This window comes from Ambystoma mexicanum, chromosome 9 (assembly GCF_040938575.1).
Source record: "Ambystoma mexicanum isolate Mex_15411 chromosome 9, UKY_AmexF1_1, whole genome shotgun sequence".
Classification (NCBI taxonomy): domain Eukaryota; kingdom Metazoa; phylum Chordata; class Amphibia; order Caudata; family Ambystomatidae; genus Ambystoma; species Ambystoma mexicanum.
In genome coordinates this window covers 200,817,173-200,889,261 of record NC_090931.1, presented here as the reverse complement: position 1 = coordinate 200,889,261, position 72,089 = coordinate 200,817,173, and the positions used below count along the sequence as shown (strand labels likewise).

Below are 72,089 nucleotides of genomic sequence, written 5' to 3'. Positions count from 1 at the left end.
GCATGGGGCTGCCAGGCACCTAGAAAATGAACAAATGAATGGACCCCCAGTTTGAAGATCAGAACAAGAGGAGGGTTAGCTGAAGAGCACAGCATGGGGCTGCCAGGCACCTAGAAAATGAACAAATGAATGGGAGGGGTGAAAATATTAGCATCTCCCATCACCCCTGCCCACTTGGACTCAGGACCCATTGCCCCATGCTGCCCCTGCATAGGCCAATCCCAGCCGCAGCTCCCTTCAGATGGAGTAATGAATACCTTCCCAGATGCTCCCTGGTGTACTGTGGCAAGGAGCTCTGTGCCGCTGGGGCGCTTACCCTCTGCCCTCCCAGAGTATTGCTTCTGGAGTGATGCATTGGACTTGGAATGTTCGCCATCTTCAACAGGATCTCCGTTGATAGTTTTGCATAATTTATACTGGTAACCAATGACAGAGGAGGCTCCCGAGAGGAGTAAATGTTGGTTCAGCCTATAGGCGCCAGCTGTGTAATCTGATCGCCATCTTGGACTTGCTGTCATGGGTTCTCAAAGGCATCTCCATGAGTCGCAAGCCAGATGTTAAATGCAGCATCTGCACTGCAGACCCTGCAATAGGCTGGGGGCGTCATTACTAATTTGGCTGTGGTGGTAAACCGGTATTTTATAATACTGATTGTTTTACCACTCCAACAAAGTCTGGGTTTCAGAAATAAAACCAATCTTTTCCATGTGGAGTAAATTTCCTTCCCACAAAAGCGCGAGCACATGTGCCATTACTTTGTGTGGTGATACTGCATGTGAATGTGTAGTATTTCCCCTATGGTGAATAACTGAAGGGTCAGTGTTACTCAGAATCATGCAGACCCGTCCTGTTACGGCATGCTTTAATGGTAAACGAGTTTGCTGACCATTTCACCAGATTCCCAATGAGGCCTTTAGAATGTTCTCCTCAAATGCAGAACCCGGTTGTCCCGTTGCACCCCCCACAGCACCAGTTTTATTGGGGAATTCCACTGTGCACTCATTTTCCCCAATTAGGGCATCCTGCCCGCTGGATCCCATTGGTCCATTTCACTCCATTGCTGCTACAACCCAATCAAAACTAGGTAACTGAATGCTATGTGTAAGAAACACTCTATGTGATGTATACACACACTTTTATGTTACTGAAATGGGCACCTACAAGCAAGGCGGCTTGATAAAAAAAATATTGTGTATCAATCTTCATTTTGTACATTTATTTTGTTTTTATTCTCAACCGTAACACCAGGGTCGCGAGCAGACGCGAGCACTGACCAGGCCTCAGAAGCCTTCTGGGACTATTTGCATGAGCTGAGCAGCAACGCCAAGGGGACGGTGGAAGAGATTCAGCAATCTGAAATCAGCAACCAGTTAAAGTAAGCACGGTCCAATCGTACAACTCCAACTATCCAGCGTAAAAGCCCCCTGTTAGAAATCCCTCTGTGAGCTCAGCTGTAAGGTTTCCCCTGTGCCAGGTCATTTCCCTAAGCATCCTTTCACCAAGCTCTTGATGGCCTTCCACTAAGCATCATTGTCGGGTATCCTTCCAAAAAGCCACTGTCTTGGAAATTCTTCCACTAATTCTGAATGTTAGACTTCCATCCACCAACCACTACTCCTTGAACTCCCCCTGCCAATCCCAATGGTTAGAAATGTTGCCACAAACTTATTACTAGAAATCCTTCGGAAAGCCCTCATAGTTGACATCCACCAAGTTCATCTGCTTTTAGGCCCCGTTGTTATTAACCCGTTGCTGTAGGGGATAGGAATGCACCCCAATTTACATAGGAAGTCACTGAAGTCCCGAGACCCCAAAGGGTTAAGCCTTCCACCAAGCCCCATTGCTGGAAATCTCTTTCCAGAGACTCATGGTTAGATATGCCCCGGTCAAGCCCTGCTGGGAAACTTCCCCTTTTATTGTATGTCTTTTGCATCTCTGACCCACGTCATATTGCTGGATATCCCACTGCCTCATTGTTCGATATTCCTTTGTCAGACCTCATTTTTAAATATCTCTATCTGAAGTCTCACTGTCAGATCTCCCTATCAGGGCTAAGCAAACCTTTTACAAATTGACTTGTAGGTCCCCATACGTTTCAACTGAAATTCCGGTTGGTTCACTGATTCCAAAGTTTTTCTTACCACCCTATTCTCCGGAAGTTCATTTCAGAACCATGGGTCTCCATGAGAAGTTCTGAAGTTTTGGCAAAGGTTTTGAGTGGTTTTAGTTGACTAACAATCTAAGAAATTGAATGGACACCTTTGAAAAAATGTAAGGCTGTAGGAAGGAAGAGAAAGGGATGGGGTAAGGAAGGGTTTAAGGCGAGGCTGGGGGAGTGAGTGCCAGAGGAAATAGACCGATGTGCATCGACAAAATCTTATCCAAATACTACAGCACATTAACCCCTCTGCAGCAAAATATCTCAGTAGGTTAATGCACCTGCTGCAGCAAACTCTGTGTAATCTGTAGGTCCCAAATTCAAATCAGGGTATGAATCACTCAGCCATTCATCCTTCTTAAGAAGATAACACAAGTAGAGTTGCAGTTAGTGATTGCGAGATCATCGCTGACCTGCACCTTCTCATGTCTGGGTCATAGTCGGCCACATGTTGGCTGTGCCTGCTGCCTAGGTCTGCATGTGATCTTCTCTGAAGGTCAGTAACATGAGCACTGCTCTGGTGTGTAACATTAGGATGTGGTGAGACATAATTTTCACAGGCCCAATCCTAGTCCAGGTCATCCTGTTAAATATTCCTATGCAATGCCTCGTTAGTTATCTTGGTGCCAAGCCACTTGATAAATACCCCAGTGACGCGCCCCCCTCATGGTTAGTTATCTCGGCTAGAAATCTTTGCAACACATGTGACTGCTAGACATTCCTAATTGTGAAATATCTCATTGCTAAACCTTGTTGCCTTATATCCCTGTGACAAGTGTTGATTTGAGATACCTCTTTAACAAATCTCATTATTATATCTCTCTCTGCTAAGACACTTCGTTAGATATCTCTCTGTCAGATATTAATGTTTGAGGAATTGGTGCCCAGCCTTGTACTTAGATATACATGTGCCAGCCTGATTATCAGGTAGTGCTGTGCCAAGCCTCATTATATGTAGCCCTTTGGCAAAGCCTTAGTAGTCATCACTGCCCAAAGCACCCTTGTGACGTGTCACACCGTAAGGCCCAACATTGACACATCGGCCTCGCAATCATAAGGTAAGATATCACCTGTACAATCTTTAAATATTAAAACTTGTCATGTTCTGACTGGTAGTTACAGGGCCATCTAAAATGCCTCTCATTGCTTTTTACTGGTGTCCAACCTTTGACCCAGGCCTGTCGTCTTTAACATACTCCCTCTGGGTACCTGCACATGCTCGGATGAGTGGGGGTAGGCGTAAGACTAATTTCTCTTACTGTGTAATGCAGTTGTGCATTGGGTGTTCGATCTGCCCAGTACCACATTCCAGACTTGGATTTCAGGCCACATTGATCTCTCATTTTTGGGTCCAATTCAGAGGGCCAGAATGTTCTGTGTGCTCTCATTGGTCAGAATGGCCAGTATTCCCGCCAATCATGTGGCGGAGCACTTCAGGGACCATGTCAGGGCTACTGTGCATTCATCTTTGCGCAGACCCTCTGCTGGCAGAAGTCAGAGCAACATTCTAAAATGTCTGCTTTGCGGTAGAGTGGAATCATGTGGGGTCCGCCAATTCTGCTCTGTGAGTGAAAATGTTGACCCCACCTACCAATGACCTCTCTTTTGGGATATTGAGCTTCTGTGGGACTCTCCGCTCTACTAAATTGCTATTTACTACCTTCCCAATCTTTTAGGGGGGCTTGGTTTCAGCCTCTATGGCAGTTCCCCCTTTTTTTTTTTATCAATTGTTTAAGTGCCTACACAAGGTCTAATAAGGCCATGGATAGGATAGGAAAGAAGGGATTGGGTCAGAGTTCGCAGTGTAAAGAATATAATGCAGAATATTTCAGCAGAACTGTGAAAACTGAGCCTGTGTCTCTATTTTTCCATAGCACCATCATTCAAGACAACATCCAAAATGTCAATGTTTATGCCAGAAATTTAAAGAGCCAGATCCTTCCATTCGCCACACACATTCATGCTCAACTCACTCAAGACTCAGAGAAGCTTAAAGCGCAGATCCACCAGGAGCTGGAGGAGCTCCACATAAAGCTGTCGCCATACGCCGACGAGGTCCACCAGCAGCTCAACAAGAACATTGAGGAGCTGAAGCTGAAGCTAACACCATATGCTGAGGAACTTCGTACCCGCGTCCAGGAGAATGCAGAGGAGCTTCGTCAGCAGCTCTTCCCATATGCCCAGAAAATTCAAGCCAAACTACAGGAAAATGTGGGCAGTCTCCAAGAGGTCCTCGCCCCATATTCAGAGGAGCTTCAGGAGAAATTCAATGAAAAGGTGGACCAGGTGAAGGAGAACCTGAGCCCGTATGCTGATGAACTCATGGTGAAAATTGACCAGAACGTTGCTGAGCTACGTAAGAGCCTATCTCCTTACACCCAAGGTGTTCAAGATAAACTCAACCATCATCTTGAGCTCATGACTTTCCAGATGAAGAAAAATACGGAGGAGCTGAGGTCCAAGATCTCTGCAAACGTGGAAGACCTGAGGGAGAAACTAACTCCGTACATGGAAGAACTCAGCATGAAACTCAATGACAATGCAGAGGACATCCGTCAAAGTTTAGTACCTTACTTGGAAGACCTCAACAAGCTGGTAAACCAGAGGATCGAGGAGTTCAGCCAGGCTGTCTCCCCTTATGGAGAGGACCTCAACCAAATAATCTTTGAGAAAGCAGAGGAGATGAAGCAAAAGCTGGGGCCATACACAGTGGGTATCCAGGATCAACTGGACCTACTGGAGAAGGGCATTCAGGAAACAGTTGACTCATCTATGCCCAACTGAATGTAGACCAGTAGGTCGGTGAACAAGAACAGTGTTACCCTGAACCTGCTTAAACATAATGGACAATATAGCGATAGCACCCTTTGGCTGATTCGAGAGCTATGTATATTAACTGGGGCCCAACACCACCCAACTCAGTTATGGATATTTGTGAATTAAAGATCAACGAGTTTTCGTAGTAAAGATGTGACAGTCAAATGAATAAAACAACAGATGAAAGCACAGGCCTGCACTGGTTACTGTCTTTTTCGTTCAACCGTTCAAAATAGTTAATCGGGGCCAAATGGGCAATGAAACCTAGTCAGTACCCAGGTTATATGTGATATGTTATCTTATGTTACGTAATGTCACTTCATCTTATGTTATACTAGTGGTCCACATCCAGAGTGATTCCTGATTCAAACTGTGGAAACAACATTTGCAAATTAGAATGGCTAGGGGATAAAAGGAGGAGCCCATAAATGTATTATGCAGATGTGTTCATGATGATGCACAACCTCCTCTCGACTAGACTCAGAGACCCTCATAATAAGGCCGGTGGATCTTTCCCCAGAATGACTGCATGCAGCATTTAAAATTACTACATTCGATAGGTGCAGCAAAGCACCTAATCGCGGCATTACCACTGGTACAGAAGCCAACTGGGATCCATGCAATAGAAAATACTCTCGACCAGTACTTGCCCAGTACATAAACAAGGGGCCCAGCACATCATGGAAACACACCATTTCGTGCATGTAACCTCCCTTTACCCCCTCACCAGTGAAACCCCCCACCCAATCACCCTTTCACCTCTCTACTAATTCCCCACTCACTAAAATCTTGCAAGCTTCTACTTCACTCACTCCCTTCAGAAGACCCACGAGGTCAAGTGTGCTCAATACCTGCCTGCTCTACCCATCCTCCTATCAACAAGCGAATCAGTGTCAATCAATGCTTCCCAAGCTGGGGGCTCTCCTTACAGCGGTCCCACGCCTGTTTGACCCACCAGAAAGAATGCAGGATTTTCATATCGGCACACAGGTAACGGGTACTTCCGACCTGCATCCATCAACACCGCAGGGTGTTCCCACCTGGATTCCCCCTTTCTGACTAACTCCTCCAATATGCCTCTTTTAACAGACCAGTGGGCAGCGAGGCCTCCACCATTGGCAGAAGGGCACCATGTAAGACCACTTATCTTATATGGCCTTATGGCAGGAATGGAATGGATCCAGATTTTTAGAAATACTGCATGTGTGGTGGGCAGCTATATAATTATGGGTAGAGCCGCGCCAGGAAGACTGTCTTGACTAGAAGAGCTCAAAATGAGCTGGAAAAAGACACATGCTGGCCTCCTGCCTCTCCAAACCCACAACACAAACCTCATACCGAGAGCAATGCCTCCCCACCACCCACAAAACCCATTTCCTGCACCCTGCCTCCCCAAACCCACAACACAAACCTCATACCTGGAGCCATGCCTCCCCATCACCGACACACAACCCACATCTTGCATCCTACCTCCGCAAACCCACAATACAAACCTCATACCTGCAGCCCTGCCTCCCCACCACCGACAAAACCCATTTCTTGCACCCTTCCTCCCCAAGCCCACAACACAAACCTCATACCTGCAGCCCTGCCTCCCCACCACCCACGAAACCCGTATCTTGCATCCTGCCTCCCCAAACCACCTAACTTATACCTGGTGTCCCAGTCTTTGCAGATGCAGCAGAGTGAGTTAAAGTAGTTTGCCCAGGATCATAGACTCGATCTACAAGGGGTAGCTAGGAATTCAGCCGAGACTGCACCTTATATACGTGACCACATATCTTCTCAACTCTAGATGATAGAAATAGGTTTTAATGTATGGGTTTAAAGAGCTCAAATAATAATCTGTTTAATGGAGATGACCTGAAAAAAATACTTGCCACATTATAATCCAACCTGGCAAATGCATAAATCACTATGTGAATATAAAAAAAGAGTACGACTGTAGCTTTCATTTACCGCATCCTAAATGGAAGACTCCACGTGTAAAAAGTTAAAAGTTAAAATTGTAGCTAAACAGCACTAATTAAATAAATAAATAGATACATGGAAGACTACAAGTACCAGAATGTAAGGCAATGTCAGCCTAGGCAATCTCCTATGTTATCCTGAATGGGATCTATGACGCACACATGTTTGCCCTACTCAGGGCACCAAGGCTCTAGCTGCTGCGTGAGCGGCCATCAGGCGTGTTGCTGTGGCATTGTGTATACAGATAGGTTTTCAGCAATATCCCAAAAAGGCGATCCTCTGCTTCATGAAGAGTGAGCAGTGGGGCCTCCCTGAGAAGCCTGGAAGGGCAGCAACCCCATCTTTGGTGCCTAGCCTTTAGGGTGACACAGAGCGCAGGTGGATGTGTAGAGAATATTGGAGCTTTGTTGCCAAGGACTCAGGACCATTTAGGATAATGTAATGGTTTGTTCCATGGATCGTAGACACCGTTTGAATTGTTATACATTTCTCTACCGGGAACAAAGGTCATTGCTTCGGTGATAGTGTGAAGTTAAAACTCTTAGGGAACAGTCCTATTTGGACTCTGAAGTTAAAAGTGCATTTTGCACATTTCATCCCCTTGAGCCTTTCGTGGCAGCCTTAAAAACCAGTCCAAGATGAAAACACAGAAACCAGCTTTTCAAAATGCAAAAACCTATCAAATACAGGGCGTATAACATGATCTGTGCCTTAAAATCATCGAACACCTTTGAAAGGAAGTTCCCAACAATCGGCAGGACTAACGTCCTTATCCAAAAACCTGAGGATAATCTGAGCGGTGAGTAAAGTTCTGCCTCTGGGTTCGGTTCCCTCACTGTGGAGAAGCAAGTTTCAGCTTATGCGGCTCGTCATTATATCCCTGTGCCGCTCTTGATGGCTCATTTGGCGATAGATGAAATAAGCCACCAGGCTCCCCTTGTTTACTCTTCTTTGGAATAATGTCCAGGCTTTCGTTTTTCCTCCAGGCTGCTATAGATCCATTGGGAAATGTGGGTCTACCACCAATGATTGAAGCTTCTCATGGGCCATGGCCAATAGATCCACTCCTTTTGGATTTATGGGGCCCCCTGTTTTCTGGGTTGCAGTTTGTGTCATTCCGTTTGGCCTGGGAGAGTCCAGGGCTATTTTCACAGCAGAGGATTCATGCTCCAGGGCTTAACTGAGGAACACTGGTTGCAGCAGGTTGCTTCTACCACCACCTCTTACAATGCAGATTCTGCTCAGCAATTCCTGATCCATGGTCATAGCCAAACACTTGCATGAACCATATAGCACCTTTCATCACAGTGCTTTACACAATTTAGACCTGGTTAGTTTCCAGTGATGCTCAATGTGTAGCTCACAAGCAACGTGTTGTGTGTGGCACCCTAAAATGTTGCTCATCAGTTGCTTTGGGGCATGGTGTGGAGTCCAAGTAGAAAGAGGCACTGCCTACATGAGACAGCACTAGCAGTGTAGACCGAGTCAGGAATATGAGGGAAGGCTAGCCAATCAGCCTGCTCTGGCAGACAGACTTGATGTAGAGGCATCAGCAGAGTGGGCTAAGTGTTGGGGAGGAGGTCTGTTTTTGAAGTGCACAAGGTGCCTGGAGGAGCAGCTGAGATGATTCTTAAGGCTGCAGATTAGACAGGCTCTAGGGTGAGGACACTACTGGTGTTGAAATCAGAAATAGCAACAGTCTACTGGTGCCCCCACATTTCTTCGCCCATGTGGGCATGTAATACATATAGTCCTAACAAGGCACCGACTGACAGATATTTGTGACCAAGAAATTAGTGCTGCCTGACCATCCCAGTGTGGAGGAAAAGGCAGATACATGTAAATTAATATAGCTAAATAATGTTCTATTTGTACAAACATTTACCTATAAGTGGAAGAAGTATACTGATTTAAGAAAGACAAGGCAACTATCTTCATTACTAGGCCTAATGTATCGTAGACTCTTCATTTTATATTACATGCTTGCAGTCATAATAGAGAGATACAAATTTGACAACTGTAGTTGTTTTTGCTCATGCATAGTATTCTGCTGTCTTAGCAAACTTATTTAGAAATATTCTTACACTGCCAAAACACAACCAGATCTCATAAACAGAAGTTATTTTAAAAGAATGCTGATAGAGGAGTGTGGTAATAATTGCATTAAGGCTACATATCGTTGTTGGTAATATCGTCAAGACAGGAAAAGTGATCATGATTGTCTAAAAGTGCTTGGTGCCTCATAGAGGAATATTGTACCAATTGGAAAGACTGACAATCTCCCTGGTGAGGTCATAGAATCTCTGTTTATTGCCTTGAAGTCAAAGTAGTGAGAATGTTATAAACTCTGCTGATGCACGTGTACAGGAGGGAGGAGCATCCTCTGACAGGCCCATAGGTCAGAGCTCACCCTCTAGTGCCTTTAAAATAAGATAGCTGCACCTTGTTGAGGTTAGGGTTCAGGATTCACTTACTCCGACACACTTCAATAAGGACGACTTAATAGTTTGGCAAAGAGAAGTCCGTTTAATGACAAGTACAAAAAACGGGGAAACAAATGGTAATCATCAATGATGCGATCGCCTGTCTCACTTCAACTCCCAAATTCTTCATTCAGACCGCAACTTTTATGGGCAAAATTCGTCATCAGTTGACGAGCTAAACTCATAAGTTTGTCATGCAATTCTATTGGTCGGAAAGGTAACTTAAGTATGGGTGTCATATCTGAATATGGTAACAGAGTAAGCGGATTGGATAGTTCTTATCGGGAGGGCGTCTATGCCCATCCCACTACATCACTCGTGATAGACATCAGTACAACTACGATATCTTATTGGTTCTACCCACTATAAGACCCTAGATTATTTGGTCCATTGTGATTGGGTGGGTTACACGCCTAGGCATAAATCTCCACATTAATTAGTAGCATGCTGAATAGACACTCAGATGCGGAGTGCCCTATGATTCACCCTGCCTCCCTTCCATCAATCAGTACCTTTAGGGCTATGTGTCAATTAGTTGGCTAGGGATGGCCTCAAGACTGTAGTTCTTATCAGGAAAAGTTATGGCATCCTCGGGTTCTGGGTGACAGACGTTGGTACTTCTTTACCCTTGGCTGGTCACGTGTCTGTTCACCGTGAATCTGCTTCATTTTCCCTCTTATTCGTGTATTTGATTGTTCCATAGCCTCGCCACCTGCATGGGGCCACCTTATCTCGACCTTCACTGGTTGGCTGCTATGCTCTGAAGTTTCGACTCTTCAGAGTTGCTGCTCTCCTCCCTTCCTGGAGTTGACCTCGAATTCCCAGGCATTGAGCTGCTTCTTACTGAGTTTCGATTCCACTCTTTCTTTCGGCTTTGGCTGGAATATTAATCTTGGCCTTGTTAGTCCCTTGCAGCCTTGGCTTAATTCTGCTTTTACAAAATGGAGTCACACTTGTATAGCGTGCTTCATTGAGGTAGATCTATACTTGGCGCATGCCGCTCTATTCCCCTACTAAGCATTGCAAGCAGTACCGTTTTCTTAGCTTCTTGCGTTCCAAGCCTATTCACATGCATTCAGTTAGTCGCATATTTCCTTCTTCCTTCATGGTTACGTTTCTGTTTGCTAACATCGTTTCTTCTTATATGTCCATTACATCGTTACTCTTTGTTTTTAGTCCTTGTGTGTCAGTTTTTGTTCGTTGTTTATGTTCATTTGTTGTCACCATCTGTCCTCCCTTAAGACTCTCTGGGTCTCTTCAGGGACTGTTTGTAAGTAATCTTCATTTCGTATCAGCTGCTGGTATGGTTGTCTCAGTGGGTACCTTGCAGCCCACGGTTTTCTAGTTATGGTCGCTTCAATAGGTGTACATGTCCCTCTGATGGGCACTGGACAGAGCCCCACCGTGGCTCTCTGTTGGTCCATTTGCTCCCTATATGATCACATATCTTGGCGAGTATTCTTCTGGCATTTTGACATGGGCGGCTGGAGTGCAGGCCATATTTGGGACCTCCTCTAGACACGGATGGGGAAACAGTGGTGGGATTGCTTGGGGATTACGCGCTGTCTCTTCCTGTGCTCACCCTGCACTGCTGCTATTAAAGATACACCAAACTAACCTCACCCAAGATTTGAGTTCTACCTCTGTTTCCATGACACCAATGAAGAACATGCCATTGCTGCTGTAATCAGCATTAAGACCTACCCATCAAAGAATACACACTTATTGGGGCAGACATATTTTACAGTCACTACACCACTTGGAGCAGGCCCACATCGGGAGGTGAGCTGCTGGCTGGAACAGGCACACAGTCTGTTTAGCAACTCTTGCTATCAATCATGCGTTCCCATGTAGGTTGTAATGGGGCTATTGGCAGAAGCCTAGCATGTACATAAGAGGAAAATAAGTCAAATGGATACCCAATTGTCCATGATTAAAAAGTTTAAATTCCCTGTTTTTGTACAGGCATTGTTTTTGTACAAATTATATGTTAGAAATGCCCATAATCGTGGCATTGTCTTTGTCAATAAATTACAATTTTCTGATACTTTGCCCAGTTGACAAGTATACACTGATGGGCAAAATAATGGAACAACATCACCATGTTTGTGTCCTAAATAAAAATGCCTCCTTCTGTACTTTTGCAAAGCTGGGACGTGCACAATCGGTGAATAAGTGGCATGAATGCCCATAATTTGCATTTGACAGTCACATTTTAATTGTATGCCAAAATGCGTCATTATCAGAAATGTTACATAATCACTGCAATATCCTGGTGGAAAAAAATGCCGGATACTTTGCCTTCTGGCACATGGATAATGGAAGAATAAGGCCATTGCATGCCATATCGTCTATCAAAATGTTGCAAGTAATGATTTGTAATTACCAAGAGTAAATGTTTTGCAATATACATCAAAGTAAAAACCCAATCCATTCTGTAAAGTGTTCTTCAAATGCTCCAAGTTGTGACAATAGATTAGGCTAATGTGCTTAAAAATTCACCACTTTCGACTAAATACCTTGAAAGGTAGCCCAGAGAAAGAGCCCCCAAATCCTTCTGTAAAATGTTATTTTTTCCCTAAACACGTTTTGACCAATTCGAGGGAGATAACCCCAAAACCCCCAAAGAAGGGATTCTTTACTGGTCTTTTTTCCTTAAAAATACACTTTTGGATACAAAAGATTTGAAAATTCCTTAAGGCAGAACCATAAGATTCACCTGTAACATATGTTTTAAATGCCCCAACTCACGGCCATATATTGTCCAAATGTGCTTACTTAAAAGACCACATTTGCCATTGCTTATCCTTAAATTCTTAGGGGAGAATTATAAGCCTTCTCTAATAAAGCAATAAGCCCCGTGCCGGGGCGGGGGAGGGGGGTGGTGCATTACCACTTCAGGTAATGTTGCTAGGACCTTGACGCAGGCCCCAGGGCATTTACCAGAAGCTGTAATGCCCCCCCCCCACTGTGAGGGGCTTATTGCGATTAGTACTCCGTGCCATTAGAACAGGGTACTAATATTGTCTTTTCTCAGTTGTTTTTTTTAAGATGGCCGCCATTGAACGTGATACGCAGTCCTTTCTCCCTTTCCAAGGCAGCCATCTAAAAAATAAATAAACAAGATGGCCACAATGGAATGGGAGAGTGGACTACATGTAGTCCCTTCCCCCATTCCATGGCGGCCATTAAAAAGAGAGAAAAAAAGAAAACAAAGAAGATGGTTGCATGGAACGGGAGAAGAGACTACACGACATTCCATGGCTGCCGGATCATCGAGGGACATTGCAGTGACCTTGTCGGGCTGGTAACGACCCGGCGAGGGCCAATCAGATCGCTTGTTGCAAACTGATTGACCCTCGCCGGGTGCTGATGTTTCTTAATTGCTGACAAATTTTTGAACACTTTTCCAATGCCCTGTTTGCCACACAATCTCCTTACCAGTTCTTGTACAATCCATTAGAGTCAAATGCAGTGAAAGGCCTTGACCAGGATTGCACTCGGTCTATAATTCTGTTAATTGCTACAAATTAGCACATCCTCTTAGAAATAGTAAATTTCTTACCGTTGTAATTTCTGTTGCAAAAACGTTTCCAGCAACTGAACACTGCTATGTTACATCGAAGTACGGATGTTGCGTTGTCACCGTTACATTTGCTACACATTTAGTTTGCTTTGCCTACCAAAGGTTGGGCAACCCTTTATAATAACCAGGTTTCAATCATCATTGGCAAGGTAATGAACTTTCACTTCAGGGAATTCACTTTAGAACATCAAACATTTGGGCGCATATTGGCGTGTGTACACCTGTTTTGCTGTACCTCATGTGTTTTACTGTTCAACCTACTTTTTGCTCCGTACACGGGGCTACTTCTTCCCCTCTTTTCAGCTGCAATTGGGAGTAAAGCTGAAATTATCTCAGTCTAAGTGGCAGTAGAGACCACAATCTTATCATTTGGTCAGAGTCCTATAAGGACTGCTTTAGAGTTATCTATCCGACTGCTAATTTGCTTATTTCAGATTCTTCAAACATGCCGAAGATGATGTTCACTGATTATTTATTTATTTATTATATTTGATGATAGCACCCAAGAACGGGGGGGGGTCACACAGCGCTACAGAATGGTACAGTACAGGTAAAGGCGTTACAGTATTAGTTGCAAGAAGTACATTTCCGGTGGAGTCGGTTACAGTAAGGAGGCAATTGTAAGGATCAGACAGTACATTTCTGGTGAGGTCATACAATAGGTTCATGAATATTTATTAAACAATGCAGTTTTTACTTTTTTACGAAAGAGTAGGTAGGAGGGTTCTTCTTGGATACAGGGTGGTAGGGAGTTCCACAGGGTGGGAGCAATAAGATGAAGCTGGAGCCACCTGCTCTCTTTCTGTTGAATCTGGGGATGGTATGTGAGGTGGAGGAGGAGGAGTGCAAGCTGCGTACGTTGCTTTTTTTGTGAAACAATGGGTGAGGTGGGGAGGGGCAGTGTTCTGAAGACAGCGATGAGTGATAGACAGGATTTTGAACTCAATGCGTGCCTTAACGTGTCTTAATAAGAAGTCAATGTGCTTCACGTCTCAGTAGTGAGATGTGATCTGATCTTTTTAGGCCCCAAATTGCCTGAGGGCATTATTGTGGATCAGTTGTAGTTTGGTGAGGTTTTTCAGCGAGGCTCCAGCAAGGATGTCATTGCAATAATCAAGTTTACTTCCAGTGATGGCCCTTGCTAGGGTGAAGGAGTTTCTGGTGATAAGGAATTTTCTGGAGAGGTTGATTAGTTTGGTTGAGTAGGCCACGGACGAGGCGACTGCCTTGACATGTTTCTGCATGTTTAGCTCTGAGTCAAGATAAACTTCCAGTGTTTTGATGTGGTTGGATACGGGGGTGATATTCCCATCGATGAAGAAGGAGGCAAAAGCAGGGTCAAGGTGTTTGAGGTGGTGCGAGGAGCTGATGATAAGGACCACCGTTTTGTTATTATTCAGATAGAGATGGTGTGTAGTCATCAAAGCCTGTGTAGGTATGATTAATATTGGCCAAATCGAGTTTGTGATTGCCAGTGAGTTTGAGGAGTACCTGCGTGTCATCGGCAAGATTTGTGTATGGGATGTTGAGGCTGTCCAGATGGTCAAAGAGAGGCTTTTTATGCTTATGAGTCGGTGAGAGGCAGGATCCTTTAGGGGTACCATAGGGTATGGGGTCACTTGCTTCTGCCCCCAGATGTGATCGAGCTGAATCATAAGGCCGAGGAGGGCTGATTCTTTGTTTGGGTCTGAACCCTGATTGGCGAGTGCCCAGTAGATTGTGGCTTTCAAGGTGGGTTTGAAGTTGTGAGTAGGTAGTACAGTCCAGAATTTTCAAGAGGTAGGGCACCGTCGTGATAGGGCGGTAGTTAATGGGGAGGGTGCAGTCTGGGGAGGGTTTCTTCAGGAGTGGCGTGACTCAGGCTTCTTTGATAGAGATGGGTACTGTGTGGGATTTGAAGGAAGCATTGATGAAGTTGGCAGTAGTGGGAGCAAGTGGGTCAGCACACAACTTGACAAGGAGGCTTAGGCAGATTTCGCCTGAGCATGTAGAGGCTTTGAGGCGTTGGATGGTATTGAGCACCTCCATCGGGAAGACAGGGGTGAAGTGAAAAAGGGGGGTTATGGGATCACAGGGGGTGATGAATGCAAGGGGGTCCGACACCAAGGAATGAAGGAGGGATTTGTTTTAGCATAGTTTTGTCCCTGATGTGGTGGGTTTTGGTAGCTAGGGCTGACTGTATAAGGGAGCACCAGGCCATGCTTTTTGGGAAGCTGTCAATAGGGGAGGGGGGCTGGAGTTTCAAGCTCCTTGAGGATTTTAAAGAGCTCTCTTGTGTTGGAGCTAGCTTCGTTAATTCTGATGTCGTAGATGCTCGCTTTTGTGGTAAGGACAGCTGTTCTGTATGTGTCAGCAGTACAACTGAAGGCCTTCTTATCTGTGAGGGTAGGGTTTTCTCCAGTGATGTTCTTGGGCACATTTTAGTTTCCAGAGGGATATTAAATCCTCAGTGAACCAGTTAAGTTGTAGTTTGGAGGGGGGCATGCTGGTCTAAGGTGCTGAGGAGCACAGCGTTGTAGGCAGTGGCAATGGCTTTTGGGGTTGGTGCTGTCGAGGGAGGCATGGATGGTGGGTTCCAGTAGTTCCTTGGTAAGTTTACGGGTGTGTCTGGCAGTGATAGCAGGGAGGTCACTTGTTTTAGGGGTCAGGTGGCAGCTGTGCACATGGTGAAACAGATCAGTGAGTGATCTATACAGAATACAGGGTCATTGGAGGTGACTTGGACGTGTGTGTTGATAAATAGTATCCAGTCAAGGATCCGGCCTTTAACATGAGTGGGAGAGGAGGCAACTTGGGAGTTCATCTCATCGAGAGCTGTGGTGAGGGCAGTAGACTTCTGATCTGAAGGGTCTTTGAAACCTAGGCTAAAGTCACCTAGGAGTCAAAATGTCGCTGTCTAGGGTGCCACGGTTGTTGGGTTGGCGGTAGAGTAGTAAGATGTTGATGGTGGTCTAGGGCTGGATTCAATCTTAGCCAGCAAAGGTGGGAGGGGGGGAGGCTCTGATGGGCAGGGTGGATATGGAGATGATGGCAACTCCTCCGCCTTGGGTACCCTCACTGTCGGCTCTCAGAATGGAGTTTCAGGTGGGTATGGTGAGAGATAGGGGCGGGCCAGTCCCTCGTGCAGCCAGGTTTCTCTTAAGGCCAGGAGGTCAAGATTATTGTCGAGCATGAGGACATGAATATCAGGGGCATAGGCACAAATAGAGCGTGGGGTAATGAGTGTGCAGGTGAGGTGTTCTGTGCGGGTGGAGGTGAGGACAGAGGTGGTAGGTGTGCTGGGCATGGGCTTGCCCAGGGTTGGTGGTGCGGAGAGATCAGTGGTGGGCTAGCGGGTATGCAGAGTGCATAGAGTCACTGTATGAGGTGGTGATTTGGTGCCATCTGTACAGGGTCGGCAGTGTTTGTGCTTAGAGGGGTTTTTGGGGCCAACCAGTCTGGAGCGGAGTCTGTGTAGGCATGGTATGCCCAGGCAGGGTGCCATGCGCTGGTTGGAGACGTTGGGAGTCAAGGCTGTAGAGGGAGATTACACATTCGTGGCATTTGGGAGGTGAGATGACAGTATTGTGTGTGGGGGGAGGGTTTGGGGATTCTGGCAAAACATGCGGGGCGCAGTAGGTGCTTTGGAGGGTGGCAGAGTGGTCGTGCAGCAGGCATGGTTGTGTATGGGGTTGGGAGCCCAATTCAGGTAAGAGCAGATTGGTAGCGAGGCTCAAGACTTGAGGGCAGTCTTTTGGCCTCTCTGGCGTGTCGGGGAGCCGATCCATTCCAGAGTAGGCAGGAAGGGGGATGGTGGTGGGGTGCTGTGCCTGGGTGGCGTGACTGGGAGTGCTGTGAGGCTGTAGGAGGTTGCACTATCTGGTGGGGCATGAGGCCGAGAGGGAGTGGCAGAGGCGTGATAGCCTATTTCTTGTGATATGTGGAAATTGGCCAGAATAGATCTAAAAGCTTCCCATATTTTCATCCTGGTATCAGCACTCGCTTCATGCTCACCCATACCTCTATGACTCCATGTAGTTCATCTACACAACATTATGTGTAGTAAGTGTGTTAATAGCAAATGGATCATTGCATTTACATGTTTTCTTTTGTTATTGGAGGATCCCCCTGTGCCCTCCTTCCCTCTGTCTGGGCCAAGTCTCCCCCTTTCATCCCAATCACACAAATATACACATATATCTATCTATACATGAAAGTGTGTTTTTTATTAAACTGATCAATTTGGCACAACTAAACTCCCCACTTTTAATTTTGTGCAGATGGAACCCCAGTATGAATGGGTGTCGGGGGTGGAGCCACTACTACAGTGGGAGATCCTAAGAATGCAAGCAGCCCCTAGAGTAGATTTTACCATAGACGATCCTGTGAGTGGGTGTCGGGCGTGGAGCCAGTACTACAGTGGGAGATCCTAAGAATGCATGGAGCCCCTAGAGTAGATTTTACCATAGACGATCCTGTGAATGGGTGTCGGGCATGGAGCCACTACTACAGTGGGAGATCCTATGAATGCAAGCAGCCGCTAGAGTAGATTTTACCATAGAGGATCCTGTGAGTGGGTGTCGGGCATGTAGCCACTACTACAGTGGGAGATCCTATGAATGCAAGCAGCCCCTAGAGTAGATTTTACCATAGAAGATCCTGTGAGTGGGTGTCGGGCGTGTAGCCACTACTACAGTGGGAGATCCTATGAATGCATGCAGCCCCTAGAGTAGATTTTACCATAGAAGATCCTGTGAGTGGGTGTCGGGCGTGTAGCCACTACTACAGTGGGAGATCCTATGAATGCAAGCAGCCCCTCGAGTAGATTTTACCATAGAAGATCCTGTGAATGGGTGTCGGGCGTGGAGCCACTACTACAGTGGGAGATCCTATGAATGCAAGCAGCCCCTCGAGTAGATTTGACCATAGAAGATCCTGTGAATGGGTGTCGGGCGTGGAGCCACTACTACAGTGGGAGATCCTAAGAATGCATGCAGCCCCTAGAGTAGATTTGACCATAGAAGATCCTGTGAATGGGTGTCGGGCGTGGAGCCACTACTACAGTGGGAGATCCTATGAATGCATGCAGCCCCTAGAGTAGATTTTACCATAGAAGATCCTGTGAATGGGTGTCGGACGTGGAGCCACTACTACAGTGGGAGATCCTATGAATGCAAGCAGCCCCTAGAGTAGATTTTACCATAGAAGATCCTGTGAATGGGTGTCGGGCGTGGAGCCACTACTACAGTGGGAGATCCTATGAATGCAAGCAGCCCCTAGAGTAGATTTTACCATAGAGGATCCTGTGAGTGGGTGTCTGGCATGGAGCCACTACTACAGTGGGAGATCCTATGAATGCAAGCAGCCCCTAGAGTAGATTTTACCATAGAAGATCCTGTGAGTGGGTGTCGGGCGTGTAGCCACTACTACAGTGGGAGATCCTATGAATGCATGCAGCCCCTAGAGTAGATTTTACCATAGAAGATCCTGTGAGTGGGTGTCGGGCGTGTAGCCACTACTACAGTGGGAAATCCTATGAATGCAAGCAGCCCCTCGAGTAGATTTTACCATAGAAGATCCTGTGAATGGGTGTCGGGCGTGGAGCCACTACTACAGTGGGAGATCCTATGAATGCAAGCAGCCCCTCGAGTAGATTTGACCATAGAAGATCCTGTGAATGGGTGTCGGGCGTGGAGCCACTACTACAGTGGGAGATCCTATGAATGCAAGCAGCCCCTCGAGTAGATTTGACCATAGAAGATCCTGTGAATGGGTGTCGGGCGTGGAGCCACTACTACAGTGGGAGATCCTAAGAATGCATGCAGCCCCTAGAGTAGATTTGACCATAGAAGATCCTGTGAGTGGGTGTCGGGTGTGGAGCCACTACTACAGTGGGAGATCCTAAGAATGCATGCAGCCCCTAGAGTAGATTTTACCATAGACGATCCTGTGAGTGGGTGTCGGGCTTGGAGCCACTACTACAGTGGGAGATCCTATGAATGCATGCAGCCCCTAGAGTAGATTTTACCATAAAGGATCCTGTGAATGGGTGTCGGGCGTGGAGCCACTACTACAGTGGGAGATCCTAAGAATGCATGCAGCCCCTAGAGTAGATTTTACCATAGAAGATCCTGTGAATGGGTGTCGGGTGTGGAGCCACTACTACAGTGGGAGATCCTAAGAATGCATGCAGCCCCTAGAGTAGATTTTACCATAGAAGATCCTGTGAGCGGGTGTCGGGCGTGGAGCCACTACTACAGTGGGAGGTCCTAAGAATGCATGCAGCCCCTAGAGTAGATTTTACCATAGAAGATCCTGTGAATGGGTGTCGGGCGTGGAGCCACTACTACAGTGGGAGATCCTATGAATGCAAGCAGCCCCTAGAGTAGATTTTACCATAGAAGATCCTGTGAATGGGTGTCGGGCGTGGAGCCACTACTACAGTGGGAGATCCTAAGAATGCATGCAGCCCCTAGAGTAGATTTTACCATAGAAGATCCTGTGAATGGGTGTCGGGCGTTGAGCTACTACTACAGTGGGAGATCCTATGAATGCAAGCATCCCCTAGAGTAGATTTTACCATAGAAGATCCTGTGAATGTTTCAGGACATGGAGTAGATTCTGAAATACGAGATCCGGTGAATGTTTCTGGACAAAAAAGTAAAATCAATGAGCGGCCATTTCAGGAAAGTTTTTTGGACCCTGACAGCTGATTCTCTATGAGAGATTGGGATTCTCATAAAGGGCAGGGGGTATCCCTCCTGTTTTTGGTAGACCACCTCCTTTATTACCCAGGAGTGCAAGAGCTTCAGAAGGGGTGTATGTTGAGTTCCACTGCAATTGTTGCTAGACATAATGCTTGGCAATGGTTTCTCTGGATCTCTCTACTACTAGTGGTACCAGAGACTGCCATTTCATTGACTCTGCTGCAGTCCTGGCACGTGTGCCTGTTTTGTGCTTATAATCAACATATACCATTTTTTCATTACAGCCACTGATCTGAACATAGAGAAAAGTGCATATTTATTACTGATTAGAACACCTGTCTCGGGTTTGCCTATTTTAAGATCACGCTTGCAAAATTCTGAGATAAGGAACAGCCGATCTTGAAGGGACTGTGCCCTCCCGCAGGGCACACCGTGAGTGGGGCACTCAGCAATCGTCAGAGTGTGTACACCTGCCAGGTACAGCAGTGGGAACCTGCTGTACTGTGCAACAAGGGACCTTTGCCCTCCCAGTTTCCTCATCGTTGGAAGTTTTCAAAGGTCTGAGATCAGGGTGAATAGAATCACCCCACGTCATCACAAAAAGTTACGAACAAAACACCAATATTATCTGTATTTATAGAGAGTGCGCTGTCTTTCTCACTGAGAAAAGTCTGTGACTGAGACAGCCAGCCGCCACACATCTCAGGTGGATTTCTTTGCCATTTTACCAGCAGAGGTAGTCACCTCTAGTGCTGGTGGTAATTTGAGAGTCCCCAGCATGTTGCAGGTCTACTGCCAACATGAGGATAACAGAGGCATATTTACTGAAATACCGATATCTTTCTTTCATTGAACCCACATGCATTATTCTCATTCGTTTCTTCTCTCTTTCCCATCCTCATCTTGAGGATGGCAATGGATCATGTCTAGCAGCGCATCCAGCAAGCAAGAAAATATATGTCTTACTGTAAATCAAACATATTTTTGGGCAGCAGTGCAACGAGACTTACTGTTCGAGTCAGGTGGGCTAACTCTTCAAATGTTGGGAGAGGTGCTAACTTCAGAGGTGGTGGGGCAGGGTAAACGTATTTGTCTGGGGGAATCTAACTTCTTTACGATTTCTACTGAGACTAGTGCAGCGTCATTGTTACAAGCAGTTAACTCTCTCTGTTAAGTCTGAAAGCACCCACTTAAGGATTGCTGTGAGAATGAGCAGTCTCCTGTACCTTCGCTACCCTCCCAATCACTCCCCTGGCATGCAAGTACTAACGCCTCACCACGATTTTAATTGCCTTCAAATGTATGCATACAAATGCAGGTGCTAACAGTGAAATGCTTTACGTTAGTAATTGCAGGGCCTTTGTTAACAGTGAAGCCCGGTGCCGTTCTGTGTCCTGTTCCTTCTGGCCACAGCTCTGTAGGTCAGCCAGGGCGAGTAAACATAGCCCAACATGTTATGGGGAGGCTGAAGCTCGGTCATCTGAATGGTGTTTCACCACTGTTTTTGGGCACCTAGTTATTAAAGAATTTAAAAGACACATGTCTACCTCTTCAGATTAGGCAGTAATAATAATATTTCTTCCTGTGGTGTAATATTAATAATGTCTTCCTTTGGAACTTACTGGTCAAACATATCCATGGAGCTGTGGGGGTGAAAGCCGGGGGACAGCCCCCTTATGTGTCTGTTTTCTTTTTTTTGTTGGGAGCATTTTTGCTCCCTATTTTTCTTTTTTGAGGAATATTTGCATATTTTGTAGGGAGTTAAATTGGCTGATACACCCCTTATCTGTAGGGCTGCATAGAGGTAAATATGACGTGGATGTGTTGTGTGAACAAGAGCAGTATGTCAGCGCTCAGAAAGAATACCTGGTGCTCACCATTGTTCCTGATTTTCTGCCTCTGTGCCCCACCGGCCATCATAAGGCTGGCGTGGCACATCCTCTGGCCTCATGCTCATAATAAGAGTGGACCAGCCCCATTAGATTTGGGGCCTGCATCAGACACTCCATAATTCAAACCTATAAACTGCATGCCAGGCAGAGACGTGGCACATTGACTCACTGAGCTTTCTTACTGGGACCTGTAACTGTGACTTCCGTGTTGCACACATTCTACTTAAGGATTTCCCCTACCAGTACGAACACCCCTGCAATTTTAGTTCAGGGTGAATTCGATGCATAACCTAAGAAAATCAGAACTGAGTCAAAATAGTTCACTAAATTCTTCGTTATGGCATGGAAAGAGAAATAAATGGACGTGTGCTGGCATATATATTCATTTGCACCTGTTCAAACGTCCCCCAATATAGTGAATGATGGGCTGAGGGGTAGAGAAGGATCCCCTGGTCACCCCACTTAGCCCCCTTCTTAGTGCATAGGACAGTCAAATGCAGGACAGAGACCCTTTAAGAGTCACTACCCCTCCATCTGGGGAAATGGATGCATATGGGACCTGGCAAGCAGAGGCCACTGGCCCTTTAATGGTAACATGCCCAGAATCTCAGAATGTGAGATAACAGGCGTTTCATGGCAGCTGCCTCTCCCTGTCCCCATAAGGAAAACGTGTGTGTAGTAGGCATGTTATGTTATATTAAAGGTTCTTGTACCGCACACTGTTGCCACCTGCGTGGTCTCTTGGCGCTCTGTGTACACTGTCCCTTCAGGAACACTGAGCAGAGAAAATGTTTCAGCAAAGGAAGTGTGCACCTCCTGCAATGTCCCTGTGCAGTAGCCCTGCTGGTCTTGTCCGACCACCCTGTCCTCCGCTGCTTGTCCCGGCTGCAGAGGAAGACACTGTTTTTTCCCTGGCACTTGCTCTGTGGGCCTGCCCTGGCCGTGGAGGCAGACACATATTTTCTCCAGCGCATGCTCCACAAGACTGTTTCAGCCACAGAGGCAGCAACAGAGTGTCTACAATACTTGCCCGTCTCGCACATCAAATGTACAAGACAAAGAGTAACCACATTTGGTTTCGGCAGCACAACCTCCAACAGAGCTAAAAAGCAATGCTGCCACAAGCCCAAGGACTTTCAAGTCAATTACACCATCAAAAGACCCCAGTCGAACAACAAACTTAGGATTCAAACCAAGAGAGCAACCAAATGGATCCTGGCGCATCACGGGGAAGTACAATAGAGTTCAATGTACCAGATAGGCCATTTCACTACTTGGTCTTGCCCCATGCCCATATCAGTTCTTCAAACAGCCAACCATGGGCCTTTAATCAGCTAACGTCACAGGTGCAGACCCTGACTAGAGGCCCAGCCCTTCGGGTGGGAACGGGGCTTTATAAGGTTGTGGCCCCAGCCTGAAGGGGAGGTCCTGAGGAGTAGGAGCTGGAAGAACCGTCCAGGGGATGACCAAAGACTGACAGTGGAGCAGAGCCTAGATAGCTGGTAGAGTGGTCCAGGAAGCTGAGCAGTCCTGGAATCAGAGGGCTGGAGGGGAGACTCGGGATTCCATTTGAGATAGTAGCCATAGTGTAAGGTCCAGGAGGCTGGGCAAGAGTAATGCTTTCAATCTGGAAGAGAGATCCAGCAGTCCAGGTCTAATGGTGAACTGCCCAGGACTCTGATCCAGAGGTCCAGTAGAAAGGCCCAAGTGGTTGGACAATACTGGAGTCTCGGCCAAGGGATCTTGGTGACAAAACCAGGAATTCAAGCGACTGGCGAAAGAGGAAAATGGGGGCATGGAGGTGGCCAACGTGGGTGGAGTTATTAAGAAGGAAGGCAGTGCCTAAACATGTGAAAAAGTGACAAGAGGAGTGAAGAATGTCGAGGAGAGATAGGAATTCTTGATGAGACTGATCGTGAGAGAAGAGTCCCAAGGGGATGAAGGAGGGAGGGTAAATAATAGCCAGAGGGATGCCAAACGGGGTGAAGAGCAGAAGGATAAATAAGAGAGTTTTGAGAAGATTGCTTGAGAGATAGGGAGCACACAAGGGGATATACAAGATCCAAAAAGCGACTGGAGATATTGAGGCAAATGGCTGGAGGTTGAACATTGCTCAAATGGGTGAAGAAGGGCCAAAGGGGCAAATAGATGTGGTGTATTGTGATGAGAAGTGGTTAAGAAAGTACACAGCCCTGGAGGGGAAGATGAGTTGGTGCAGGAGTTGATAAAGAAAATAGAAGCATGACGCTCTGGCGTGCCACTGGGAGAATGCGCAAAGGAAGTGATATAGGAGTCAAAGGTACAGATAGCAGGGTATGAACCAGGCACAAACAGAGGGAGGGAAATTGACAGGAACAGCAGAATAAAGTAACCCAGCAGCTCATTGTGTCTAGACATAATGATTTCTAATTCAGGTTTGAATGTCAAATAGGCGTACCCCCTTTTTAGCATGCCAAACTTCCCTGATATACTTCCAGGGCTTTGGGGTGTGTCTTGACCTGTGCCCAAGGTTCTCATTCCCTTGCAAAATAAATAAAAGTTGTTTCCCAAGAACAAAAACACAGAGGACCAGTTTATTGCTTCATGCACAAATGTCAATGAACAGCACACTTGGAAGAGGAAAGAAAAGAGTCATGTCTCCTTTTCCAAGTCTTAAATCAGGGTCTCTAAAAAGTCCAGTTACAGGTCGTCAAATAAGAATGCCCCTTACACGTCCGTCTAGGGGTAGAAGTGATGCCCAGATTGTAGCAAAAACTTTAGGTGATGAGATACATGATTATTTGACATGTATGACCTCTAGTATTTCTGTCATTTCAGATCAAATCAAATGCCAGGGGGATCGGTCTAAGAACACGAAAGAAGATATTTCGGCAAACCAATCCAAGCAAACTATGACCACCACCTAAGTTTTATGTTGGGGACCTAGTTTTAATTAAACATTTTACCAGAAGGTGGCATGAGCCACGTTTTCATGGCCCTTTTATCATTGAAGAAGTGTTCCCTTCTGCTATTAGAGTATAGGGAAGAAGAGCTTCACTACACATGGGCGATGTGAAGATCTATAAAGGAAAGACCTTCCCCCCCACCGTTGCTGATCCAGAAGCAAGACAAGAAGAAGAATTTCCTCATGTGCAGACCCGATCGATGACCAAGGAGAAGGGCGATAAAACAACGAGTGATGAATACATGCTTTATTTGGACTGGAATTCAATAAGACACTCCTTTTAGATATTTTAACAGAGAGTGAAAAGACTTGCAGAGAATTCCAGGAATTTTTAAATGAACTTTTAGAAATACATATTGAAGCATATTGAAGCAGAAAATAATGCATCAGAGTTATGCCTAAGCGTCAGTTCTTGATCAGAAATCGATTGAACTCTTAAATATGAAAAAGAAGATTACACATGCACAAAGAGAATCAACCGATCAATAATTGTACAGACGCTGAAATGCAAGGTAGACTAAGTCATCATAGAAACGGGCTATATGTAGTGAATAGAATGCAGGCGGAGCCGCCATTGTATAGGAGCTGGACATCGGTATCATGCATTTTAGTAAGCCAGGATCCATGAAGAAGAAAGGGAGAATTGTGTCACAGCAAGAATAAGCTGAAATCATGAAGCTACATGGTGAGGTTGTCTGGCCTCAAGTGAAGATTGAAGCAGCCAAAGTCTGCTATTTATTCTGGAAAGGAGTGAACGTGCGAAGGATGAATCATCTCTTGTTAAGGTGCAAAGAAAGAACACCAAAAGTGCCAAGATGTATTCATTTAAGACATTTAAAACCTGCAAAATTGACCAAATTGTGGTCTCCTGTCACGTGAGCCAAAGATGAAATTAGAGTCTAACTTGGAGTCCTAGAACAAGTGTTCGCACTCCCATGTATTCCCAGAGACAAGGATACTTTGCAAGGCCAGGTTGACATAAAATCTTCATGGCAGAAGGCTTGGGTGATGAGAGATGAGGTGCTAATTGGGTGGGGAGGTAGAGCCAGGCCCATCTCCTTGCACCTGGGTCTTGGCTTATGTGCTGCTACATGAACCGAATGTTCCAGACATGACATAAGCGTGCCAACCAATTGTAGTGGTCCATATAAAAAAGGACCTTATAGTTTAAAGACCAATCAGACACTGTGTACTTGATGTTTTTGAAGATTACATGTTTTAGCGGTAGGTATATATTGTCCACCTGACAGTGGGCAGCCAATTACAATCCTAGTTCCTTTATAATGTGTACTTAGATGTTCCCCTTAAGCCTATCCCGACCCCCAGTAGGTGTTTCATTATTTGCCATGTAGTATGACATCACCTCTGACGTATTCTGAGTATATAATCTTGTTTTATGGAGAGATCGTTGAGAGAAATCGAGCGTACGTCTGTTGATGTTCGTTGTAACTCCCTGTTTTAGATAATTGTTCATAAAAACAGTACTTTGCCATCTTCCTGAGTTGGTTTGGTTATTTGGACTCAGAGTTATTCTGTGAACCCGTCCATTGGATGCACGTTCCTAAAGGGCCATAAACTCAGTAGCTGTCGAGACCACACCTGGAGTTCATCATCGGCCACCGTTAGTGCATTGTGCAGTATCGCATGGTTCTATCAGAGATGATATGATTCTTATATCGCTGCCTAATGCTCTCCATCACTCATGACGTGATCAGGAGGAATGCGTATATCATATCAGCACCTCACCACTCCCTTCCAGGGGGAAATCCCAACATCCTGCTCTTTTTGCCTACTCCTTCTCTGACCACTAGGTTAATAATATTTCAGAGACAACACTTATAATCAATCATGTCATTATGCCCGTTTGGTAAAAGCTTTCAAGCTGGCAAATCCAGAATGTTTCTTTTTACCTCAAACCTCTTTCTAATTCACTGCATATTTTATTTTTTATTTTTTATCTGAAATCTTAATTGTGCTAGTGCATGCCTATTTCATTAACATTTTTAGTCAGTGTTCTGTTTAATTTATTTTTACTTATCCTTACCTTAATGGGTTCAGATGTGTCTCGTACCAGACTCTGTAAACTGTTCAAGAACTGTCTTTCATATGGGGTAGCAGATATATAGTCATTCTTTATCATACTGGGACCTGCAGTTACACTGATTAACATGCTATTAAAAATGAATTTCATTGGCAGTATATTAAACTTCAAATCATAAGGTCTTTGATGAATAGGAGAAACTCTTATGCAAGCCAAGGAGTTCACTAGGAATGTCTTTATTTGATGACGTTTGAAGAGGGAGCTTGCCGTTTTTAGTGATATTCCACAGAGGTGGCAGCTCTGGGCTAGCAGAGTAGGCTTTAGTTAGCTTTGGAAGTTAGACTGTGTGAAATCCCGCTCATATGTGACATCTCCCAAACTCTTACAACAGAGACTCTAGTCTGCCCGCCAGGAGCCTCTACAGCTCCTGGGGCAGAGGTGCCAATTTTCTCTATAATACGCCAACAGGAGATGCCAAGCTTGGAGTAACATTTGTTTGAAAAGGCACTGCAGATAGCCATCTTCCTTGGGGAGGAAATTGAATGCATTAAGTGGGCTTCATTAGGCAAATATCACAACACTTTTCTTAATGTTATTGTGACAACGTTTGTAGCTTCAGGTCTCAAAGAGTCTAATGAGTGACTTTAGGGGCTTGACATGTCACCCATGAAGGCAGGTGATGTCCCTTTAAAGGACTGAGCTGTGGGCCACTAAGCTTGAACACTCTTTGTGGACAAGCCTTCTTTCCAAGCTAAGGAGCTGCAAGATGTCCTAAGTCCTTTGACATTGAAGACTGCTTGCAAGGTAGCACTGCCTGCTTCCTGCATCAATCTCCAGGAGATGTGGGACTTTCTGCCCCATCTCTGGATCCCTTGAAGTGGTCTACTGTTGGAGACGAATGGCTTGGAACAAATGAAGAGCAGCGTTTAGAAGCCGCGATGCCCAACCCTCTCTAATCAAGAAGAAACGCATACATTGGCAGCTAAACTCGAGAGGAGATTCGCTGAGAAAAGAGCAGGAGATTGAGGCCGCCTCAGGCCCCAGTGGGCCTGTGATAAACAGTGGGCAGGAGCGTGTCATTTGCTGCCATTCCCGAGAAGCAAAAAAAAGATGTAAAGAACTTAAAAAGGTCCTCGAGTTTGACTGGGAGAAACTAGTCACGCGGATCTGAGGACTGCGGCTGTCAGACCACCCCTAAACTCTCCCATCACCAAGAAAAGAACCAACCTGGAAACACAGCAGGGGCTGCATGACCCCCTTTGACCTTCCACAGCTCCTGGAAATTCCATAGCACTTTCAAATCCCTCTTCATGACTCAGGGGCACCTACTTAGAGCATCAGAGAATGTTGGGGTGCAGCGTGGAGAGCAAGGGGAATGTTGAAATGCTTCCTGCAGAGCCAATGGAATGCTAGGGATGACAAGAAGCTAAGCTCAATGCTAAATTAAAGAGGGCTATATCTATTGTACGGATAGTGGGGGTGCGGGGGGGCCACTAGGCTTAAGAAGCTGGGCTTTCATTTGGAGGGACCAGGAGTAGCGCCAGGGAATTCTTCATAGAAACAGTGGTGAAAGTGATGAAAGTGGTGAAAGCAGACCTGTCTCCCACCGCAGTGGTTGGGACAATCAGTAACTGCACTGCACAGGGCTGGGACAGGGGAACAATCATAGTATCAGAGAAAAGACAGAGCTGGGGACCTGGGTGAGTCTCTGGTGTCTGGATGGGCCTGGTTTGCTGCATGTGTATGAAAAGGACATACTAAGGACTGGCTTTTGAGGTTTCCTCAGCAATGTGCTTTGATACATAGTTAATTGTGGCCCTTTCCCCACATGTGGTGGCCCTCTGTGGGGACGCAGTAAGCGGAAGGATACACCCTGCTTGTTATCAGCCACGAAAGGGTCTGTGCTGAGCCTGTATTCACAGAGACAGAAATCAGCCTGTTTGCACGGTTTGGCGGGGCCAGCTTACCACAGCGGATCTTTGCGCGGCCCATGATCCTCTTGCCAGCCTCACCCTTTCGGTCCTACCTTGAGCCTCCCTTCAGCTGTTGTTCCTTGGCCTTCCTACATCCCCGAGCCTCACTCTCCTCTTTATCTTCTCACCCTGCCATGCCAACAGCACCACTCATAGCACAATTCTTTCCTTTTAGTTTTGGCTGGTAGGAGGCGTTTAAGCCCCAAATATAAGCCAAAACTATTGCATTGGAGTACATGTAGAGAGGAGATGACATGTGAGTAGGGGCACAGAGCTTGTGGGTGTAGTTTGGTTATTTACCCACACATTGACTGCCCATGGCCATGCTAATCCCAATGGCGATTCTCACCCACTATCTGCCCCTCTCTATCGAACACACATTCTCCTGGAATCTGTTTGAGCCCCTTCTACAAAGCAGTAACATCCAACTTTAGCCTGCCAGTGTTATTTCGAAGCAGTATGCTGAGAGTTAATGGCTTAATTGCAGCTGTAAATGTGGAGCAATAAAATGTCTGAAGCAAGCATGCCTTCAGCCACTTTATTCATATCTGCTCTATGCACTAAAGTCCTGTTACAATCAAGCAATGACAAAGTCATAGTTTTGGCTTGGGTTGTTAGGCCAGGTACTGGCCCATTGTGGTCCATGGTAAACTACTCCAAAAGGCTGAAAAGCCTAGGCAATTGCTCGCAAGATGTAGTCTGCTGGATTAGTTCATTTTTGAGCAACATCCGATCAAGAATTGTTTGGGGAAACGCTCATGGTGGACTAGAATCACTGGAATGTGGGGTCCCCTGGGGTGCGTGTATCTCTCCAGCTTTATTTAATATGTATTGTCGGCCGTTATGTGATGTTCTAGACAAATTGGGAGTTTGCCTTAGTAACTACACTGATGACACTCAGCTCATCATGGCATTGAGTGGAGAGTATGAACAAGGTGTGCAAATACTCCCCCTTATCTATGGCACAATACAAAATTGGATGATATCCAATGGTATGTGCTTTAATGGAAATAAAACAGAGTTTTTAATCTTTGGTTCATCCCAAGCTTAATGTGCAATGCACTGGTTTTAACATTGAAAAGCATTTTATTCAAATCGTTGCCACGGTTAAAACCCTGGGGGTACCCTTGGAATCTTCTATGAGCATGGCCGCTCATGTGAACAGTGTCGTTAACAAACCACAGTACCATACCATCTTCGTTTGCCGAGATTGTTTAAACCATATGTCTCAGAAATAAATTGTGCTACATTTGTTCGGGCCATCATAACACCAAGGGTTGACTATTGTATTGCTCTACTGGCTGGTGCAAACAAAGGATATGTGGAAAAGTAACAGATCCTAGAGAACACTGCAGGAAGAATTGTAAAAAACATCCCCAGGTGTGAATCCTTCTCCGTTCGTAGAAGAGATCTACATTGGCTGCCAGTAAAAGCGAGAATCTGCTTTAAAATACTTACCATTGTTCATAAATGTCTCTATGTACAAGCAGCACAACATATCCAGGAGGGCATTACCATTCAAACCTGGCTAGAGTGGCACGATCTGCGGACACCATGCGTCTGATTTGCCCTAGGAGCAAGCGAGTACGAGGAGGGGGTCTCTCTTTTCCGATACAGGCCTCATTGGCTTGGAATAAACTCCCCAGCACCCTACGCACCATTAGTAACCCTCACATTTTCAGGAAGCAACTGAACACTGCCTTGTTCGAATAAGCTTAAGCCGCTTTCTTTCTGCGCCCTGATGCCTGCGGGGTCCGGCGCAACCTAAGCATATAAATAAGATAAAATAAAAAAATATTGCATCATATGCCCAGCTAATCACGCCTTTTTAGATCTGTTGCAATCTGATGGCCAGGTAGTACCAGTTGTTATCGATAAGACTAAGATCCCCTTCCGAAGACCCCTCCTCACCTGGGTCCGTTAAAGGGTGGACTCCCCCCGAAGCCACCCTGCCTCTGTGAATGTAACACAGAGGGAAAGGGGCTCTCCGGGGAGCCAACCCCTCGGATATCGGGGAAAAAGCCCTGCGACAAAAACCCCTGCAGTTGCAGAAGTAGGTATCAGTGGAAGCGATTACCAAGGAGGATCGTGGTAACTGGGGCGGAACGTCCCTTGATGTAACAATCCAACTTACGCCACGGAGGGAGCAGGTTGAGAAAAGGAAAATTAATGGAAAAGCACAGAGGGCAAGGGCGGCTAGCGCAAGAGAAGGGGGAAACAAGCAGCAGCAGAAGGCGAGCAGAAGGGAATGCAAAGAGAAGACAATACACACAAGCGAGCGTACCATCAGCTGAACGGTTGCAATGCTCAGAGCCTTCGGCAGTGAATGTTTACATACCGTGGTGGCCATCTTGAAAATAAACTAGAACGCTGATACAGACGTCGGTATCAGCGTGATGGCCCTATCAATGGCGGCGCCACCTCGTCCATAATCGCCACGGACGAATCCTGACAGTATAACCCCTTCTCATCGGGATTCCCCCGGGTTTATTCGGGTGCAGGTGATGAAAGCGTTGAATCAAAAGAGGTGTATTTAGATTCTTGACCGGTTCCCATGTTCTTTCCGCTGCCGTGTATATTTTCCAATGGACTAAGTATTGTAAGGTACCTTTCCTGTAACGGGAATCAATCAACCTTGACACCTCATATTCTTTGGGTGTCGAATCTTCAGGCAAGGTTTGTCTTTTTTGTCTCCGATGGTACGGGTCTGGTACATATTCCTTTAATAAAGATGTGTGGAAAACAGGATGTATCCTTCTCAAGGCATGTGGCAGTCTTAGACGGAATGCAACTGGATTTATCCGCTCTTCAATGAGATATGGTCCAATGAATCTTGGGGCGAACTTGCCAGTATGTGTCCATCTGGGAAGGAAACGTGTGGATAGCCACACTCTAGTTCCTTTAGTCCAAGAAGGATTAGGTTTTCTACGGCGATCCGCATATTTCTTGCACGTTTCCTTGCTAAAATCCAGATTCTTGATTGCTTCTCTATGGGCGTCCTTCAAATTCTCAAGAAGCCTATCCACGGATGGTACCTTGGAAGGATTGATGCTCTTATCGGGTAGATGCCTGGGGTGGTAACCGTAAGTACAAAAGAAGGGGCTCATTCCTAGAGAAGAGTGTTTGGAGTTATTATAAGCAAACTCAGCCAATGGTAACAAGTTTGTCCAATCATCTTGTTTCTGGTTACAAAAGCATCTTAAGTATTGCTCTAGCGTAGCGTTTAGACGTTCGGTCTGACCATTACTTTGTGGGTGGTATCCAGATGAAGAGCTCAGTGTACACCAAGACCATGGCACAATGCTGTCCAGAACATAGAAGTAAATTGGCTGCCTCTATCGGACAAAACCGTTAAAGGTACCCCATGTAGTCGGACTACTTCCCTTAAAAAGGCTTTGGCGATTTCTGGTGCAGATGGAAGACTTTTCATTGCGATGAAGTGAGCAAGTTTACTAAATGAATCCACTACGACCATGATGGTTGTCTTACCCGCAGAGGGAGGAAGATCCACCACAAAGTCCATGGAAATATGCTGCCAAGATCCCTGAGGTGTTGCTTCTTGCTGCAATAAGCCTGTAGGTTTGGAAGTGGTATATTTACTACTAGCGCATACAGGGCAGGTGGAGACATACCTTTTAATGTCTTTGTGTCTAGTTGCCACTATAAATATCTTTACACCAGTTCATTGGTGGCATAAATTCCCTTATGTCCAGCTGTGGGTCCTTCGTGGCACCAAGACATAGCCTGGTTTTGCAATTCCTTAGTAGGTAAAAACAGAGCCTGTCCATGATAATACATTCCCGGTTCTCTTTCGCATAAAGTGTGTCCAGGAGGTCGGGGCACCACAGAAGGGACTGCTGCCTCTTGTAATTGTTGGAGGAAGTCCTTAGCAATCCCCATAATTCGCTTTCCCGCTAATATCCTCTCTGGACCTTTAATTTGCCCGGTTCATCATTAAGGCTACGGGATAGTGCATCTGCAAGGATGTTTTCCTTGCCTGGTATATAAGTAATCTCAAAGTCATATTGGGAAAAAAAATACGCCCATCTGGCGTGTCTGGAATTCCTACACTCCATCTGACTGAGTACTTTGAGGTTGTGATGGTCAGTTCTGATTAGGAAGGGAAAAGCGGCGCCTTGCAAGAAATGTCGCCATTCTTCACACGCCTGTTTGATCGCTAAAAGTTCCTTCTCTATGACTGCATAGTTTCTTTGACTGGGCGTTAAAGTCCGAGAGTAATAGGCCACCGGATGTTCCTTGCCATCTGATCCCTACTGTAGGAGAGCCGCTCCAAGGGCCCCTCCTGAAGCATCGGTCTCAACAATAAATCGTCTTGTTTGGTCGGGCTGGGCCAGGACGCGTGCTGTCACAAACATTTCCTTAAGGGTGTGAAAGGCTTGATCTGCTGATTGATTCCATTCGAACCTAGCTCCCTTCTTCAATAAAGCTGTAATGGGCAGGACCACTTCTGAGAAATTGGCTATAAATCTCCTATAAAAGTTGGATAAACCTAGAAACTTTTGAATGTCCTTTGTATTCCTGGGAATGGGCAAGGATCGAATAGCACGGATCTTAACTGGATCCATCTGTATGTTTCCTGGTGATAGAATGTATCCCAGATAGGATAGAGACGAAGCCTCAAAGTTACATTCCTCAGGTTTAGCTGATAATTGATGTCGTCTAAGTCTTCTTAATACTTCGTGGATGTGTTCCTGGTGGGTCTCAAGACTGGGCGAGAATACCAGGATGTCATCCAAATACACCACCACTGAGGTATATAAGAGCTCTGCAAATATCTTATCCACAAATCGTTGAAATATGGAGGGTGCGTTTACCAGACCAAAAGGCATCACTTTATGCTCAAAATGGACTAGAGGAGTCCTAAAAGCAGTCTTCCATTTGTCTCCTGCTTTTATTCATAGCAACTGATAAGCCCCCCTCAAATCGAGTTTAGTAAATACTCGTGCTCCTCTTACTGCCTCTAATACGTCCTTGATAAGGGGCATGGGATAGCGATCCCTGATGGTCTGGCTATTAAGGCTTCGATAGTCAATACAGGGTCGTAATTTGCTTGTCCCCTTCTTTGGTATAAAAAACAAAGAAGCACCCAAAGGTGACTTAGATTCTTGTATCAAGCCGTTTGCGAGATTCATATCCAAATACTCTCTCAATGCTTCTTTTTCAGGTATAGACAAAGGGAACATTTTACCCACTGGTATGTGGGAATGTGGGCTCCAGGTAGCATATCTATAGCACAGTCCTCCTTTCTGTGTGGTGGTAATAGTCTAGGTACGACTTCTTCAAATACATCCCCATAGTCTTGGTAGGTAGCAGGGATGGGTTGAACCACCGAGACTGGCAAGGATTTGCATGCCTCTGAGGGTGTCTGGGACTGAGGTGGAATACAGTTTTGAATACAATAAGTCGACTGGAAATTGATTGTATTTTGGGACCAGTCTATCCAGGGGTTATGTCGTCGTAACCAAGGAATCCCCAGTATTATTGGAAAGTGAGTTGCCTTTATTAAATCAAAACACATTGTTTCTTTATGTTGATAGAATGAGACTTCGAGTGGGCAGGTCTCCAATACTATGGGTCCAGACGACAAGGGAGTTCCATCTACTCCTTCTACTGGCATGGGATCCGATTTGGAGATAGTGGGTATCCCTCTTTCTTTGGTCCAGGTCCCATCTATAAAATTACCCGATGCTCCACAATCAACCATAGCTAGGGCTTTTAAAGAAGATGACGGAGTGATATGTATCCTGATGTCCAACACCATGAGTCGGTAATCCCAGGGTGCTTTAGATGGTTGCCTCTGACTGCAGGGATCTATTTTTATCTCTCCGGCCTTGTCCCTGGTTAAGGTCAGGGCGAGTTGTTTCCCTTCCGCCGAGGAGGGACTTCTGGGCAATCACGCAGGAGATGAGAAGATGAGCCACAATACATGCCCAACTTTAGTTCTCTGCGTCGGCTTCTTTCAGCAGGGGTGAGAGGACCTCGTGCAGTCCCGATCTGCATCGGTTCATCCCTTTCTTCTTTCTCCAGGACGGAGGGAGCTGGTATCATTGAAGACTGAAGTGTTCGATTCCTGCGTCTTTCCTGCCTTCTTTCTGACATTCGGTATTCCAACTGTAAAGTTGGGGTAACCAATTCTTGAAAAGTAGCCGGTCTAGCCACTCTGGCGAGCTCATCCTTGGAATCCTCATGCAGTCCCCTCCTAAACAACGTCTGTTGGGCTGAGTCTGGCCATCCTGCCTCCACAGCCAATCTGGTGAAATTGGCTGCATATGATTGTACATTCTGAGTACCCTGTTTGATATCTACCAATGCTTCACAAGCTGTATATCTTACTTCTGGCCTTTCAAAACGGTCCTTGAGATTCTGCACTACAATTGTATAGTCATTCACTGAAGGATCAGCTTGCACAATTAAAGGGGTAGCCCAGGCCAAGGCATTGCCCCCTAGATTGGAAACCAAAAACCCAACCTTTGCCTTATCAGTCTCATAGGTCCTGGGTCGAAACGTGAAATACACAAGGCAAGCTTCTAGGAATTCTTTGAGCTTCTGTGGTTCACCACTGTATTTTCCAAAAGTAAATGGTAGAGGGGGGAGTTCTCCTCTGTTCTCATCCCGATTTGCCACCTGTTGCTTAAGCATATTATTCTTGGCTCGTAATGCCTGCATTTCGTTGGTTATTCCTTGTATGGCCGCTACTAGCTCCTGATATTGCTCTAGTGACGCCATAGGGGTTCTTGGGCGTTGCAAACTGTTATCGATAAGACTAAGATCCCCTTCCGAAGACCCCTCCTCACCTGGGTCCGTTAAAGGGTCGTCAGAGAGCTCCTCCAGGTCCTTCGTCCTTCCTTCCCACCAGTTCTTTTTTCTTTCCCTTTCGACCATGAAGGTATGGGCGGACTCCCCCGGAAGCCACCCTGCCTCCGTGAATGTCACACAGAGGGAAAGGGGCTCTCCGGGGAGCTAACCCCTTGGATATCAGGGAAAAAGCCCTGCGGCAAAAAACCCTGCAGTTGCAGAAGTAGGTATCAGTGGAAGCGATTTCCAAGGAGGATCGTGGTAACTGGAGCGGAACGTCTCTTGATGTAACAATCCAATTTACGCCACGGAGGGAGCCGGTTGAGAAAAGGAAAATTAATGGAAAAGCACAGAGGGCAAGGGCGGCTAGCGCAAGAGAAGGGGGAAACAAGCAGCAGCAGAAGGCAAGCAGAAGGGAATGCAAAGAGAAGACAATACACACAAGCGAGCGTACCGTCAGCAGAACGGTTGCAACGCTCGGAGCCTTCGGCAGTGATTGTTTACATACCGTGGCGGCCATCTTGAAAATAAACTAGAACGCTGATACAGACGTCGGTATCAGCGTGATGGCCTATCAATGGCGGCACCACCTCGTCCATAATCTCCACGGACGAATCCTGACACCAGTATATCAGTGCCAAGCAAATGTCTATCCCATACCCACACAAAAGCCCAAACTGATGGCCTTGCCTATGGCAGTTTGCTGTGACTACTTGGTGGACATGCCATTGTCCATCCCTTTTATTGTGCCCCTCTCCATTAAGCACGGTCCCCTTTTTTTTGTCTTTTTTGTGTGGTCTTTTGCCCCTTTTTTGGCTCCACGCCACCTCCCGCAGCCTGGGCATGAATGGTGCCAGCGGGGCCCAGGCTACCGTAACCTGCTCCTTGATTACTCGCCTGGAATGCATGTTTCAGGGAGCGTAAAAGAGACATCAATAGCAAAGAATCCGGGAAACGTGGTGGTCCAGGAGCTATGCCCGGCTCCTAAAAGCCCAGACACTGCGTCTGTGAGCTAAGCACTGGCTTCAGTGAGCTGGGTGCCACCTGCAGTCACGGGCTCGAATCCTAGCGGAATTCTGGCAGGGACGACTCATTGCTGCCCCCTTCAGTGGGCGATACATTAGAAGTGGGGGAGTTGCAGTATGAACCGCTGGGCACACCATGAGAATCAGGTCATTTGTTGGTAGATCTTTACTATGGATCCGCAAGATGTGCATTAGAAAACTGCCCCACCCGGGTCAGCAACCAGATACTGAGGCCTTGCCAGCTTTATCAGGGCCCTGTTCATGCCAAAGGCAATGACACGCCTGGATGCCCCTGCCAGGGCGGCAATAGCCACTCTCTGCTAAAGCCTTGGCACGATGGCCTCCTGCGGTGGTGACTGGTGCAGTTTAGGAAGCACTTATCATAGCACTACATGGTCTTACACGGGTCTTAGTGGGCAAGTGGCAGCCACACTGACCACCTACTCAGTCTGTCAAGTTTACCTGCCAGTACCTCCTCCACCCCACCCCCTTGTCAGATTCGTTGTGGCAATGCATGCACATGACCATAGCCTGTCTAAGAGGAGCGTGCACCCATGAAGGGTTAACAGAGACACCCAGGGGAGAACAGGGGACTTTAGACAGAGCGGGTCAGTAGCCCGCCATCAGCTTCAGCGGGTGACTAACTCATGCCAGCATCACCATCAGATAAGGCTGTTCCCGCAGAGGCCACCAGGCGGTGCCTGGACTCCAAAGGTGCCACCTTCCCTCGTGTCAGCAGGTGCCACGCCCCGAAACCAGGCTCCGGTCTCCGACATAAATACCAGCGGCACACCAGCGCTGGCATCAGCTGCAGGCCTACAGGGCACAGTGAGCAGAGGTAAAGCTGCAAGGGGCGTCCCTGGGGGCACCTGGAGGAAACAGGATACACTGCAGCTGCGGAGGGAGGCGAGGAACAAGGGCTGTGGGGCTTTAAGTGGTATTTGGGGCCCCAGGGGAAAAGGATGGGGGAGGGTGGAGGATGTTAGACAAGCAGTATGGAGGAAAATAAGAAATACAAATGAAAACGTTTTTTTAGATTGCACTTCATGCCGGATTCCAGCCTCTGAGCACAGTACTGGCACTGGGTACCGAACAGTGCAGTCCCTGTGCTGCTCAGTGTAGTTTTGTTTACAAGACCAGAGCATTGCCCTGAGCTGTCCTGGGAAGGAAGACAAGGATAGCTAGGTGCCATCGACATTGCAGTGATGGGGGTTTGGGCGAAGTGGCTGGGGGTTCTGTGGACATCCGAGCCCCAGAGACACTGCGCTGATGGGATGGTTGGGCACAGGGGTGGGAGGGGACCAGGGACAGTCTAGCTGGAGGGGTGAGAAACTAAGATGGCGTTTGAGACACTGCTCTTCTTAAAGCTGCACTGGATCTTTATGCGGTAGGTGCATAGGTAGGGTGACCAAAGTAATTCATAGTCTCACAACACCATATACTATACGGGGCCCTACGTGAAACCACCCAACAAGGAACTCCATTTGTGAGTCCATGTGGGGCTTCATAAATGGCTTGCTTGAGGGCAGAGGGGTGCGTACGGCCTCAGCTTCAGCAGGGAGCGCGAGGGAGGAGGAAATGAAGACCTTCCGCTTTGTAAACTGGAACAAAAACGTAGATTCTCCCCACGAATGCTGTAATCCTCATAGACCCTTCCCGAGGTTCCTGGCCTGCATGCAGGGGATCCTGGATCTGTAACTCTGTGGTGAGGATCACAAGGAGAATCCACTGGGAATAGCCCGAGCCGTGGACACTGAAGTGCCGCATTATCACTGAGGGATTCTCCTCCAGAAGCTCAATGATGCTCCGAGTGAGGACCGCCCTGTGAATAGATCTAGCCGTCAGTATTGTCTACTGGCCCCCATGCTGAGTGGCTGTTGCACTGCAGCGTGGTGGCCACATGGCCACGTTCAGGTAGAACTTGGGATCCCAATCAGTGTCAGTGGTGGCCAATTGTCCACTAGACCCAGGCCTTATTTCTCAGGATCTGTCATTAACATTCTGATTCCTCACTGCTGCTGCATTAACTTCCAGATTCCTTTTACAGTTTCTAGATTCCTGAATCTGCCTTGGAAGATCAAGATGTTGGTGAAGGTCATTGCTGTCGTGTTGGCCATCCTGGCCATTACAGGTAATAAAATGTCCTTGGACTTCCGTCAATTCTGCTTTTACTTACATTGCGCTTAACACTGGTGCTGAATCTCTTTCCAAGTCTACCAACTTTTAGAAGTTAATGGAACTGAGTGAGAGAAAGAGAGAGAGAGAAAGAGAGAGACAGAGAGAGAGAGAGAAAGAGAGAGAGAGAGAGAGAGAAAGAGAGAGAGAGAGAGAGGGAGAGAGAGAGAGAGAGAGGCAGAGGCAGAGATGTGCCCAGGATAATAATATTTAGGCCAAACGGGGACGTTGGGTTTATAACATATGTCTCCTGAGCCCACACTGTGGGTAACGCACCAAATTCACCACATCTCTTCCTTTTAAATATTTGATAAAAACAAGTCTGGTATTTGGGATCCCCTTTGATTAGGTTAATACAATTCCCATTGCAGATGATCAGTCCACGCGCAGCTTTCTGTTATACTTCCTCCAATATTGGACTCTGGCAACGTCTTTAGGCGTTATATGGATCCATGCTGAGTCCAGAAGCAAGCAGTTACTGTTCCATGTAGTCTTGGACCAGTTGGATTGTGTGAGCTGCTATCCCTTCAGGAATACAACAAAAGCAGCTCCTGACAAGTGCCAGTCTCCATCCAAACACATTAGAGTACAGCTGAGTCCAGACATGAGCAACAGATCCAGAGCATATGAAAATAAAGTGTTAAAAACTATAGGGTGGGCAGATGAATGGCCTGTCTTGAAATCTCCAAATGGCTGAAGGGATCCCTTTAATATTACCTGTCACACAGTCCACATGGCTGAAAGTAGGTGAAATTCTTAATTTTGCTTCATGATAGTAGACTAAGCCATTGAGCCCAGTCACGTACAGTACAACGCCACCCAGTGGCCATCACTGAAAGTTCACCTCGAGTTAAGAGCCGGATGGGCAATGCATTCTGGGTATGCAAATTAGTTGAAAGGGATATTGGACAGTTTAGTCATTCATGCAAGTAAATAAGACAGCAAAGAGATGTGTATAACTATATACTTTGCATGTACATGATTGCACAGGGCATTATGTCAAATATTCAAATCACACATTGGCGCCCATATATAAAGTACCGGTCACAAGTGTCTACTGGCCGCTCCCCTCCAAATGCACAACTTCTTTCTGTAGTCCATATAAATGAGCCTGACAAAATACAAGAAGTTAACATAGGAACATGTCAGGCAAAGCAAGCACGGTTCACTTCAGGAGGACACATGAGTGTAAATAAGGGCTTAGATATCGAAAAGGCGCTGCATTAACATTGGTGGATTAAAACATTAGCAACTGACCTGTTTTATTCTAGGAATTGAAATGTCCATTGCAAGGAAGGAAGGAAGCAAAGTCAGGGCGCTCAATGTTACCCTTGTCCTGTCTGAGAAGGTCTTTCACGTCAGTATTTTCCTTTACATTCTGGTACTTTGTAGTTTTTTTCTTTCCCATTTTAAAATTAGGAAAACTACAAGTCACAGAGTTCTAAGAAAAAGAGAACAGGCATTGACCAATCTTCAATGTCCAAATTTCGGGGCAAGAAAAAGAAAGATTTACAGAATTCCATTTCTAATGCAAACAGAAACTTCTAGCACAGGGAGTTCCTCGAGGTGGGCCATTCTGGGCCACTGGTGCTGGGGCACTGTCTATTAGAAATTAACACAGATTCGCCGATCATGCTAATTCTATTCAATGCCAGATGATAAATACTATATTCTGCACCTATTTAGTGGCAATTCACACATTGTGCTGCACATTTAGAAAGTGCAACCTTTTGCACTGTTTTGTTGCGAGAGTAAAGTCACTATAAACTGGGTTGCCTGCTTGAGGGCCTTCTCATGTGTGGCAAGGGGACACTTGGGAGCTCTACACTCTGAATTAAGACTTGAGAAGTTGACAGATTCATTCAAAAAATGCATGAATTCTTCCAGATGTTATAGAGGAGATTAACGGATACATTGAAAATAAGCGAGAACAATGCAGCAAAGGCTGCTGGTGGCACACAGCTGTAGGCACCTGTAGCGTCATTGCATTTAAATGGACCCCCAGTTTGAAGATCAGAAGAAGGGGAGGGTTAGCTGAGGAGCCCAGCATGGGGCTGCCAGGCACCTAGAAAATGAACAAATGAATGGGAGGGGTGAAAATATTAGCATCTCCCATCACCCCTGCCCACTTGGACTCAGGACCCATTGCCCCATGCTGCCCCATGCTGCCCCTGCATAGGGCAATCCCAGCCCTCTGGCAGAGGGCAGTTCAGGAATAGCGCAGGCTCAGATGGAGTAGTGAATACCTTCCCAGATGCTCCCTGGTGTACTGTGGCAAGGAGCTCTGTGCCGCTGGGGCGTTTACCTGGTGCCCTCCCAGAGTATTGCTTCTGGAGTGATGCATTGGACTTGGAATGTTCGCCATCTTCAACAGGATCTCTGTTGATAGTTTTGCATAATTTATACTGGTAACCAATGACAGAGGAGGCTCCCGAGAGGAGTAAATGTTGGTTCAGCCTATAGGCGCCAGCTGTGTAATCTGATCGCCATCTTGGACTTGCTGTCATGGGTTCTCAAAGGTAGCTCCATGAGTCGCAAGCCAGATGTTAAATGCAGCATCTGCACTTCAGACCCTGCAATAGGCTGGGGGCGTCATTACTAATTTGGCTGTGGTGGTAAACCAGCCGGTATTTTATAATACTGATTGTTTTACCACTCCAACAAATTCTAGATTTCAGAAATAAAACCAATCTTTTCCATTTGGAGTAAATGTATTACTTTGTGTGGTGATACTGCATGTGAATGTGTAGTATTTCCCCTATGGTGAATAACTGAAGGGTCAGTGTTACTCAGAATCATGCAGACCCGTCCTGTTACGGCATGCTTTAATGGTAAACGAGTTTGGTGACCATTTCACCAGATTCCCAATGAGGCCTTTAGAATGTTCTCCTCAAATGCAGAACCCGGTTGTCCCGTTGCACCCCCACAGCACCAGTTTTATTGGGGAATTCCACTGTGCTCTCATTTTCCCCAATTAGGGCATCCTGCCCGCTGGATCCCATTGGTCCATTTCACTCCATTGCTGCTACAACCCAATCAAAACTAGGTAACTGAATGCTATGTGTAAGAAACACTCTATGTGATGTATACACACACTTTTATGTTACTGAAAAGGGCACCTACAAGCAAGGCGGCTTGATAAAAAAAATATTGTGTATCAATCTTCATTTTGTACATTTATTTTGTTTTTTTTCTCAACCGTAACACCAGGGTCGCGAGCAGACGCGAGCACTGACCAGGCCTCAGAAGCCTTCTGGGACTATTTGCATGAGCTGAGCAGCAACGCCAAGGGGACGGTGGAAGAGATTCAGCAATCTGAAATCAGCAACCAGTTAAAGTAAGCACGGTCCAATCGTACAACTCCAACTATCCAGCGTAAAAGCCCCCTGTTAGAAATCCCTCTGTGAGCTCAGCTGTAAGGTTTCCCCTGTGCCAGGTCATTTCCCTAAGCATCCTTTCACCAAGCTCTTGATGGCCTTCCACTAAGCATCATTGTCGGGTATCCTTCCAAAAAGCCACTGTCTTGGAAATTCTTCCACTAATTCTGAATGTTAGACTTCCATCCACCAACCACTACTCCTTGAACTCCCCCTGCCAATCCCAATGGTTAGAAATGTTGCCACAAACTTATTACTAGAAATCCTTCAGAAAGCCCTCATAGTTGACATCCACCAAGTTCATCTGCTTTTAGGCCCCGTTGTTATTAACCCGGTGCTGTAGGGGATAGGAATGCAACCCAATTTACATAGGAAGTCACTGAAGTCCCGAGACCCCAAAGGGTTAAGCCTTCCACCAAGCCCCATTGCTGGAAATCTCTTTCCAGAGACTCATGGTTAGATATGCCCCGGTCAAGCCCTGCTGGGAAACTTCCCCTTTTATTGTATGTCTTTTGCATCTCTGACCCACGTCATATTGCTGGATATCCCACTGCCTCATTGTTCGATATTCCTTTGTCAGACCTCATTTTTAAATATCTCTATCTGAAGTCTCACTGTCAGATCTCCCTATCAGGGCTAAGCAAACCTTTTACAAATTGACTTGTAGGTCCCCATACGTTTCAACTGAAATTCCGGTTGGTTCACTGATTCCAAAGTTTTTCTTACCACCCTATTCTCCGGAAGTTCATTTCAGAACCATGGGTCTCCATGAGAAGTTCTGAAGTTTTGGCAAAGGTTTTGAGTGGTTTTAGTTGACTAACAATCTAAGAAATTGAATGGACACCTTTGAAAAAATGTAAGGCTGTAGGAAGGAAGAGAAAGGGATGGGGTAAGGAAGGGTTTAAGGCGAGGCTGGGGGAGTGAGTGCCAAAGGAAATAGACCGATGTGCATCGACAAAATCTTATCCAAATACTACAGAACATTAACCCCTCTGCAGCAAAATATCTCAGTAGGTTAATGCACCTGCTGCAGCAAACTCTGTGTAATCTGTAGGTCCCAAATTCAAATCAGGGTAGGAATCACTCAGCCATTCATCCTTCTTAAGAAGATAACACAAGTAGAGTTGCAGTTAGTGATTGCGAGATCATCGCTGACCTGCACCTTCTCATGTCTGGGTCATAGTCGGCCACATGTTGGCTGTGCCTGCTGCCTAGGTCTGCATGTGATCTTCTCTGAAGGTCAGTAACATGAGCACTGCTCTGGTGTGTAACATTAGGATGTGGTGAGACATAATTTTCACAGGCCCAATCCTAGTCCAGGTCATCTTGTTAAATATTCCTATGCAATGCCTCGTTAGTTATCTTGGTGCCAAGCCACTTGATAAATACCCCAGTGACGCGCCCCCCTCATGGTTAGTTATCTCAGCTAGAAATCTTTGCAACACATGTGACTGCTAGACATTCCTAATTGTGAAATATCTCATTGCTAAACCTTGTTGCCTTATATCCCTGTGACAAGTGTTGATTTGAGATACCTCTTTAACAAATCTCATTATTATATCTCTCTCTGCTAAGACACTTCGTTAGATATCTCTCAGTCAGATATTAATGTTTGAGGAATTGGTGCCCAGCCTTGTACTTAGATATACATGTGCCAGCCTGATTATCAGGTAGTGCTGTGCCAAGCCTCATTATATGTAGCCCTTTGGCAAAGCCTTAGTAGTCATCACTGCCCAAAGCACCCTTGTGACGTGTCACACCGTAAGGCCCAACATTGACACATCGGCCTCGCAATCATAAGGTAAGCTATCACCTGTACAATCTTTAAATATTAAAACTTGTCATGTTCTGACTGGTAGTTACAGGGCCATCTAAAATGCCTCTCATTGCTTTTTACTGGTGTCCAACCTTTGACCCAGGCCTGTCGTCTTTAACATACTCCCTCTGGGTACCTGCACATGCTCGGATGAGTGGGGGTAGGCGTAAGACTAATTTCTCTTACTGTGTAATGCAGTTGTGCATTGGGTGTTCGATCTGCCCAGTACCACATTCCAGACTTGGATTTCAGGCCACATTGATCTCTCATTTTTGGGTCCAATTCAGAGGGCCAGAATGTTCTGTGTGCTCTCATTGGTCAGAATGGCCAGTATTCCCTCCAATCATGTGGCGGAGCACTTCAGGGACCATGTCAGGGCTACTGTGCATTCATCTTTGCGCAGACCCTCTGCTGGCAGAAGTCAGAGCAACATTCTAAAATGTCTGCTTTGCGGTAGAGTGGAATCATGTGGGGTCCGCCAATTCTGCTCTGTGAGTGAAAATGTTGACCCCACCTACCAATGACCTCTCTTTTGGGATATTGAGCTTCTGTGGGACTCTCCGCTCTACTAAATTGCTATTTACTACCTTCCCAATCTTTTAGGGGGGCTTGGTTTCAGCCTCTATGGCAGTTCCCCTTTTTTTTTTTTTATCAATTGTTTAAGTGCCTACACAAGGTCTAATAAGGCCATGGATAGGATAGGAAAGAAGGGATTGGGTCAGAGTTCGCAGTGTAAAGAATATAATGCAGAATATTTCAGCAGAACTGTGAAAACTGAGCCTGTGTCTCTATTTTTCCATAGCACCATCATTCAAGACAACATCCAAAATGTCAATGTTTATGCCAGAAATTTAAAGAGCCAGATCCTTCCATTCGCCACACACATTCATGCTCAACTCACTCAAGACTCAGAGAAGCTTAAAGCGCAGATCCACCAGGAGCTGGAGGAGCTCCACATAAAGCTGTCGCCATACGCCGACGAGGTCCACCAGCAGCTCAACAAGAACATTGAGGAGCTGAAGCTGAAGCTAACACCATATGCTGAGGAACTTCGTACCCGCGTCCAGGAGAATGCAGAGGAGCTTCGTCAGCAGCTCTTCCCATATGCCCAGAAAATTCAAGCCAAACTACAGGAAAATGTGGGCAGTCTCCAAGAGGTCCTCGCCCCATATTCAGAGGAGCTTCAGGAGAAATTCAATGAAAAGGTGGACCAGGTGAAGGAGAACCTGAGCCCGTATGCTGATGAACTCATGGTGAAAATTGACCAGAACGTTGCTGAGCTACGTAAGAGCCTATCTCCTTACACCCAAGGTGTTCAAGATAAACTCAACCATCATCTTGAGCTCATGACTTTCCAGATGAAGAAAAATACGGAGGAGCTGAGGTCCAAGATCTCTGCAAACGTGGAAGACCTGAGGGAGAAACTAACTCCGTACATGGAAGAACTCAGCATGAAACTCAATGACAATGCAGAGGACATCCGTCAAAGTTTAGTACCTTACTTGGAAGACCTCAACAAGCTGGTAAACCAGAGGATCGAGGAGTTCAGCCAGGCTGTCTCCCCTTATGGAGAGGACCTCAACCAAATAATCTTTGAGAAAGCAGAGGAGATGAAGCAAAAGCTGGGGCCATACACAGTGGGTATCCAGGATCAACTGGACCTACTGGAGAAGGGCATTCAGGAAACAGTTGACTCATCTATGCCCAACTGAATGTAGACCAGTAGGTCGGTGAACAAGAACAGTGTTACCCTGAACCTGCTTAAACATAATGGACAATATAGCGATAGCACCCTTTGGCTGATTCGAGAGCTATGTATATTAACTGGGGCCCAACACCACCCAACTCAGTTATGGATATTTGTGAATTAAAGATCAACGAGTTTTCGTAGTAAAGATGTGACAGTCAAATGAATAAAACAACAGATGAAAGCACAGGCCTGCACTGGTTACTGTCTTTTTCGTTCAACCGTTCAAAATGGTTAATCGGGGCCAAATGGGCAATGACACCTAGTCGGTACCCATGTTATATGTGATATGTTATCTTATGTTACTTAATGTCACTTCATCTTATGTTATACTAGTGGTCCACATCCAGAGTGATTCCTGATTCAAACTGTGGAAACAACATTTGCAAATTAGAATGGCTAGGGGATAAAAGGAGGAGCCCGTAAATGTATTATGCGATGTGTTCCTGATGATGCACAACCTCCTTTCGACTAGACTCAGAGACCCTCATAATAAGGCCGGTGGATCTTTCCCCAGAATGACTGCATGCAGCATTTAAAATTACTGCATTCGATAGGTGCAGCAAAGCACCTAATCGCGGCATTGCCACTGGTACAGAAGCCAACTGGGATCCATGCAATAGAAAATACTCTCGACCAGTACTTGCCCAGTACATAAACAAGGGGCCCAGCACATCATGGAAACACACCATTTCGTGCATGTAACCTCCCTTTACCCCCTCACCAGTGAAACCCCCCACCCAATCACCCTTTCACCTCTCTACTAATTCCCCACTCACTAAAATCTTGCAAGCTTCTACTTCACTCACTCCCTTCAGAAGACCCACGAGGTCAAGTGTGCTCAATACCTGCCTGCTCTACCCATCCTCCTATCAACAAGCGCATCAGTGTCAATCAATGCTTCTCAAGCTGGGGGCTCTCCTTACAGCGGTCCCACGCCTGTTTGACCCACCAGAAAGAATGCAGGATTTTCATATCGGCACACAGGTAACGGGTACTTCCGACCTGCATCCATCAACACCGCAGGGTGTTCCCACCTGGATTCCCCCTTTCTGACTAACTCCTCCAATATGCCTCTTTTAACAGACCAGTGGGCAGCGAGGCCTCCACCATTGGCAGAAGGGCACCATGTAAGACCACTTATCTTATATGGCCTTATGGCAGGAATGGAATGGATCCAGATTTTTAGAAATACTGCATGTGTGGTGGGCAGCCATATAATTATGGGTAGAGCCGCGCCAGGAAGACTGTCTTGACTAGAAGAGCTCAAAATGAGCTGGAAAAAGACACATGCTGGCCTCCTGCCTCTCCAAACCCACAACACAAACCTCATACCGAGAGCAATGCCTCTCCACCACCCACAAAACCCATTTCCTGCACCCTGCCTCCCCAAACCCACAACACAAACCTCATACCTGGAGCCATGCCTCCCCATCACCGACACACAACCCACATCTTGCATCCTACCTCCGCAAACCCACAACACAAACCTCATACCTGCAGCCCTGCCTCCCCACCACCGACAAAACCCATTTCTTGCACCCTGCCTCCCCAAACCCACAACACAAACCTCATACCTGCAGCCCTGCCTCCCCACCACCCACGAAACCCGTATCTTACATCCTGCCTCCCCAAACCACCTAACTTATACCTGGTGTCCCAGTCTTTGCAGATGCAGCAGAGTGAGTTAAAGTAGTTTGCCCAGGATCATAGACTCGATCTACAAGGGGTAGCTAGGAATTCAGCCCAGACTGCACCTTATATACGTGACCACATATCTTCTCAACTCTAGATGATAGAAATAGGTTTTAATATATGGGTTTAAAGAGCTCAAATAATAATCTGTTTAATGGAGATGACCTGAAAAAAATACTTGCCACATTATAATCCAACCTGGCAAATGCATGAATCACTATGTGAATATAAAAAAAGAGTACGACTGTAGCTTTCATTTACCGCATCCTAAATGGAAGACTCCACGTGTAAAAAGTTAAAATTTAAAAGTGTAGCTAAACAGCGCTAATAAACTAAATAAATAAATAGATACATGGAAGACTACAAGTACCAGAATGTAAGGCAATGTCAGCCTAGGCAATCTCCTATGTTATCCTGAATGGGATCTATAACGCACACATGTTTGCCCTACTCAGGGCACCAAGGCTCTAGCTGCTGCGTGAGCGGCCATCAGGCGTGTTGCTGTGGCATTGTGTATTCAGATAGGTTTTCAGCAATATCCCAAAAAGGCGATCCTCTGCTTCATGAAGAGTGAGCAGCGGGGCCTCCCAGAGAAGCCTGGAAGGGCAGCAACCCCATCTTTGGTGTCTAGCCTTTGGGGTGACACAGAGCGCAGGTGGATGTGTAGATAATATTGGAGCTTTGTTGCCAAGGACTCAGGACCATTTTAGGATAATGTAATGGTTTGTTCCATGGATCGTAGACACCGTTTGAATTGTTATACATTTCTCTACCGGGAACAAAGGTCATTGCTTCGGTGATAGTGTGAAGTTAAAACTCTTAGGGAACAGTCCTATTTGGACTCTGAAGTTAAAAGTGCATTTTGCACATTTCATCCCCTTGAGCCTTTCGTGGCAGCCTTAAAAACCAGTCCAAGATGAAAACACAGAAACCAGCGTTTCAAAATGCAAAAACCTATCAAATACAGGGCGTATAACATGATCTGTGCCTTAAAATCATCGAACACCTTTGAAAGGAAGTTCCCAACAATCGGCAGGACTAACTTCCTTATCCAAAAACCTGAGGATAATCTGAGCGGTGAGTAAAGGGCTGCCTCTGGGTTCGGTTCCCTCACTGTGGAGAAGCAAGTTTCAGCTTATGCGGCTCGTCATTATATCCCTGTGCCGCTCTTGTTGGCTCATTTGGCGATAGATGAAATAAGCCACCAGGCTGCCCTTGTTTACTCTTCTTTGGAATAATGTCCAGGCTTTCGTTTTTCCTCCATGCTGCTATAGATCCATTGGGAAATGTGCGTCTACCACCAATGATTGAAGCTTCTCCTGGGCCATGGCCAATAGATCCACTCCTTTTGGATTTATGGGGCCCCCTGTTTTCTGGGTTGCAGTTTGTGTCATTCCCTTTGGCCTGGGAGAGTCCAGGGCTATTTTCACAGCAGAGGATTCATGCTCCAGGGCTTAACTGAGGAACACTGGTTGCAGCAGGTTGCTTCTACCACCACCTCTTACAATGCAGATTCTGCTCAGCAATTCCTGATCCATGGTCATAGCCAAACACTTGCATGAACCATATAGCACCTTTCATCACAGTGCTTTACACAATTTAGACGTGGTTAGTTTCCAGTGATGCCCAATGTGTAGCTCACAAGCAACGTGTTGTGTGTGGCACCCTAAAATGTTGCTCATCAGTTGCTTTGGGGCATGGTGTGGAGGTCAAGTAGAAAGAGGCACTGCCTCAATGAGACAGCACTAGCAGTGTAGCCTGAGTCAGGACTATGAGGGAAGGCTAGCCAATCAGCCTGCTCTGGCAGACAGACGTGATGTTGTGGAGGCATCAGCAGAGTGGGCTAAGTGTTGGGGAGAAGGTCTGTTTTTGAAGTGCACAAGGTGCCTGGAGGAGCAGCCAAGATGATTCTTAAGGCTGCAGATTAGACAGGCTCTAGGGTGAGGACACTACTGGTGTTGAAATCAGAAATAGCAACAGTCTACTGGTGTCCCCACATTTCTTCGCCCATGTGGGCATGTAATACATATAGTCCTAGCAAGGCACCGACTGACAGATATTTGTGACCAAGAAATTAGTGCTGCCTGACCATCACAGTGTGGAGGAAAAGGCAGATACATGTAAATTAATATAGCTAAATAATGTTCTATTTGTACAAACATTTACCTATAAGTGGAAGAAGTATACTGATTTAAGAAAGACTAGGCAACTATCTTCATTACTAGGCCTAATGTATCGTAGACTCTTCATTTTATATTACATGCTTGCAGTCATAATGGAGAGATACAAATTTCATGCATAGTATTCTGCTGTCTTAGCGAACTTATTTAGAAATATTCTTACACTGCCAAAACACAACCAGATCTCATAAACAGAAGTTATTTTAAAAGAATGCTGATAGAGGAGTGTGGTAATAATTGCATTAAGGCTACATATCGTTGTTGGTAATATCGTGAAGACAGGAAAAGTGATCTTGATTGTCTAAAAGTGCTTGGTGCCTCATAGAGGAATATTGTACCAATTGGAAAGACTGACAATCTCCCTGGTGAGGTCATAGAATCTTCTGTTTATTGCCTTGAAGTCAAAGTAGTGAGAATGTTATAAACTCTGCTGATGCACGTGTACAGGAGGGCGGAGCATCCTCTGACGGGCCCATAGGTCAGAGCTCACCCTCTAGTGCCTTTAAAATAAGATAGCTGCACCTTGTTGAGGTTAGGGTGCAGGATTCACTTACTCCAACACACTTCAATAAGGACGACTTAATAGTTTGGCAAAGAGAAGTCCGTTTAATGACAAGTACAAAAAACGGGGAAACAAATGGTAATCATCAATGATGCGATCGCCTGTCTCACTTCAACTCCCAAATTCTTCATTCAGACCGCAACTTTTATGGGCAAAATTCGTCATCAGTTGACGAGCTAAACTCATAAGTTTGTCATGCAATTCTATTGGTCGGAAAGGTAACTTAAGTATGGGTGTTATATCTGAATATGGTAACAGAGTAAGCGGATTGGATAGTTCTTATCGGGAGGGCGTCTATGCCCATCCCACTACATCACTCGTGATAGACATCAGTACAACTACGACGTCTTATTGGTTCTACCCGCTATAAGACACTAGATTATTTGGTCCATTGTGATTGGGTGGGTTACACGCCTAGGCATAAATCTCCACTTTAATTAGCAGCATGCTGAATAGACACCCAGATGCGGAGTGCCCTATGATTCACCCTGCCTCCCTTCCATCAATCAGTACCTTTAGGGCTATGTGTCAATTAGTTGGCTAGGGATGGCCTCAAGACTGTAGTTCTTATCAGGAAAAGTTACGGCATCCTCGGGTTCTGGGTGACAGACGTTGGTACTTCTTTACCCTTGGCTGGTCACGTGTCTGTTCACCGTGAATCTGCTTCATTTTCCCTCTTATTCGTGTATTTGATTCTTCCATATCCTCGCCACCTGCATGGGGCCTCCTTATCTCAACCTTCACTGGTTGGCTGCTATGCTCTGAAGTTTCGACTCTTCAGAGTTGCTGCTATCCTCCCTTCCTGGAGTTGACCTCGAATTCCCATGCATTGAGCTGCTTCTTACTGAGTTTCGATTCCACTCTTTCTTTCGGCTTTGGCTGGAATATGAATCTTGGCCTTGATAGTCCCTTGCAGCCTCGGCTTAATTCTGCTTTTACAAAATGGAGTCACACTTGTATAGCGTGCTTCATTGAGGTGGATATATACTTGGCGCATGCCGCTCTATTCCCCTACTAAGCATTGCAAGCAGTACCGTTTTCTTAGCTTCTTGCGTTCCAAGCCTATTCACATGCATTCAGTTAGTCGCATATTTCCTTCTTCATTCATGGTTACGTTTCTGTTTGCTAACATCAGTTCTTCTTATATGTCCATTACATCGTTACTCTTTGTTTTTAGTCCTTGTGTGTCAGTTTTTGTTCGTTGTTTATGTTCATTTGTTGTCACCATCTGTCCTCCCTTAAGACTCTCTGGGTCTCTTCAGGGACTGTTTGTAAGTAATCTTCATTTCGTATCAGCTGCTGGTATGGTTGTCTCAGTGGGTACCTTGCAGCCCACGGTTGTCTAGTTATTGTCGCTTCAATAGGTGTACATGTCCCTCTGATGGGCACTGGACAGAGCCCCACTGTGGCTCTCTGTTGGTTCATTTGCTCCCTATATGATCACATATCTTGGCGAGTATTCTTCTGGCATTTCGACATGGGCAGCTGGAGTGCAGGCCATATTTGGGACCTCCTCTAGACACGGATGGGGAAACAGTGGTGGGATTGCTTGGGGATTACGCGCTGTCTCTTCCTGTGCTCACCCTGCACTGCTGCTATTAAAGATACACCAAACTAACCTCACCCAAGATTTGAGTTCTACCTCTGTTTCCATGACACCAATGAAGAACATGCCATTGGTGCTGTAATCAGCATTGAGACCTACCCACCAAAGAATACACACTTATTGGGGCAGACATATTTTACAGTCACTACACCACTTGGAGCAGACCCACATCGGGAGGTGAGCTGCTGGCTGGAACAGGCACACAGTCTGTTTAGCAACTCTTGCTATCAATCATGCGTTCCGATGTAGGTTGTAATGGGGCTATTGGCAGAAGCCTAGCATGTACATAAGGGGAAAATAAGTCAAATGGATACCCAATTGTCCATGATTAAAAAGTTTAAATTCCCTGTTTTTGTACAGGCATTGTTTTTGTACAAATTATATGTTATAAATGCCCATAATCGTGGCATTGTCTTTGTCAATAAATTCCAATTTTCTGATACTTTGCCCAGTTGACAAGTATACACTGATGGGCAAAATAATGGAACAACATGACCATGTTTGTGTCCTAAATAAAAATGCCTCCTTCTGTACTTTTGCAAAGCTGGGACGTGCACAATCGGTGAATAAGTGGCATGAATGCCCAACCTTTCTGTTAAATAATTTGCATTTGACAGTCACATTTTAATTGTATGCCAAAATGCATCATTATCAGAAATGTTACATAATCACTGCAATATCCTGGTGGAAAAAAATGCCGGATACTTTGCCTTCTGGCACATGGATAATGGAAGAATAAGGCCATTGCATGCCATATTGCCTATTAAAAAGTTGCAAGTAATGATTTGTAATTACCAGGAGTAAATGATTTGCAATATACATCAAAGTAAAAACCCAATCCATTCTGTAAAGTGTTCTTCAAATGCTCCAAGTTGTGACAATAGATTAGGCTAATGTGCTTAAAAATTCACCACTTTCGACTAAATATCTTGAACGGTAGCCCAGAGAAAGAGCCCCCAAATCCTTCTGTAAAATGTTATTTTTTCCCTAAACACGTTTTGACCAATTCGAAGGAGATAACCCCAAAACCCCCAAAGAAGGGATTCTTTACTGGTCTTTTTTCCTTAAAAATACACTTTTGGATACAAAAGATTTGAAAATTCCTTAAGGCAGAACCATAAGATTCACCTGTAACATATGTTTTAAATGCTCCAACTCTCCAACTCACGGCCATTTATATTGTCCAAATGTGCTTACTTAAAAGGCCTCATTTGCCATTGCTTATCCTTAAATTCTTAGGGGAGAATTATAAGCCTTCTCTAATAAAGCAATAAGCCCCGTGCCGGGGGGGGGGTGGTGCATTACCACTTCAGGTAATGTTGCTAGGACCTTGACGCAGGCCCCAGGGCATTTACCAGAAGCGGTAATGCCCCCCCACTGTGAGGGGCTTATTGCGATTAGTACCCCGTGCCATTAGAACAGGGTACTAATATTGTCTTTTCTCAGTTGTTTTTTTTAAGATGGCCCGCATTGAACGTGATACGCAGTCCTTTCTCCCTTTCCAAGGCAGCCATCTAAAAAATAAATAAACAAGATGGCCACAATGGAATGGGAGAGTGGACTACATGTAGTCCCTTCCCCCATTCCATGGCGGCCATTAAAAAGAGAGAAAAAAAGAAAACAAAGAAGATGGCTGCATGGAACGGGAGAAGAGACTACACGACATTCCATGGCTGCCGGATCATCGAGGGACATTGCAGTGACCTTGTCGGGCTGGTAACGACCCGGCGAGGGCCAATCAGATCGCTTGTTGCAAACTGATTGACCCTTGCCGGGTGCTGATGTTTCTTAATTGCTGACAAATTTTTGAACACTTTTCCAATGCCCTGTTTGCCACACAATCTCCTTACCAGTTCTTGTACAATCCATTAGAGTCAAATGCAGTGAAAGGCCTTGACCAGGATTGCACTTGGTCTATATTTCTGTTAATTGCTACAAATTAGCACCTCCTGTTAGAAATAGTAAGTTTCTTACCGTTGTAATTTCTGTTGCAAAAACGTTTCCAGCAACTGAACACTGCTATGTTACATCGAAGTACGGATGTTGCGTGGTCACCGTTACATTTGCTACACATTTAGTTTGCTTTGCCTACCAAAGGTTGGGCAACCCTTTATAATAACCAGGTTTCAATCATCATTGGCAAGGTAATGAACTTTCACTTCAGGGAATTCACTTTAGAACATCAAACATTTGGGCGTATATTGGCGTGTGTACACCTGTTTTGCTGTACCTCATGTGTTTTACTGTTCAACCTACTTTTTGCTCCGTACACGGGGCTACTTCTTCCCCTCTTTTCAGCTGCAATTGGGAGTAAAGCTGAAATTATCTCAGTCTAAGTGGCAGTAGAGACCACAATCTTATCATTTGGTCAGAGTCCTATAAGGACTGCTTTAGAGTTATCTATCCGACTGCTAATTTGCTTATTTCAGATTCTTCAAACATGCCGAAGATGATGTTCACTGATTATTTATTTATTTATTATATTTGATGATAGCGCCCAAGAACCGGGAGTCTCACAGCGCTACAGAATGGTACAGTACAGGTAAAGGAGTTACAGTAGTAGTTGCAAGAAGTACATTTCCGGTGGAGTTGGTCACAGTAAGGAGGCAATTGTAAGGTTCAGACAGTACATTTCTGGTGAGGTCATACAATAGGTTCAGGAATATTTATTAAACAATGCAGTTTTTACTTTTTTACGAAAGAGCAGGTAGGAGGGTTCTTCTTGGATACAGGGTGGTAGGGAGTTCCACAGGGTGGGAGCAATAAAATGAAGCTGGAGCCACCAGCTCTCTTTCTGTTGAATCTGGGGACGGTATGTGAGGTGGAGGAGGAGGAGTGCAAGTTGCGTACGTTGCTTTTTTTGGTGAAACAATGGGTGAGGTGGGGAGGGGCAGTGTTCTGAAGACAGCGATGAGTGATAGACAGGATTTTGAACTCAATGCGTGCCTTAACGTGCCTTAATAAGAAGTCAATGCGCTTCACGTCTCAGTAGTGAGATGTGATCTGATCTTTTTAGGCCCCAAATTGCCTGAGGGCATTATTGTGGATGAGTTGTAGTTTGGTGAGGTTTTTCAGCGAGGCTCCAGCAAGGATGGCATTGCAATAATCAAGTTTACTTCCAACGATGGCCCTTGCTAGGGTGAAGGAGTTTCTGGTGATAAGGGATTTTCTGGAGAGGTTGATTAGTTTGGTTGAGTAGGCCGCGGACGAGGCAACTCCCTTGACATGTTTCTGCATGTTTAGCTCTGAGTCAAGATAAACTTCCAGTGTTTTGATCTGGTTGGATACGGGGGTGATATTCCCATCGATGAAGAAGGAGGCAAAAGCAGGGTCAAGGTGTTTGAGGCAGTGCGAGGAGCTGACGATAAGGACCTCTGGTTTGTTATTATTCAGATATAGATGGTGTGTAGTCATCGAAGCCTGTGTAGGAATGATTAATATTGGCCAAATCGAGTTTGTGATTGCCAGTGAGTTTGAGGAGTACCTGCGTGTCATCGGCAAGATTTGTGTATGGGATGTTGAGGCTGTCCAGATGGTCAAAGAGAGGCTTTGTATGCTTATGAGTCGGTGAGAGGCAGGATCCTTTAGGGATACCATAGGGGATGGGGTCACTTGCTTCTGCCCCCAGATGTGATCGAGCTGAATAATAAGGTCGAGGAGGGCTGATTCTGTATTTGGGTCTGAACCCTGATTGGCGAGTGCCCAGTAGATTGTGGCTTTCAAGGTGGGTTTGAAGTTGTGAGTAGGTAGTACAGTCCAGAATTTTCAAGAGGTAGGGCACCGTCGTGATAGGGCGGTAGTTAATGGGGAGGGTGCAGTCTGGGGAGGGTTTCTTCAGGAGTGGCGTGACTCAGGCTTCTTTGATAGAGATGGGTACTGTGTGGGATTTGAAGGAAGCATTGATGAAGTTGGCAATAGTGGGAGCAAGTGGGTCAGCACACAACTTGACAAGGAGGCCTAGGCAGATTTCGCCTGAGCATGTAGAGGCTTTGAGGCGTTGGATGGTATTGAGCATCTCCATCGGGAAGACAGGGGTGAAGTGAAAAAGGGGGGTTATGGGATCACAGGGGGTGATGAATGCAAGGGGGTCCGACACCAAGGAATGAAGGAGGGATTTGTTTTAGCATAGTTTTGTCCCTGATGTGGTGGGTTTTGGTAGCTAGGGCTGACTGTATAAGGGAGCACCAGGCCATGCTTTTTGGGAAGCTGTCAATAGGGGAGTGGGGCTGGAGTTTCAAGCTCCTTGAGGATTTTAAAGAGCTCTCTTGTGTTGGAGCTAGCTTCGTTAATTCTGATGTCGTAGATGCTCACTTTTGTGGTAAGGATAGCTGTTTTGTATGTGTTGGCAGTACAACTGAAGGCCTTCTTATCTGTGAGGGTAGGGTTTTTCTCCAGTGATGTTCTTGGGCACGTTTTAGTTTCCAGAGGGATATTAAATCCTCAGTGAACCAGTTAAGTTGTAGTTTGGAGGGGGGCATGCTGGTCTAAGGTGCTGAGGAGCACAGCGTTGTAGGCAGTGGCAATGGCTTTTGGGGTTGGTGCTGTCGAGGGAGGCATGGATGGTGGGTTCCAGTAGTTCCTTGGTAAGTTTATGGGTGTGTCTGGCACTGATAGCTGGGAGGTCACTTGTTTTAGGGGTCAGGTGGCAGCTGTGCACATGGTGAAACAGATCAGTGAGTGATCTATACAGAATACAGGGTCATTGGAGGTGACTTGGACGGGTGTGTTGATAAATAGTATCCAGTCAAGGATCCGGCCTTTAACATGGGTGGGAGAGGAGGCAACTTGGGAGTTCATCTCATCGAGAGCTGTGGTGAGGGCAGTAGACTTCTGATCTGAAGGGTCTTTGAAACCTAGGCTAAAGTCGCCTACGAGTCAAAATGTGGTTTTAGGCTTGACGAGAGGGGCAATGAGCAGGGGGATGTCGCCGTCTGGGGTTCCAAGGTTATTGGGTTCGCAGTAGAGTAGTAAGATGTTGATGGATGTCTAGGGCTGGATTCAATCTTAGCCAGCAAAGGTGGGAGGGGGGAGGCTCTGATGGGCAGGGTGGATATGGAGATGATGGCAACTCCTCCGCCTTGGGTACCCTCTCTGTCGGCTCTCAGAATGGAGTTTTCGGTGGGTATGGGGAGAGATAGCGGCGGGCCAGTCCCTCGTCCAGCCAGGTTTCTGTTAAGGCCAGGAGGTCAAGATTATTGTCGAGCATGAGGACATGAATATCAGGGGCATAGGCACAAATAGAGCGTGTGCTAATGAGTGCGCAGGCGTGGTGTTCTGTGCTGGTGGAGGTGCTGAGGGAGGTGGTAGGTGTGCTGGGCATGGGCTTGCGCAGGGTTGCTGGTGCGGAGAGTTCAGTGGTGGGCTAGCGGGTATGCAGTGTGCATAGAGTCACCGGATGAGGTGGTTTATTTGGTCCCATCTGTACAGGGTCGGCAGTGTTTGTGCTTATAGGGGTTTTTAGGGCCAACCAGTCTGGAGCGGAGTCTGTGTAGGCATGGTATGCCCAGACAGGGTGCCATGCGCAGGTTGGAGAGGTTGGGAGTCAAGGCTGTAGAGGGAGATTACACATTCGTGGCATTTGGGAGGTGAGATGACAGTATTGTGTGTGGGGGGAGGGTTTGGGGATTCTGGCAAAAGCTGCAGGGGCGCAGTAGGTGTTGTGGAGGGTGGCAGAGTGGTCGTGCAGCAGGCATGGTTTTGTATGGGGTTGCGAGCCCAATTCAGGTAAGAGCAGATTGGTAGCGAGGCTCAGGCATGGCTATCAGGTACTTGAGGGTAGTCTTTTGGCCTCTCTGGCATGTCGGGGAGCCGATCCATTCCAGAGTAGGCAGGAAGGGGGATGGTGGTGGGGTGCTGTGCCTGGGTGGCGTGAATGGGAGTGCTGTGAGGCTGTAGGAGGTTGCACTAGCTGATGGGGCGTGAGGCCGAGAGAGAGTGGCAGAGGCATGATAGCCTATTTCTTGTGATATGTGGAAATTGGGCAGAATAGATCTAAAAGCTTCCCATATTTCCATCCTGGTATCAGCACTCGCTTCATGCTCACCCATACCTCTATGGCTCCATGTAGTTCATCTACACAACATTATATGTAGTAAGTGTGTTAATAGCCAATGGATCATTGCATTTACATGTTTTCTTTTGTTATTGGAGGATCCCTCTGTGCCCTCCTTCCCTCTGTCTCGGCCAAGCCTCCCCCTTTCATCACAATCACAAAAAAATAAACGCATATCTATCTATACATGAGAGTGTATTTTTTATCAAATTGGCACAACTAAACTCCCCACTTTTAATTTCGTGCAGATGGAACCCCAGTATAGCTTCCCCTGTATATGCCAGAGCTGCAACTTTTCCGATTTGCCCTGCAGGAAAGCCCTTTCTTGCAGGAGGATGCCACGTGCACATCATAAGGTGTAGAATATGGAATTGTGGCCGTATGACCTTCATCACTGAAACCATTCTCTTCACTAATTAAAAACCAGGCCACCACATCACATATATTAAGCAATAATTCTGGGGTTTTGGGGTGTATCGTGGTTGATGTGATTTGCTGAGTCTGTAGTGGCTACAATGTGACATGTTTGCATGTTTTAAGTTTTGTCCACTCACTTTGATCGAGTCAACCAATGTCTTCCTTTGAAACTTACTGGTCAGTTAGACATCCTATGCACGCATGTAGACCCTACAGTCTATTCTACCATAGAAGATCCTGTGAGTGGGTGTCGGGTGTGGAGCCACTACTACAGTGGGAGATCCTATGAATGCAAGCAGCCCCTAGAGTAGATTTTACCATAGAAGATCCTGTGAGTGGGTGTAGGGCGTGGAGCCACTACTACAGTGGGAGATCCTAAGAATACATGCAGCCCCTAGAGTAGATTTTACCATGGAAGATCCTGTGAGTGGGTGTCGGGTGTGGGGCCACTACTACAGTGGGAGATCCTAAGAATGCATGCAGCCCCTAGAGTAGATTTTACCATAGAAGATCCTGTGAGTGGGTGTCGGGCATGGAGCCACTACTACAGTGGGAGATCCTAAGAATGCAAGCAGCCCTTAGAGTAGATTTTACCATAGAAGATCCTGTGAGTGGGTGTAGGGATGGAGCCACTACTACAGTGGGAGATCCTAAGAATGCATGCAACCCCTAGAGTAGATTTTACCATAGACGATCCTGTGAGTGGGTGTAGGGCGTGGAGCCACTACTACAGTGGGAGATCCTAAGAATGCAAGCAGCCCCTAGAGTAGATTTTACCATAGAAGATCCTGTGAGTGGGTGTCGGGCATGTAGCCACTACCACCTGCCCACCCACCTCAGAGCCGAGACATCTCTCCTCTCCTTCCGCAAACAACTCAAAACTACCCTCTTCAACTAACTTACCATTCTGATCTAGATGACCAAAACATGTATGTCTTTAAAGTACAATGTATGGCCACTGTAACCACGGGCACCAATCTGTATGTAACTAAGTCTAAGAATCACTGTAACAAGCGCCACGATGCCTCCGGTCTGCTGCGCGCTCAACAAATGTGAATAAATAAATAAATAAATAAATACCACAGTGGGAGATCCCATGAATGCATGCAGCCCCTAGAGTAGATTTTACCATAGAAGATCCTCTGAATGTTTCAGGACATGGAGTAGATTCTGAAATACGAGATCCGGTGAATGTTTCTGGACAACAAAGTAAATTCAATGAGCGGCCATGTCAGGAAAGTTTTTTGGACCCCGACAGCTGATTCTCTATGAGAGATTGGGATTCTCATAAAGGGCAGGGGGTATCCCTCCTGTTTTTGGTAGACCATCTCCTTCATTACCCAGGAGTGCAAGAGCTTCAGAGGGGGTGTATGTTGACTTCCACAGCAATTGTTGATAGACATAATGCTTGGCAATGATTTCTCTGGATCTCTCTACTACTAGTGGTACCAGAGACTGCCATTTCATTGACTCTGCTACAGTCCTGGCACGAGTGCCTGTTTTGTGCTTATAATCAACATGCAACATGTTATCATTACAGCCACTGATCTGAACATAGAAAAAAGTGCATATGTATTACTGATTAGAACACCTGTCTCGGGTTTGCCTATTTTAAGATCACGCTTGCAAAATTCTGAGATAAGGAACAGCCGATCTTGAAGGGACCGTGCCCTCCCGCAGGGCACAGCGTGAGTGGGGCACTCAGCAATCGTCAGAGTGTGTGCACCTGCCAGGAACAGCAGTGGGAACCTTTGGCCTCCCAGTGTCCTCATCGTTGGAAGTTTTCAAAGATCTCAGATCAGGGTGAATAGAATCACCCCACGTCATCACAAAAAGTTACGAACAAAACACCAATATTATCTGTATTTATAGAGAGTGCGCTGTCTTTCTCACTCTACTGCTGGTGGTAATTTGAGAGTCCCCAGCATGTTGCAGGTCTACTGCCAACATGACGATAACAGAGGCAGATTTACTGAAATACCGCTACCTTTCTTTCATTGAACCCACATGCATTATTCTCATTCGTTTCTTCTCTCTTTCCCATCCTCATCTTGAGGATGGCAATGGATTATGTCTAGCAGCGCATCCAGCAAGCAAGAAAATATATGTCTTACTGTAAATCAAACATATTTTTGGGCAGCAGTGCAACGAGACTTACTGTTCGAGTCAGGTGGGCTAACTCTTCAAGTGTTTGGAGAGGTGCTAACTTCAGACGTGGTGGGGCAGGGTAAACCTATTTGTCTGGGGGAATCTAACTTCTTTACGCTTTCTACTGAGACTAGTGCAGCGTCATTGTTACAAGCAGTTAACTCTCTCCGTTATGCCTGAAAGCACCCACTTAAGGATTGCTGTGAGAATGAGCAGTCTCCTGTACCTTCGCTACCCTCCCAATCACTCCCCTGGCATGCAAGTACTAACGCCTCACCACGATTTTAATTGCCTTCAAATGTATGCATATAAATGCAGGTGCTAACAGTGAAATGCTTTACGTTAGTAATTGCAGGGCCTTTGTTAACAGTGAAGCCCGGTGCCGTTCTGTGTCCTGTTCCTTCTGGCCACAGCTCTGTAGGTCTGCCAGGGCGAGTAAACATAGCCCAACATGTTATGGGGAGGCTGAAGCTCGGTCATCTGAATGGTGTTTCACCACTGTTTTTGGGCACCTAGTTATTAAAGAATTTAAAAGACACATGTTTATCTCTTCAGATTAGGCGGTAATAATAATATTTCTTCCTGCGGTGTAATAATATTTCTTCCTGTGGTGTAATAATAATAATGTCTTCCTTTGGTCAAACATATCCATGGAGCTGTGTGGGTGAAAGCCGGGGGACAGCCCCCTTATGTGTCTGTTTTCTTTTTTTTGTTGGGAGCATTTTTGCTCCCTATTTTTCTTTTTTGAGGAGTATTTGCATATTTTGTAGGGAGTTAAATTGGCTGCTACACCCCTTATCTTTAGGGCTGCATAGAGGTAAATATGACGTGGATGTGTTGTGTGAACAAGAGCAGTATGTCAGCGCTCAGAAAGAATACCTGGTGCTCACCATTGTTCCTGATTTTCTGCCTCTGTGCCCCACCGGCCATCATAATTTATTTATTTATTTAAATTTATATAGCGCGCAAGTAACCCATGGGCATTGAGGCGCTGTTACTTGCAAGAGCTTAGTTACAGGCAAAGAAGCATTCATCAGTACATTATGTATTCAACAGGCATAGAGCTGCTGTTTTGGTTGGTACAGTTGGTCATTACAAACAGTTTATGCACTGGAACATAGGAGATGTATTCAGCTGGTGCGAGGAATCTTATGTGAATAAGATGGTTTTTATGGATTTGCGGAAGGTGCAAAGGGAGGCCTCACCTCGGATTATAGGAGGTAGGGCGTTCCAGTGAGTGGGTGCGAGATATGGGAAGCTGGAGCCGCCAGCTCTGGCTTTTTTTACTAATGGCACAGAAAGCATGTTAGTATATGGTGATCTGGTTGGCCTCGTAGTAGAGACAGGGTGGATCCTTTGGGAGAGGTAGTCGGGGGCAGTAAGGTGAAAGCACTTGTGAGTCAGTGTCAGCGTTTTGAAGATGATCCTTTCTTTTATTGGGAGCCAGTGTGCTCGTTTTCTGGCTTCCGAGATGTGTTCTCGTTTGGCAATGCCTTGGGCTGCCCGGAGAGCGCTATTCTGAATGATTTGTAACCTCTCTAGGTTTTTGTTGGATGTACCTAGGAAGAGTACATTACAATAGTCAAGCCTAGATCCAGTGATGGCTCTGGCTATGTTAGTGCAGCTCTCTTTGGAGAGAAAGGGCCTGACTGCGTTGATTAGTTTGGCATGATATGCGGCTGCAGAGGCTATAGCGTTGACTTGTTTAACCATGGATAGGTTGGAATCTAAGTAGACGCCAAGTGTTTTGACTGATTCTGAGACAGGTATTTTGATGGAGTCTATGGTGAAGTGACTGAACTGGGAGTCTAGATTTTTCAGCGTGTCGGGTGAGCCTACCAGGAGGAGTTCAGTCTTGTCTGAGTTGAGGCATAGTCCATTGTCTGCCATCCAGGCTTGGATGGTGTTGTAGAGGTTGTTGAGGGTCATGGAGTCAGTGTCATAGTTGCCAGTGAGTGTGAGGAGGATCTGTGTGTCATCAGCGTAGTTGGTGTATGAAATGCCCATGGCGTCAAGGATGAGAAAAAGGGGTCGTGTGAAGATGTTGTAGAGGGTGGGTGAGAGGCAGGAGCCTTGGGGCACACCACAGAGTATGATAGTAGGTGAGGCGGATGCTAGGTCCGAGAATACTTGCATGGTTCTGTCTTGTAAGAAGGAAGTGATCCATGCTGTGGCTTCAGGGGAAAATTTGGCCGTAGAGGAGAGGTGGTGGCATAGGACGTCATGATCCACGAGGTCGAAAGCCGCGGATAGGTCAAGAAGTAGGAGAAGTGCTGGTTTGCCCATGTCTCTGGCATCGTCCATAAGGCTGGCGTGGCACATCCTCTGGCCTCAAGCTCATAATAAGAGTGGACCAGCCCCATAAGATTTGGGGCCTGCATCAGACACTCCATAATTCAAACATATAAACTGCATGCCAGGCAGAGACGTGGCACATTGACTCACTGAGCTTTCTTACTGGGACCCGTAACTGTGACTTCCGTGTTGCACACATTCTACTTAAGGATTTCCCCTGCCAGTACAAAGACCCCTGCAATTTTAGTTCGGGGAGAATTCGAGGCATAACCAGAACTGAGTCAAAATAGTTCATTCAATTCTTCGTTATGGCATGGAAAGAGAAATACATGGATGTGTGCTGGCATATATATTAGTTTGCACCTGTTCAAACGTCCCCCAAGATAGTGAATGATGGGCTGAGGGGTAGAGAAGGATCCCCTGGTCACCCCACTTAGCCCCCTTCTCAGCGCATAGTACAGTCAAATGCAGGACAGAGACCTGTTAAGAGTCACTACCCCTCCATCTGGGGAAATGGATCCATATGGGACCTGGCAAGCAGAGGCCACTGGCCCTTTAATGGTAACATGTATAGAATCTCAAAATGTGAGACAACATGTGTGCCATGGCAGCTGCCTCTGCATGTCCCCATAAGGAAAACGTGTGTGTAGTAGGCATGTTATGTTATATTAAAGGTTCTTGTACCGCACACTGTTGCCACCTGCGTGGTCTCTTGGCGCTCTGTGTAAATTGTCCCTTCAGTAACACTGAGCAGGGAAAATGTTTCAGCAAAGTAAGTGTGCACCTCCTGCAATGTCCCTGTGCAGTAGCCCTGCTGGTCTTGTTCGACCACCCTGTCCTCCGCTGCCTGTCCCGGCTGCAGAGGAAGACACTGTTTTTTCCCCGGCACTTGCTCTGTGGGCCTGCCCTGGCCGTGGAGGCAGACACATATTTTCTCCAGCACATGCTCCACAAGACTGTTTCAGCCACAGAGGCAGCAACAGAGTGTCTACAATACTTGCCCGTCCCGCACATCAAATGTACAAGACAAAGAGTAACCACATTTGGTTTCGGCAGCACAACCTCCAACAGAGCTAACAAGCAATGCTGCCACAAGCCCAAGGACTTTCAAGTCAATTACACCATCAAAAGACCCCAGTCGAACAACAAACTTAGGATTCAAACCAAGAGAGCAACCAAATGGACCCTGGCGCATCACGGGGAAGTACAATAGAGTTCAATGTACCAGACAGGCCATTTCACTACTTGGTCTTGCCCCATGCCCATACCAGTTCTTCAAACAGCCAACCATGGGCCTTTAATCAGCTAACGTCACAGGTGCAGACCCTGACTAGAGGCCCAGCCCTTGGGGTGGGAACGGGGCTTTGTAAGGTTGTGGCCCCAGCCTGAAGGGGAGGTCCTGAGGAGTAGGAGCTGGAGGAACGGTCCAGGGGATGACCAAAGCCTGACAGTGGAGCAGGGCCTAGATAGCTGGTAGAGTGGTCCATGAAGCTGAGCAGTCCTGGAATCAGAGGGCTGGAGGGGAGACTCAGGATTCCATTAAAGATAGTAGCCATAGTGTAAGGTCCAGGAGGCTGGGCATGAGTAATGCTTTACATCTGAAAGAGAGATCCAGCAGTCCAGGTCTGATGGTGAACTGCCCAGGACTCTGATCCAGAGGTCCAGTAGAAAGGCCCAAGTGGTTGGACAATACTGGAGTCCCGGCCAAGAGATCTTGGTGACAAAACCAGGAATTCAAGCGACTGGCGAAAGAGGAAAATGGGGGCATGGAGGTGGCCAACGTGGGTGGAGTTATTAAGAAGGAAGGCAGTGCCTAAACATGTGAAAAAGTGACGAGAGGAGTGAAGAATGTCGAGGAGAGATAGGAATTCTTGATGAGACTGATCGTGAGAGAAGAGTCCCAAGGAGATGAAGGAGGGAGGGTAAATAATAGCCAGAGAGATGCCAAACGGGGTGAAGAGCAGAAGGATAAATAAGAGAGTTTTTGAGAAGATTGCTTGTGAGATAGGGAGCACACAAGGGGATATTCAATATCCAAAAAGCGACTGAAGATATTGAGGCAAATGGCTGGAGGTTGAACATTGCTCAAATGGGTGAAGAAGGGCCAAAGGGGCAAATAGATGTGGTGTATTGTGATGAGAAGTGGTTAAGAAAGTACACAGCCCTGGAGGGGAAGATGAGTTGGTGCAGGAGTTGATAAAGAAAATAAAAGCATGACGCGCTGGCGTGCCACTGGGAGAATGCGCAAAGGAAGTGATATAGGAGTCAAAGGTACAGATTGCAGGGTATGAACCAGGCACAAACAGAGAGAGGGAAATTGACAGGAACAGCAGAATAAAGTAACCCAGCAGCTCATTGTGTCTAGACACAATGATTTCTAATTTAGGTTTGAATGTCAAATAGGCGGACCCCCTTTTTAGCATGCCAAACTTCCCTGATATACTTCCAGGGCTTTGGGGTGTGTCTTGACCTGTGCCCAAGGTTCTCATTCCCTTGCAAAAGAAATACAAACTGTTTCCCAAGAACAAAAACACAGAGGACCATTTTATTGCTTCATGCACAAATGTCAATGAACAGCACACTTGGAAGAGGAAAGAAAAGAGAGATGTCCCCTTTTCCAAGTCTTAAATCAGGGTCTCTAAAAAGTCTAGTTACAGGTCGTCAAATAAGAATGCCCCTTACACGTCCGTCTAGGATTAGATGTGATGTCCAGAGTGTAGCAAAAACTTTAGGTGATGAGATGCATGATTATTTGACATGTATGACCTCTAGTATTTCTGTCATTTCAGATCAAATCAAATGCCAGGGGGATCGGTCTAAGAACACGAAAGAAGATATTTCGGCAAACCAATCCAAGCAAACTATGACCACCACCTAAGTTTTATGTTGGGGACCTAGTTTTAATTAAACATTTTACCAGAAGGTGGCATGAGCCACGTTTTCATGGCCCTTTTATCATTGAAGAAGTGTTCCCTTCTGCTATTAGAGTATAGGGAAGAAGAGCTTGACTACACATGGGCGATGTGAAGATCTATAAAGGAAAGACCTTCCCCCCCACCGTTGCTGATCCAGAAGCAAGACAAGAAGAAGAATTTCCTCATGTGCAGACCCGATCGATGACCAAGGAGAAGGGCGATAAAACAACGAGTGATGAATACATACTTTATTTGGACTGGAATTCAATAAGACACTCCTTATAGATATTTTAGCAGAGAGTGAAAAGACTTGCAGAGAATTCCAGGAATTTTTAAATGAACTTTTAGAAATACATTTTGAAGCAGAAAATAATGCATCAGAGTTATGCCTAAACGTCAGTTCTTGATCAGAAATTGGAAACAAGATCAGTATCCAGATTCATTTCGTGGAGGATATTTGTTTTAGGTGATTAAACATATGGTACCAGTTGATAGTGATGTTCATCGGCTTGTGCTAGCTGTCTTTGTGGTCATACTTCAGTCTTACCCTGCTCTTGTTGGAAGAGACATTAATATTCACACTTTCTTTCAGGATCCTAAAAACAGCCCAGTGATAAGAAGACTCCTTATTGCTATAATTGAACAGATTTTACAGTTACAAACATAAAGGAACTTGATGATTATATTAGAAATGTTTAATGAAGAGAGTGGCACGGTTCCAGAAAATGAACAAGTGCAACAAACTTTAGGGTGGTGGTAGAGATGGATGCCTATGTTCTCATGCATGATTGTTCTCTTTGTGTTTCTGTTCCTCATCTTTCACAGTCTCTATCATGTTAGTACTTCCACTGAAGGAGAAGTCACTATGGTTCTCCCTACTGTGAAAACTACTTTTGATTTAATCTACGATTGCTATACAGATTTTGGGAGACATAAAAGTGATGCAGAGGAAGACAGTCAAGGGATAAATACCTATCTAGATAACACAGCTCACCTGGGGAATAACATGCAGTACCAACACATGAGAAAAGTGGGGGACAAAGCACCTAAGGAAGGTTGCTATGTCTGCCCTCTTATCCCTTATGTCATGAATACAGTACAAACTTTAATTGTCAGAGAGGTTCTAGAGCACAATGTAAAGTGCCTCAGTCAACTTGCAACATGTACAACTCAAAGACAATTTCAAGGAAGCTGGACGACCTTGCGATGGAGATCAAAATGGTCGTTTCCATACCAGCATCACTTTATCAAAATGCTACAAATGGAAAAGGAGCCTGGATGGAAGAGCAAGATGCTTGTGTATCCTGCTGCAGGCCAGGATGTGGTTATCACTGTAAAAATGTAGAGAATGAATTGCCCTGATGTGACAGAAATAGCTGGATCATCTGGATGTTGAGAACAAACTCAATTATTGATCTATAGACGAGTGAATTCCAAGAAGGGATGGGAAGAAGGAATAATGCACTGTGCAGCTCACCTGCTGAAAACCGATTACATACAGGAGTTGTAGAAAGTGAATGAAAGATGTTTAAAGTCATGGGCCAAACCCTCCAAACTACTGACATGGGTAGAAGATGAATCATGCCCATGGTTGTAATCCCACTGGTTAATGGGACACTGTGCTTCCGAAGACACAGAAAGAATCTTGTGGGACATAATAAAGAATGCAACACCACATTTGACGTTCCTAGGATGGGAGAAGGGACAGCCGTGCTTATGGACCGATATTGGGCTTGTGGATCTAGAGCTTACATGAAGTTGCCCAAGGATTGGGGCAGAGTATATTCTTTGGTGCTCATCCATGTTCCAGCATTAGTGATTCCTCAACGTGACCTGAACATTGATGAATTACCAAAAGTGGATGCCCATTTGAGTAAAAGAAGATCACTTGACCTTCTCTGTCAGACAAGAAGAGAGAATTATTTCTTAGCCAAATCAATAAAAGCGTATGATTCAATTCCTGAGGAGCACATGTTGTTCATCAAGACTGACACAATATTTACGACTATATTCATGCCTGAGATCCAAACAGTAGCAAACGCCAACTGGCTGCAGATCACCAGATGGCAGCTTCTGCAGACAATCAATGCTACCATGAAGGGATTCAATGCTATCAAGGAAGCGCTGAGGGCCATACGACAGATGACCCTCCAGAACAGATATGTCGTTGATATGATCACAGTGATGGAAGGAGGAATTAGCACCAAAATGATGCCATTATGTTGCACATTCACACCTTCTCACCGTGAGCAGAATGGAACCTTGAGTGAGGCCATAACATTGTTGACAGACCTGCATACCAAGATGGAAGATGAGACAGATGACATTGAAGATGTCGGTTTGCCTCCCTGTTCTCGTGGATTCCACAGTGGTTGGCAAATATGTTAAAGATACTTGGAGTAATATTAGTGCTGGTGATGTTCGGATTCTGTGTGATCAGGATGGCTATTGCCCAATGCAAGAAAACAGCAAAAAGGTGGTAGGAATGAAAGTCATGATTGATATAGAACCTGAACATAACGCCAAGGAGCTGACTGATGAAGCTGTCAGAAGATATATGGAGGCCAGCATCGTAGCACCTGAAGGAACAAAGTTCCTGGATCCGAACAATCACAGGAAGCACATGGGATGATGAGTCTATTGTACTCCAAATGGACAATGTAATTATATGACCTTGAGCATAGATGAACGTGTCAAATCAGCCAGCACCTTAAGGGGGGTGATGAAGGTATGGACTCCAAAGAAACACTTCTTCAAAAGAAAATACCAGGATGTGGAAACGATTGAGGAGGTGGTCGAGGACTTGACCAGAGGGGGGAATGTAGAGGAACAGCTGCATGCCTTGCAGGAAATCCCACCCCCTACCTCCTTTATGTTGGAAGCATGAGATTGTGCTGTGTTTGACACCAACATTTGTGCCAATACCACAGTGTATATTCAAAAAAAGATACCCATTGAGACGAGCATATCGAATGTATCCCCGAAGAGATGATAATCTGAGGCAGGTACTCCCTAAAGGAATATAAAAAGAGCAAGAAAAGAAGTCTGTGACATCATAAGAGAGTATGAACGACGTCTCAGGATATTGGTTGAGGAGGATTTATGGATCCTATAGAAACTAATGACGAAGTAAAGAATCGATTGAACTCTTAAATATGAAAAAGAAGATTACACATGCACAAAGAGAATCAACCGATCAATAATTGTACAGACGCTGAAATGCAAGGTAGACTAAGTAATCATAGAAGCGGGCTATAGGTAGTGAATAGAATGCAGGCGGAGCCGCCATTGTATAGGAGCTGGACATCGGTATCATGAATTTTAGTAAGCCAGGATCCATGAAGAAGAAAGGGAGAATTGTGTCACAGCAAGAATAAGCTGAAATCATGAAGCTGCATGGTGGGGTTGTCTGGCCTGAAGTGAAGATTGAAGCAGCCAAGGTCCGCAATTTATTCTGGAAAGGAGTGAACGTGCGAAGGATGAATCATCCCTTGTTAAGGTGCAAAGAAAGAACATCAAAAGTGCCAAGATGTATTCATTTAAGACATTTAAAACCTGCAAAATTGACCAAATAGTGGTCTCCTGTCACGTGAGCCAAGGATGAAATTAGAGTCTAACTTAGAGTCCTAGAACAAGTGCTCGCACTCCCATGTATTCCCAGAGACAAGGATACTTTGCAAGGCCAGGTTGACATAAAATCTTCATGGCAGAAGGCTTGGGTGATGAGAGATGAGGTGCTAATTGCGTGGGGAGGTAGAGTCAGGCCCATCTCCTTGCACCTGGGTCTTGGCTTATGTGCTGCTACATGAACCGAATGTTCCAGACATGACATAAGCGTGACAACCAATTTTAGTGGTCCATATAAAAAAAGGACCTTATAGTTTAAAGACCAATCAGACACTGTGTACCTGATGTTTTTGAAGATGACATGTTTTAGAGGTAGGTATATATTGTCCTCCTGACAGTGGGCAGCCAATTACAATCCTAGTTCCTTTTAATGTGTACTTAGATGTTCCCCTTAAGCCTATCCCGACCCCCAGTAGGTGTTTCATTATTTGCCATGTAGTATGACATCACCTCTGACGTATTCTGAGTATATAATCTTGTTTTATGGAGAGATCGTTGAGAGAAATCGAGCGTACCTCTGTTGATGTTCGTTGTAACTCCCTGTTTTAGATAATTGTTAATAAAAACAGTACTTTGCCATCTTCCTGAGTTGGTTCGGTTATTTGGACTCAGAGTTATTCTGTGAACCCGTCCATTGCATGCACGTTCCTAAAGGGCCATAAACTCAGTAGCTGTCAAGTCCATACCTGGAGTTCATCATCGGCCACCGTTAGTGCATTGTGCAGTATCGCAAGGTTCTATCAGAGATGATATGATTCTTATATCGCTGCCTAATGCTCTCCATCACTCATGACGTGAACAGGATGAATGCTATATCATATCAGCACCTCACCACTCCCTTCCAGGGGGAAATCCCACCATCCTGCTCTTTTTGCCTACTCCTTCTCTGACCACTAGGTTAATAATATTTCAGAGACAACACTTATAATCAATCGTGTCATTATGGCCGTTTGGTAAAAGCTTTCAAGCTGGCAAATCCAGGATGTTTGTTTTTACCTCACACCTCTTTCTAATTCACTACATATTTTATTTTTTATTTTTTATCTGAAATCTTAATTGTGCTAGTGCATGCCTATTTTTTTAACATTTTTAGTCAGTGTTCTGTTTAATTTATTTTTACTTATCCTTACCTTAATTGGTTCAGGTGTGTCTCGTACCAGACTCTGTAAACTGTTCAAGAACTGTCTTTCATATGGGGCAGCAGATATATAGTCACTCTTTATCATACTGGGACCTGCAGTTACACTGATTAAACATGTTATTAAAAATTAATTTCATTGGCAGTATATTAAACTTCAAATCATAAGGTCTTTGATGAATAGGAGAAACTCTTATTGCAAGCCTGGGGCAGAGGTGCCAATTTTCTCTATAATACGCCAACAGGAGATGCCAAGCTTGGAGTAACATTTGTTTGAAAAGGCACTGCAGATAGCCATCTTCCTTGGGGAGGAAATTGGATGCATTAAGTGGGCTTCATTAGGCAAATATCACAACACTTTTCTTAATGTTATTGTGACAACGTTTGTAGCTTCAGGTCTCAAAGAGTCTAATGAGTGACTTTAGGGGCTTGACATGTCACCCATGAAGGCAGGTGATGCCCCTTTAAAGGACTGAGCTGTGGGCCACTAAGCTTGAACACTCTTTGTGGACAAGCCTTCTTTCCAAGCTAAGGAGCTGCAAGATGTCCTAAGTCCCTTGACATGGAAGACTGCTTGCAAGGTAGCACTGCCTGCTTCCTGCAACAATCTCCAGGAGATGTGGGACTTTCTGCCCCATCTCTGGATCCCTTTGAGTGATCTACTGTTAGAGAAGAATGGCTTGGAACCACTGAAGAGCAGCGCTTAGAAGCCGTGATGCCCAACCCTCTCTAATCAAGAAGAAACGCATACATTGGCAGCTAAACTCGAGCGGAGATTCGCTGAGAAAAGAGCAGGAGATTGAGGCCGCCTCAGGCCCCAGTGGGCCTGTGATAAGCAGTGGGCAGGAGCGTGTCATTTGCTGCCATTCCCAAGAAGCAAAAAAAAGATGTAAAGAACTTAAAAAGGTCCTCGAGTTTGACTGGGAGAAACTAGTCACGCGGATCTGAGGACTGCGGCTGCCAGACCACCCCTAAGCTCTCCCATCACCAAGAAAAGAACCAACCTGGAAACACAGCAGGGGCTGCATGACCCCATTTGACCTTCCACAGCTCCTGGAAATTCCATAGCACTTTCAAACCCCTCTTCATGACTCAGGGGCACCTACTTAGTGCATCAGAGAATGTTGGGGTGCAGCGTGGAGAGCAAGGGGAATGTTGAAATGCTCCTTGCAGAGCCAATGGAATGCTAGGGATGACAAGAAGCTAAGCTCAATGCTAAATTAAAGAGGGCTATATCTATTGTACGGATAGTGGGGGCGTGGGGGTGCCCCTTGGCTTAATAAGCTGGGCTTTCATTTGGAGACACCAGGAGTAGCGCCAGGGAATTCTTCATAGAAACAGTGGTGAAAGTGGTGAAAGCAGACCTGTCTCCCACCGCAGTGGTTGGGACAATCAGTAACTGCACTGCGCAGGGCAGGAACAGGGGAACAATCATAGTATCAGAGAAAAGACAGAGCTGGGGACCTGGGTGAGTCTCTGGTGTCTGGATGGGCCTGGTTTGCTGCATGTATATGAAAAGCACATACTAAGGACTGGCTTTTGAGGTTTCCTCAGCAATGTTGCTTTGATACATAGTTAATTGTGGCCCTTTCCCCACAGGTGGTGGCCCTCTGTGGGGACGCAGTAAGCGGAAGGATACACCATGCTTGTTATCAGCCACGAAAGGGTCTGGGCTGAGCCTGTATTCATAGAGACAGAAACCAGCCTGTTTGTACGGTTTGGCGGGGCCAGCTTACCACAGCTGATCTTTGCGCGGCCCATGATCCTCTTGCCAGCCCCACCCATTCGGTCCTACCTTGAGCCTCCCTCCAGCTGTTGTTCCTTGGCCTTCCTACATCCCCGAGCCTCACTCTCCTCTTTATCTTCTCACCCTGCCATGCCACCAGCACCACTCATAGCACAATTCTTTCCTTTTAGTTTTGGCTGGTAGGAGGCGTTTAAGCCCCA

General features: G+C 45.9%; 2 protein-coding genes across 2 annotated transcripts in view; both read left to right on the top strand.

Annotated features, from left to right (window-relative positions):
* The window catches only part of LOC138489615 (apolipoprotein A-IV-like), a 7,383-nt gene extending 2,258 nt beyond the window's left edge, over positions 1-5,125 (top strand). Inside the window, exons 2-3 of the mRNA XM_069617315.1 lie at positions 1,249-1,375; positions 4,033-5,125. Coding sequence (XP_069473416.1) covers positions 1,249-1,375; positions 4,033-4,942 — 1,037 coding nt within the window. The 3' untranslated portion in view covers positions 4,943-5,125. The remainder of the gene's footprint in view (positions 1-1,248; positions 1,376-4,032) is intronic.
* A 33,349-nt stretch (positions 5,126-38,474) lies between these two features.
* On the top strand, positions 38,475-45,655 carry LOC138489614 (apolipoprotein A-IV-like). Its single transcript, XM_069617314.1, has 3 exons — positions 38,475-38,523; positions 41,778-41,904; positions 44,563-45,655. The coding sequence occupies exons 1-3, from the start codon at positions 38,475-38,477 to the stop codon at positions 45,470-45,472; spliced, it is 1,086 nt and encodes a 361-aa protein (XP_069473415.1). The 3' UTR covers positions 45,473-45,655.
* The last annotated feature ends 26,434 nt before the right edge of the window (positions 45,656-72,089 follow it).

Bases quoted from the DNA above. Each gene is read 5' to 3' on its own strand.
- LOC138489614 (XM_069617314.1), top strand. From the start codon at position 38,475: ATGTTGGTGAAGGTCATTGCTGTCGTGTTGGCCATCCTGGCCATTACA. The intron at 38,524-41,777 runs GTAATAAAATGT...CCGTAACACCAG, and splicing joins GGCCATCCTGGCCATTACAG to GGTCGCGAGCAGACGCGAGC. The intron at 41,905-44,562 runs GTAAGCACGGTC...ATTTTTCCATAG, and splicing joins GAAATCAGCAACCAGTTAAA to CACCATCATTCAAGACAACA.